At 44.6% G+C, this 72,089-nt stretch overlaps 2 protein-coding genes and 1 non-coding gene across 3 annotated transcripts; 1 reads left to right on the top strand and 2 right to left on the bottom strand.

Annotated features, from left to right (window-relative positions):
* Positions 1–13,104: 13,104 nt before the first annotated feature.
* On the bottom strand, positions 13,105–15,090 carry LOC109760177 (protein FAR1-RELATED SEQUENCE 7-like). Its single transcript, XM_020319007.3, has one exon. It carries the CDS (start codon positions 14,967–14,969, stop codon positions 13,608–13,610), a length of 1,362 nt encoding a protein of 453 aa, XP_020174596.1. The 5' UTR covers positions 14,970–15,090; the 3' UTR covers positions 13,105–13,607.
* Positions 15,091–43,933: 28,843 nt separating this feature from the next.
* LOC120975048 (U6 spliceosomal RNA) lies at positions 43,934–44,036 on the top strand. The gene has a single exon (XR_005770893.1). It is a non-coding gene; the product is annotated as a U6 spliceosomal RNA (small nuclear RNA).
* Positions 44,037–44,625: 589 nt separating this feature from the next.
* On the bottom strand, positions 44,626–49,835 carry LOC109760178 (4-alpha-glucanotransferase DPE1, chloroplastic/amyloplastic). The gene is made up of 16 exons (XM_020319008.4): positions 49,266–49,835; positions 48,634–48,696; positions 48,423–48,511; positions 48,281–48,341; positions 47,710–47,788; positions 47,237–47,373; positions 46,993–47,151; positions 46,820–46,896; positions 46,555–46,694; positions 46,399–46,430; positions 46,236–46,310; positions 45,758–45,830; positions 45,549–45,637; positions 45,382–45,426; positions 45,155–45,307; positions 44,626–45,052 (listed from the first exon to the last, which is right to left on the bottom strand). Exons 1-16 carry the CDS (start codon positions 49,623–49,625, stop codon positions 44,948–44,950), a joined length of 1,737 nt encoding a protein of 578 aa, XP_020174597.1. The 5' UTR covers positions 49,626–49,835; the 3' UTR covers positions 44,626–44,947.
* Between the last annotated feature and the right edge of the window lie 22,254 nt (positions 49,836–72,089).

The following is a 72,089-nucleotide window of genomic DNA, read 5'->3' on the forward strand; positions in this document are numbered from 1 at the left end:
TGATCAGCACCAAGACTCCATGGGTGTTAGAATCATTACTGTGTAATCTAGATTATTGACTCTAGTGCAAGTGGGAGACTGACGGAAATATGCCCTAGAGGCAATAATAAAATTGTTATTTATATTTCCTTATATCATGATAAATGTTTATTATTCATGCTAGAATTGTATTAACCAGAAACTTAGTACATGTGTGAATACATAGACAAACAGAGTGTCACTAGTATGCCTCTACTTGACTAGCTCGTTGAATCAAAGATGGTTATGTTTCTTAGCCATAGACATGAGTTGTCATTTGATTAACGGGATCACATCATTAGAGAATGATGTGATTGACTTGACCCATTCCGTTAGCTTAGCACTTGATCGTTTAGTATATTGCTATTGCTTTCTTCATGATTTATACATGTTCCTATGACTATGAGTTATGCAACTCCCGAATACCGGAGGAACACTTTGTGTGCTACCAAACGTCACAATGTAACTGGGTGATTATAAAGGTGCTCTACAGGTGTCTCTGATGGTACTTGTTGAGTTGGCATAGATCAAGATTAGGATTTGTCACTCCGATTGTCAGAGAGGTATCTCTGGGCCCTCTCGGTCATGCACATCACTATAAGCCTTGCAAGCAATGTAACTAATGAGTTAGTTGCGGGATGATGCATTACGGAACGAGTAAAGAGACTTGCCGGTAACGAGATTGAACTAGGTATTGAGATACCGACGATCGAATCTCGGGCAAGTAACATACCGATGACAAAGAGAACAACGTATGTTGTTATAAAGATCTTCGTAGAATATGTGGGAGCCAATATGAACATCCAGGTTCCGCTATTGGTTATTGACCGGAGACGTGTCTCGGTCATGTCTACATAGTTCTCGAACCCGTAGGGTCCGCACGCTTAACGTTCGGTGACGATCGGTATTATGAGTTTATGTGTTTTGATGTACCGAAGGCAGTTTGGAGTCCCGAATGTGATCACGGACATGACGAGGAGTCTCAAAATGGTCGAGACATAAAGATTGATATATTGGACGCCTATATTCGGACACCGGAAGTGTTCCGGGTGATTTCAGAGAAAACCGTAGTGCCGGAGGCTTCCCGGAACCCCCCCCCCCCTCCCCGGGAGAACTAACGGGCCAATGGGCCTTAGTGGAGAGAGAGGACCGGCTAGGGCAGGCCGCGCGCCCCCTCACCCTCTGTTCCGAATTGGACTAGGGAAGGGGGCGGCGCCCCCTTTCCTTCTCCCTCTCCTCCTTCCTTTCCCCCTCCTAGTAGGAGTAGGAAAGGGGAGTCCTACTCCTACTAGGAGGAGGAGGACTCCTCTCCTGGCGCGCCACAAGGGTCGGCCGGCCTCCCCCCTTGCTCCTTTATATACGGGGGCAGGGGGCACCCTAGAACACACAAGTTGATTGTTTCCAGCCGTGTGCGGTGCCCCCCTCCACCATAATCCACCTCAGTCATATCGTAATAGTGTTTAGGCGAAGCCCTGCGCCGGTAGCTTCATCATCACTGTCATCACGCCGTCGTGCTGACGAAGCTCTTCCCCGACACTCTGCTGGATCGTGAGTTCGTGGGACGTCACCGAGCCAAATGTGTGCAGATCGCGGAGGTGTCGTACCTTCGGTGCTAGGATCGGTCGATCGTGAAGACGTATGACTACATCAATCGTGTTGTCATAACGCTTCCGCTTATGGTCTACGAGGGTACGTAGACAACACTCTCCCCTCTTGTTGCTATGCATCCTCATGATCTTGCGTGTGCGTAGGAATTTTTTGGCAATTACTACGTTCCCCCAACATACTCCAGCCTGAGCACGCTTAACTTTCGAGTTCTATTCCCCCTAGTTCCCAAGTCTTCACTTGTTGTTTTGCTGACAATAGTAAGCTGTCAATCCTATTAACCATCAAGAGTTTCGCTTGAGCATGAAGTCACACGTTCACCGTTTGAGTTTGAAACTATTATTCTAAAAAAAAAAATTATTTAGTAACACTAATATTTCTTGAATAAGTAGTTGGACCATAGTTTGACCACAGTTTGACCAGATTTAACCAAAATTCAAAAAAACTAAAATTTGAGCATATCTCTTTTCCTTTTAGAATTTGAGGATTCTAAAAAAATTCAAAACGGCCTACGGCGGTCAAAATCGGATGCGGATTTTTGTGCTGAACATTTTGATATATTATACTTTTTTCGACATCATATGCAAAAGATATAGTCGTTTTACTTTTTCATCACAATGTTTTGCATAACATGTCTAAACTTATGTTTTTAAATTTACCTAACTACTGGATGTAGTAACATAACTACATCTCGAAGGATTTAAAAATTTTAAGTTTTTATCATTTTCTTTTGATCTTTTTTTAACTGAAAAGGCGATACACGCGGGGGGTTGAGTTTGAAAATTGCCCTCTAGTCCCGGTTTGTGTCTCCAACCGGGACTAAAGGTTAGACCTCTTTAGTCCCGGTTTGTGACACAAACCGGGACTATAGGTTAGCCCTTTAGTCCCGATTTGTGACACGAACTGGGACTAGAGGGGCTCGTGGGGCCCCGGTCTGACGCCAGCCTGCCATCACCCCTTTAGTACCGGTTCGTGGCACGAACCGGTACTAAAGGTTCAACACGAACTGGGACTAATGCATAGTCATTCGAACCGAGACTAACGGTACCATTAGTACCGGGCCAAAATCGAACCGGGACTAATGTGTCTCACGTAAGGTCGTTTTTCTACTAGTGGTCCTGGACTAGGGGGTACCAACCTAGTCGGCCCAAAATTCCTCGGATGGGCCTGTAGGTGAAGGAAATATGCCCTAGAGGCAATAATAAATTTATTATTTATTTCCTTATATCATGATAAATGTTTATTATTCATGCTAGAATTGTATTAACCGGAAACATGATACATGTGTGAATACATAGACAAACAGCGTGTCACTAGTATGCCTCTACTTGACTAGCTCGTTGATCAAAGATGGTTATGTTTCCTAGCCATAGACATGAGTTGTCATTTGATTAACGGGACCATATCATTAGGAGAATGATGTGATTGACTTGACCCATTCCGTTAGCTTAGCACAATCGTTTAGTATTCTGCTATTGCTTTCTTCATGACTTATACATGTTCCTATGACTATGAGATTATGCAACTCCCGTTTACCGGAGGAACACTTTGTGTGCTACCAAACGTCACAACGTAAATGGGTGATTATAAAGGTGCTCTACAGGTGCTTCCAAAGGTACTTGTTGGGTTGGCGTATTTCGAGATTAGGATTTGTCACTCCGATTGTCGGAGAGGTATCTCTGGACCCTCTCGGTAATGCACATCACTTAAGCCTTGCAAGCATTGCAACTAATGAGTTTGTTGCGAGATGATGTATTACGGAACGAGTAAAGAGACTTGCCGGTAACGAGATTGAACTAGGTATTAAGATACCGACGATCGAATCTCGGGCAAGTAACATACCGATGACAAAGGGAACAACGTATGTTGTTATGCGGTTTGACCGATAAAGATCTTCGTAGAATATGTGGGAGCCAATATGGGCATCCAGGTCCTGCTATTGGTTATTGACCGAAGACGTGTCTCGGTCATGTCTACATAGTTCTCGAACCCGTAGGGTCCGCACGCTTAACGTTATGATGACAGTTTTATTATGAGTTTATGAGTTTTGATGTACCGAAGGAGTTCAGAGTCCCGGATGAGATCGGGGACATGACGAGGAGTCTCGAAATGGTCGAGACGTAAAGATCGATATATTGGATGACTATATTCGGACATCGGAAAGGTTCCGAGTGATTCGGGTATTTTTCGGAGTACCGAAGAGTTACGGGAATTCGTATTGGGCCTTAATGGGCCATACGGGAAAGGAGAGAAAGGCCCCAAAGGGTGGCCGCACCCCTCCCCATGGACTAGTCCGAATTGGACTAGGGAGGGGGGCGCCCCCTTCCTTCCTTCTCCTTCTCCCTTCCCTTTTCCTACTCCAACAAGGAAAGGAGGAGTCCTACTCCCGGTGGGAGTAGGACTCCCCCCTTGGCGCGCCCTCCTCCTAGGCCGGCCGCCTCCCCCCCCCCTTGCTCCTTTATATACGAGGGCAGGGGGGCACCCCAAAGACATAACAATTGATCTATTGATCTCTTAGCCGTGTGCGGTGCCCCCCTCCACCATATTACACCTCGATAATATCGTAGCGGTGCTTAGGCGAAGCCCTGCGTCGGTTGAACATCATCATCGTCACCACGCCGTCGTGCTGACGGAACTCTCCCTCAAAGCTCGGCTGGATCGGAGTTCGAGGGACATCATCGAGCTGAACGTGTGCTGAACTCGGAGGTGCCGTACGTTCGGTACTTGGATCGGTCGGATCGTGAAGACGTACGACTACATCAACCGCGTTGTGTTAACGCTTCGAAGTTCTAACTAATCAAGTAGGAGTTTACCCACGAGAGTTAGAGGCTGCATCATCAAAGGGGTATAGAAATAATTCAGAAGCACTATGGCCTGAAGCGAAGGGCAGGAACGAACGGAATCAATGTGTTCCAATTTATCCGGAGTAAGGACAGCAGCTGCCGTGGACAACACTCTCCCCTCTCGTTGCTATGCATCACCATGATCTTGCGTGTGCGTAGGAAATTTTTGAAATTACTATGTTCCCCAACAGTAGGCTCTCATTCTCCTTCGGGTGGACTCTAGAAGCTACATGCCTGGATGTGAAACACTGCATCTATTGAAGACTTGGCGTATACTCCAAGACATATCCTGTCGCCTCCATGCGTACCCCTAGATACCGACCATATAACCCTAGATGCCCTACCTGGCGTGTATATAAGCCAGAGGGTTTAGCTTGTAGAGGGGATCCATTGACAATTACATTCACCTAGCCCTAGAGTTAGGTTTCTCCTTAGGATCTCAAAGTAGATCAAGCTTGTACTCTATGCATCATCATCAATACAATCAAAACAGGACGTAGGGTATCACATCTTCGAGAGGGTCCGAACCTAGGTAAATATTGTGTCGTTCGTCTCTGTTACCACTGATCTGAGATCCACATCACGAGACCCCTACCCCGAGGTCTGCCGGTTTTACCACCGACACCGGGAAATTGAAGACTCAAACACTTACCATCAGATTTAGCATGATCTCATTGAGCACCATTTGCAAAGCTATGGGCAGTAATAAAATCTGCCATTTTTACATTCATTTAATTTAATTTTTACATTAAATATTTAATTCATGTTTGATTTGTATCATCGTTGTATTCGGAACAATTCTTGTATTGAATTATAAGTTTAGCTCTTAGATATGAATATTTATTGTAATTTGGATGATTGTTGTATTGTGATATTCAGATTTTAGTTTATATTGATTTGAATAATCTTATATCTTATATTTACTAATTAAAAGCATCATACAAGGCTCCACGTTAATCCTAAGAATTAAGTAATTACGTCCGTCTAATTAATATATACTGTATCCATAGCCGTTGATTAGGCGTAACAAGCCCGCCAGCTATCCCATGTGTGTGAGTCGTCCTGACCATGGTCTTTATCTCCCCATGATTCCCCAAGTAAACATGTTGAGTTTGTTGCCCCGTCGAGATAGATGCCATGGCCAAAAGCGTTGGGGCAAGCCCAATCCAGTGATCGCCCCGATGAAATTCACCGAGGACTTTCTGGCGAGCGTCGTTGTGCTGCCCAAAGCTGACACCATAATTGGTGCTACCAGTGCACCGATCCCTCGTTACACATTCAAAAATGTTCAAAAACATCCTTAAAAATTTTAGAGCATTGACACAACATTAATATATGTTGTCACAAAAATTCAAATCAAAATTCAAAACATTGCACGAGATACAAAAATGATAAATTTGACATTGAATAGTAGATAACACAAGTTGGGCTTTATTTTTGGCCCATTAGCACACTGATGTCAAATTTGTCATTTTTATATCTTGAGCAATGTTACGAATTTTGATTCAAATTTTTGTGACAACTTACATTGATATTGTGTCAATGCACTAAATTTTTTTCAAATTTTTTTCAAACATTTTTGAGTGTGCAACGGAGTCCGGTGCACCGGTAGCACCAATTGCTCCGGTGCACCAGATACGTTCCCTATGTGCTGAAGATGTGTTTGGTCTTGAAAACGACATAGATGAAGCTAGCCAGCTGCTGGATGTCTAGGTGATGCACATACGTACAATGATTGATTCTAGAGACCATGCATGCCACCGACGTACGACGTCCAGGCTTTTGAGCAGATGAATTGTTGGAGAGGAACATGCTACGTGTCTCATGTATCCTTCTTTTTCAGATTTGCAACGTGAATCTTTCCTTCCTTTCCAGATTTTTTCGTTGTGTACGGCTTGCCGGCGCATCAGAGCATTTCTAACAGACCCCATAAAAAGCTTCCACCCGTAAAATAACTGCCAAAATGCGGGTCGGCGCGAAAAATCCCGCCCGAACAGACCCCGCAAGCGCGGCCGGCCCACAAAAAATTTGAGGGCCACGGCAAAATTTTGACCCCAACCCGCGAATACGCGGGTCCCCCTCCCCCGGCCCGTCGGTGCCCTGCATATAGCGGGAGCGGTTGGTGGGGAGGACATTTCAGCCCGCGCTTTTCCCCACCTACCGCCTCCCCGCTCCCCCTCGCCCGTCGTCAGGCCGCCGCCCACGATTCTGGCGAAAGTAGCCGGCGGGATCACGCCGAAAGGCCGTCACACGCATCAAGTTGCCCTCCGCCCTCCCCTCTTGCATCGGCGGGCCGGAAAGTTATAGAGCCGCGGCCCTTCATCGCAGGCGGCGGGTTTGGCTTTTCCGGTCGCCGATTGCTGCGCCAAGCGATGGAATGGTCGGGGAGCACCTCGCGCAACCCCGACAAAGTCCCATTGCCGCATGCAGGTACGGGTTTGTCCTGTCGCCGCCGCCGACGGTTTGCCGGCATGGATTCGACCGGCTGTCCGTCGGGCTCGGCGCTCGCGCGGAGGCTCTGTGGCTCGCTGATGCCACTCATACAGTGCGACGACTGCACGCAGACAGTGTTGCGGCTAACTTCGGGCACGCCGAAGCACCCCGGATGGGTGTTCTTCAAATGCGAAAACGACGGGGTACATGTTGTTTTCATTCGGCTTTGGCACCGCATTCTTTGGTTCAATTGTGATAGCTCATTTCGAACATCATCATATGTATAGGAAGATGGATGCTCATTTTGATTTTGGGAAGGTGAATACATTGATTTATTGAAGTTATGGAAATTAGAAATCTTCTAAAATGCATAATTGTGGTTCTTGTTTTCTTTGGTCTTGCTATTCTAGCAAATATTTGGTCATGTTCTATGTATCCAATGTTGTTGAAAAAGAAAAGAAATGCATTATCTTGTGTCAAATTGAGGTCAAATTTAGAATTTGCGGGCCGGCGACAGCGGCGTCAGACCAGGCCCCGCAAAGCCGACTCGTAAAAGAGCATATTCCGCAAATATCCTTTTATACAGGTCAGTTTTGCGGGGTCTACCTCTGCGGTCGCCCGCGCCGGCCCGCAAAATCATTTTTTCGTGAACTGCATACATATTTTGTGGATCGGCTTTTTGCAGGTGCTCTCACGTTTCCGGCCAGAGAATGCTTGCTCCAGGAGTAGCCGATATCAACACATGACATAATGTCCGTCTAGAAATCTGCTTTGCTTGCTGGTAAGAAATTTTGGCATCGTCAATCAAAATAACCAGATATCGATCTTGGCTAGCACGGCAAGATTTTCTACAGCCAACGATGCAAAAAAAAGTATTCTAAAAAGCAATTTAAAAAATAAAATTTACAAATTGATCTAGGGGCGGTTTGTTTCTTCATATATTGTTATTTTTTATTTGTTGACGAGGTGCTTACTAAATCTCCCGTGCTTATGATTTATTGGGCATTTGAATATATGCACAAAATTTAGTTGGCAAGCTTCCCATGCATACGCCTGAACTCCAGCTTGAATCAAAAGAGTGGCATGGGTCGACCTGCACTAATTGGACATAATGATAAATTAACTTGGGGAAATAAAAAAATTTAAATACAAAATATTTACATGCACGTAAAACATATATAGAAATGTATATACATATGTGGAAACATGATCATTTTCAAGCTGAGAAAAATAAAAGAAGTTAAGTTACCTGCACTACGCGACACTAGCTATACTTAATATGCCGAAAAATGTTGTTAAACTACAGTAAGTATATATACCGTAAATTATCATATTATTTTCTTAGAGTGAAAAATATCACATTTTTTAATCAAAATTTACATATGTATATCCTATGACACTTCTACATATGTCGATTTTAACATTTTTTTTAATACTTAAAACTAACTAATGTAGTGATCGAGTTAAAATGGTTAGATTTACTGTTGAGAAGAAATAAGTTAACATGTGAGAATAATCATATAGTACTCTGAACTGAACTAAATAACTTATGTTTTAGTAGAAGAGAAAACAATAAGTTATGTGTCACTTGAAGTTTTGGTTTCGGCATCCATAAAGGAACTTCTTTGCACACAAATTCACGTTTATGCAAACTCAAGGGTAATGTGGTCACGGTCAACGTGGAAGATTCATCTATACACTGAGTTTATGCAAATTCCATGTAACGCGTCGGATGACAACTTTTAACAACATGAAATAAGCATGCTCTACATTGAATTAATGCTGGAGTAATCAGACTCATTACTAAAAAATGCCAGAAATCCAATGGACTGGAGGAATGCTACCGGTTAGTTTAGCAGCCTTGACACAATTATTTTCAAACCTATATACATGTCACTTTTGTTTAGACCAATTACCTGTGTGTTTTATATTTGTGGCATTAAGTCTGACGCCCTTCCATGGTTTTTTTTTTTTGCAACAATTCCGTGGTATATTAGTGAAGATAGGAAACCCTTTTCCTATAGATTTAACTGTACGAATGCACTGATTAAACAATTATGTATGTTTATTTGACAAAATCACACACAAATATACGAGGATTCAAGTCTTCTGCCATGAGGAAATAAGCATACATTGCTACGAGAAACTTTAACCAATCATCAACATGAAAATGTAACAATAAGTAAAAGGTGGTGGAAACACTACTCCATGGGTGGTGCCAGCATGTAGAAGCTAGAGGGAGAGAACCGCAAAAAATTAAGGTCCATCGAGGAAAAGTACAATTTCCATTGGTTCTTTAGTATTTGGATGATTGTTTTTTCGATTTAAGGGCTGACACGGGCAGCGGCGGAACAAACCTCGCGAATATTCTGTTTTACTGTTCAGCCTTGCGGGGTCTGTTTCATTGCAGGATATTCTGTTCATAATTATGTCACATCTAGATGTGATCTAGACAAACCCTTAAAAAACAAACAAGAACAATGTAGTCAACATAACCCAAACATCATAACCTAAACAAGAACATAACCCAGTCGTCCTTACAAGTTCATCGGCTACCAGGACCTGAAGATTCTGCCCTAAAAAAAGACCAGAAGATTCTGCTTTGATCCTGCTGTCGAACAAACACTAAACAGGTGCACGCCCGAATTGGTTAACGTAAACGAGCGGTTCGAGAGGCGTGACACGTATCTTGGTTGGGTGGGTTTCTTCTTGCTTGACTCGTATCGACACATCATTGAGTTCGCTGCCGCACGGCTTGCCGGCCTCCGCATGGTAGTACGTGACCATCCTGCCGTGCATCCACAGATAGCCGCCGCCTCCAAGCGTCGGGCCGTGGACCAACGAATCCACCGACGGCGCGAACTGCGTGATGGTCGTCATGCCAGGCCTACAGGTCTTCCACTCAGCTGGGCCATCGTAGTCGATCATCGGCTTCCGCTCACACATCTCCTGAAACGCCCGAGCGCGATCCTCCATGCTTGGCTCCGGCGGCGGCGGCGGTGGCGCGCCGGATGACCCCGCGGGAGCCGACACCTGATTAAATCACAAACCAACTTAGCCCAGATTTGATCAACAGATTTACCTAGCCAAGCACGTAAAGTTTGAGATTTCGAGGATCGAGACCTCGATTATTTTGTAGGGGATGAAATGGCATCCGGCGGCCAAGTCTAGGGACGGGACCGCCGTGCACGGCCCGATCGCCTCCTTGGCGGGCTCCTGCAGCGCGCGCGCGGCGCCGGCTTCGGTCTCGAAGACGACCACCGCCCTCATCAGGAGGATGCAGATCGCGACTGCCTCGACGCCGACGAACGCGGCGCGCACGTCCTCTGGGCCTTTCAACGAGCGGAGTTGGACCAGGACGAGGCGGCGGTGGAGGTCGGAGGTGTCCCCGGACCCGGAGAGCTGGTTCGCGACCGGGGCGAGGAGGCTGCGTACCACGGATGCCGTGGCGGCGTCGTCGCCGTAGACGCGGCGAAGCATTATCACGTCCCTTCGTACCGGGATCTCCATGCTAATCAGGCTAATTTGCTGTTTAAGTGTCGTTGATCTGAATCTCAGAACTAAGATCTGGGTGCTTCTCTTGATCTGAAATATATGTAGGGGAGTTGTGGTCGGGTCCAACTTTTATGCCGGTTTCGGGTCCGATTAAGACTAAACAAACGAGAGATTATAGCTAGGCAAACAGACAAAGGCGACTACTATGAGTCATCCGACGAAATCAATCCGGTCGCCAGCCGCCGTCCGATCGATCCATTCGTTCCAGCCCTTAGATACGTCAATGCACGCTGACCCTTCTCTCTCGCCCCGGATTCAATTATCAGCCCCTCTGCTCTGATCTAGCAACACCGCAAGTTGCCGGCGAGCGTCCATCGCAACACCGGAGAGCCGCCATGACGAGAGCTCCATAGCAATATGATAGGTGCAAACACGTTGAACGAGTTCATGCCCGAGGGTGCCTCGATTTTCACGTCCTAGGGTCGAATCGGGAGGGATAACTAGCTGTAATCATCCAGGACAACTAGATTTATACCTGCCAAGGTTGGATGCAGCCCGTATGTTGGGATGGTTGACTTGAGCTATAAGAACTCCAACCCGTTGTCCGAACAATTACAGAACCACAAATCGGGACTAACCCACATAAAACGGTTGAAACCGTAGAGTGCGAATTATGAGGAACCAGAGGTTCCTTCTCGCAAATCCGGATGAGAACTCACAAGAGCAAATGTAGTAAGGATCTCTCGGATCTCTAGCAGTCTTCCTGCGTATTGTAGCCGAATGGTTTGGCAAAAGGTTTCTAAAAGGATGGGGAAGATGGGGTTTTATAGTAGGGACAACCCCCCTTAGCTAGGTGTGAAAAAGTTTCAAAAGTAATCAGCTTTGCATGGCTTCCTTGGGGGAATAAGCAGTTAACTTCGGAAGTTGTGGGGGAGTTCCTTCGTGAAGCCTTGGCAGTCTGAACACCTTCCACAAGAATGACTAGACTGTTTGATTGACAAGTTCAAATCATGTGAGTTTTTTTTTTTGCATTGAAAAGTAAATTTGATGTAGCTTTTGATGATGTACCCCTATGGACCCGTCTCTCCTTCAAATGGGTGTGACACAACGGAACATCAGAGGTAAAAACTGACAGCATCAGCTTCACTTGAAACTTGTTTTTGACAAAACTTGTTTCTTCGACTTTCTTTTTCATGAGCTAAGATGTTGTTTGCGTCTTTGATATTACACCTGAAATAAGCAACAAGGAGATGAAAGTGCAGCCATGTGTTCAAGATTGTAGTATGAACTTAAGTTAGCCTTCACCTGGCCATGTATTTGTTTGACGCAAATTATTATGATTTCTCTTTTGATGTCCAGGGCTGTATCGATTTTTGTCATGTCCTCATCACAACACCCAAAAACGGTACGTGTAGCCGCCAAGGAGCACTAACACCAAAGAGCCCCCCCCCCCCCATCGGTGATGCCGCATCGAGCCGTCGGCGAAGCTCCATTGCAACCACGACGAAGCTCCTGCGACCCGGCGGCGCTCCATTGCAGCACCGACGATGACAGCGGATGCTGCGATGCAGCACACGGTGGCCATGGCGGAAGCTGCAACGCATCGCATAGCAACGATGACGCAACCTGATTTGTCGGAGCTGCAGTGGAGCAGCGGGCGCGAGGCGACTACGGTTTGCAACTGATGTGTAGAGCATGGCGTGTAGGAGCAAGCATTGCAGAAACGCGAGTGGTAGCGGCACCGGTCTAGGGCGACGGGCAATTGTGCTGCCACGGCTGCGATGTGCCGCGGGAAGAAGAAAAAGGAGGAGAAGAACAAGCGACTCAACACTTTCTGCAGGAAAGAGAGATACGGGAGGAAAGGACAAGGGAGAGAGTGAGATAAGCGGCTCGTTGGGCTTATCGGACATGTGGTGCTCGTCAAAGGCGACTTACAAAGCACGTTGAGCGGCTGGTTTTTTTTTGAAATAAACATGTACTTTATTAATTAGAAATAATAGTTACATCGTCAATAAGTAAATGAACAATATCCCTCATAGGCTCCTTAAATCAGTCCGTAGTGACTGAAAATTTTGCTAGCCTAGCAATTTCATGAGCCACCTTATTTGCTTCCCTATTATAATGTTCAAATCTAACAAGCAGAAAATCACAAGCTATGAAATAGCAATCATCGAACACTGCTGCCGCCGCTCCTGCCGAATGTCCTTCATTTTTCATTACTTCAATCACCTCCATATTGTCAGAATTAACAAGAAGACGATTGCATCCCGCCTTTTGTGCAAGGGATAGGCCGAATCTTAGAGCCAAAGCTTCTGTTGTTAATACGTCAGCACACCAATCAATCCTTCAGTTTCCACCAACAATGAATTTTCCATTATCATCTCTGAGAACAGCCCCAGCTGTGCCCGTAAGTAAATCATGATCATAAGAGGCATCGACATTAAGCTTAACAAGACCCATTGAAGGTCTTCTCCATCCTCCTGATTTACTAATTGCCTTAGGAGAGTGTGCATTAACATAGTTAACCGTTATAGCCCGGGCACTCATGAAAATTTGGTTTCCTAGAAAATACAAAAGCAAGGGTGACTGCTTGATTGATTTCCTAGAAAATCAGACGGTTGATTTGAAACGTTTCCACATACAAAAGTAAGGGCGGCCGCTAGGAATCAATCGACTGATTTCGTAGAAAAATCAGCCCCGCGACGCTTGATAACCCCTGCGAGGTCAGCAACGACGCCCTGCCGCTGCATCGGCATCGACAAACTCGCAGCGGCGGCGATGTTGCGACACCCCGACAAGTGCAGAGCCGGTGAGGAGCGACGGCGGCCGCTGTTCATTCATTCCACAAACTGAAAAAGTGACCAAACAAAGGGGCATATTTCCCGAACAAAAAATCAGCCCGTTTCTGCTGATTCCCTGCCCGGATAAAGCATCAACACTTCAACTAATTCTCAAAAAATAAAAATAAAAATCAACACTTCAACTAAAAGCTCCCTCAAAATAAAAGCTCCACATAATTAAAATGACAGCAATTCACATTCATAATTAACCTACTTCATGGGCATCTCATACTGCCCGATACACCTTAATTAGAACACTGATTTAGTACGTGCTTACCAATGGATACTGGTAGAAGATAGATAGTAATGTAAGTCGCAAGACCAATGGATACGAGTAGAAGATAGTTGATGTCAGTCAGTCACGTATAAGAGATCAAGAAGATAGCTCCCTCTCCTGCAGCCAGTCCTGCAAGAACTCCTTGATCTCCTCGAACTCCTCGGCGTCCTGCGACGCCAGGTCGAACACCTTCCGCCCCAGCGCCTCCATCTCGCCGAGCCGCTCGCGCCTTGTGTCACCCCGCCGCAGCAGCCGTCCCAGCTTGCAGCACTTCGGTATGGAGGACGCCTTTTCGTGCTGCAGCACGTGGAGGATGTGCCGGCATGGCAAGCCGTCGCGCTCCATCTTCCGGCAGCTGCACTTGAAGACGGCGCTCGAGTGCGTCTCCTTGTCGTCGTTGGCGCGGTCGTGGAACTGCAACACGCTGAAGAGGTCGCCGTGGAGATCCAGCGTGTAGACCTTGTGGCCGGAGCCGTCGCAGCTGCTGCTCAGGGTGTCCACGATCTCGAAGTCGTCCAGCGCCTTGATCTCCTCCAGCACGATGGCGAAGTTGGCCGGCGTGAAGGACCGCGCCGCGTCTTCCTCGAGGCGCTCGTGCTCGGTGGTCAGCTCAACGCGGGACTTGTCGGCCTCCTCGTCCAGCTCGGCCTCCTGCGCGCGCATGTACTTGCCCCTGGAGTCCGCGCGCTGGAGCAGGGCGAGCAGCGTCATGTCCTCTGAGAAGCGCGTGCGCAGGCCGGAAGATTGGCAGAGACACTCCGCGTCCTCGTCTTCGTCTCTCGCCATGCCGAGGAAGAACTTGTCGCGGACGAAGGCGGCGGCCCAGAGCTCCCTCTTCACGTACATCCTGCAGAGCCACTCCTGGTTGCTCGCCGTCCTGTGGCTGGCCACCAAACTGCGCCACCGCTCCTCGAACTCCACCGGCGAGCAGCCGTCCTCGAACATCAGCGACCTGAAGCCGTCCTGGTCCGACCAGCCGCCGAGGTGCTCCCTGACGCCTTCCTCCAGGTGGCACGAGCAGATCCGGTGGTTGGACAGCGGGAGCACGGTCTCGACGGCGTGGACCAGCGCGTCGCCGCCGTCGGTGATCACGGACTTGGGCCTCTCCTGGCCCATGGACATCGCGAAGGCCCGCAACAGCCAGACATAGGAGTCGGGGGACTGGTCCGCGAGGACGGCGCAGCCGAGGAGCACGGGGCGGCGGTGGTGGTTCATGCCGAGGAAGGGGACGAAGGCCGCGCCGTACCTGTTCGTCCCGAGCGCGGTGTCGATCACGACGACGTCGTCGCAGCGGCCGCAGCCGCTGGCGCGCGCGTCGGCGTCGGCCCAGAAGAGCCTCTTGAGGCGGCCCGCGGCATCGACCTCGTACTGGTAGAAATGGTCAGGGTCGTCCTCGTTCTTCCTGCGGCGCAGTTCGCCGAGAACCGCCGCCGTGTCGTCGCTGCCGATCAGCGCCATGGTCGGTCTTGTGCGGCCTAACAGGTGGCCAGAAAATCAATTCGAAAAATCAAACGAGAAGGCGATCGATCGACACGTTGAAATGCAAGCTCGAACGAGTAAAGCAAACCAAAGTAGGGCGATTGGCGAGTAGTAACAGGGACCGGGGCGAGCGGGTACCTCCGGGCTGCGGCGGCCGAAGGGGGAGGGGCGGCGGCGGCTGCGGAGATGGCTTTTGGGGCAGCAGGAGGAATTGTGGCGAGAGAGAGTACGCAAGCGTGGAGCTAGGGCCTAAACATTAGGGCCTGGGCCGTGGCAACGGATCAGATCGGGTACACCGGACGGTGTGTTATCCAAAAAAAAAAAGGTGATGTAATTTCTTTTTCTAAAAAAAGGTGATGAAATTTTAAAAAAAAAGAGTAGGTGATGGTGTGTTTTCCTATATTTTCCACTTTATCCATCATGTCTCGGAACCAAAAGTGGTTTCTAATAATAGGAATTGGATTCCCTCAAAGAAAAAACGAAGAGGGAGCTGTCTTTGTAGAAAAAAATCCTTGAAACGAATACGTATTGGCTGAGTTCGCGAATTGGCTTGGATCACCATAATTGCTTTTGAATGACCACATTCATATCAACACCCTGCTGTGTCCACTCACCTAACTCTGCAGATGGTGTAGGAGCCACAGTAGCGATACGGCAGGAGAGTTGGGGAGCCCCAAATCTGTGCCCTCGGTCCCTACATAGTAGGGATAGAGTTTCAGGTGTCGGTGTTTCGATGGTGGCGGCGGCGACACGACGAATAAGTCTTCCCCGACTTGAGCCTCATCTCGGCGTCTTCCTCGGAGGCGGCGACGTGGTGGGTGGAAGGTGGTGCAGCGGCGTGTTGGCGTTCGGCGTCGGCGGGCTTCTCTGCATCTTGCGGATTCTGAATTTGTTTGCTCTCGTTGGTGATGGTGCCTCGACATGTTCGTGGTTCGTGAAGCCGACGCAAGTGATGATGCGGTGCCGATGTGGTTTCTCTCTGGCGTGTTGGTCCTGCTGGGCCGAGGATGGAGACTTCCCGCCGTCAATAATCCATGCGCATAACCATGGTTTTCGCTGGTTCCGGGAGGGAGCGGCGGCGCGCCCTCATCCCGCGCTGGTGTGGATGTTGGATCGATTTCCCGGGGTTCTGTTTGTAATTCTCTTCTTGTTTGGGAATGCATTGTATCACTGCATAATGTCAATATAATTCAGGGTCTTATTTGCGCAAAAAAAATGCACAAAACACATGGGAACTATTTCCGAGCATTGCTTCGAACTTTCTGTTTGACCATATGTTTCAGGATGCCTACAACTGCGCATGTCCAAATGTGTATCCGTTAATGTAAACAAGTGATGCCAAAATTTGCTTGTGGAAATAGGATCCCTATCACAGATGGCAAGGGCATGCCACGCAATCCGTACATTTCTTCCACAAACTTTTGTGCCACTTGTTGAATAGTGAAGGAATGTCTGAGTGAAAAAATGAGCATTCTTACTGAACCTGTGCACCATCACCTGAATAGAGGCATAAGCTCCTTACTTTGGCAAGCCCGCAGTGAAACCCATGCTGAATTGCATGCTTGCTTAGGAACTTTCAGTGGTTGTACAAACCAGGTAATTTTGTATATGTGTTCAATTTTTGCTTGTTGACAGATAGTGCACTGCTTTACATACTTTTACATTGTTTGTTTCATAAAAGTCCAAGAAAACAAGGACATTACCTCTGCTAAGTGGCAGTGGTCCCAGAATTCCCACATATTCCACTGGCATGCAATGCTTGCAAGATATGATTATGTGTTGTGGGATTTTCCCCAATATATGTTCTGTCTTTGTACCTCAATAGTCCTTCCTCCAACATATATTTGGGTCAGAGCTGCTATACGTACGACATTTTCATGTCGGAAACACATACGATATGCGGTTGCATGTCCTTTCGTCCAATCAACCAGCTCCATCGGGAAAAGAAAATCAATGCAGCATGTTGTCTAGTGAAGACACGTCAGATCGTATGTACAAAGATCGTGTGCAAAGCAATTTCGTATTTGGGTGATGTAGTTGAATGTACTGCCAATGTAGCAATTAGTTCCTCGTCATAAATGTCATGGGCATGCCATTCTATAACTGCAGTTGTTCAAGTAGGTATGATAGTGCAAATTACACATACTTCATGTTCATCGAGTTTCCTACTGAGAGCATGAGCTGCTTGGTTGCAACTTGCAACTCCCTTTTTATATTGAATTTTGTATTGTAACCCCAGGAGTTTAACAAATGCTTTTTGCAAGATGGATGTTGTGAGTCTTTGTTCAGACAAATGATCCTAACTCTTGTGATCAGTCTGAATGATGAATTCTTTGTGTTGGAAGTAAGATCTCCACATGTCTATTTCTAGCAAAAAAAGCAAACACACTTTTTCCTCGGTGGACAATGCTCGAGATTTCGGACACGGTGCTCTACTTAGATATGCAACAAGATGTCCTTGTTAAATAAGAACAGCTCCAACACCAACATGACATGCATCAGTCTCAAGAAAAAATTGTTTTGAAAAATCAGGCTAACACCAAGGCTTGCTTCAATGCTTCAAAAGCTTGGTGCACTGTTGAGGACCATACAAATGTTGCACCCTTTTTGAGAAGTTCGGTGAGGGTCTGCTAATAATGCCATAATGATTGGTAAACCTCTTATATTACCCAGCTAGCCCAAGGAAGGCACTGACCTATTTGACTGTGGTGGATGTGAATTTTATGCACAGGGACATCGTACAAGAGCTGCAATGTTCAGTGACTTTTATAGCACAGGGGCAGTGTACAAGAGCTGCACAGGGAGGCAGGCGGATGCCTCCACGAAGTCCGTGATTGTATCGTTTTTGCATTAACACGATTATTAAAGCACACTAGTGGTTAGCTTACTTTCAGCTTCACGGACGACGCGTTCGCTTGCATCCCCCCGTAGTGCTAGTGTAGTAGTGTTATGTACACACAATTCAAAGTGACACAAGATGAACGAACAAAAATGGAGATCACATGCTCATTCATACCACAAACTGAAAAAGAACAAGTTGTAGTGATAGGCAAAGCGACATGTACCCTGAACAAAATATCGGCCCGTTTCTGCCAGTTCCCTTCCTTCATGAAGCATCTTCGACACTTAAAATAAAGGGCGGCGCTACGCTTCGGCCGGTGGACACGTTATAATGATCCACCGGTTGGACAGCCGTTGGATCAGAGCGCTAATAGTCGTTCGATGTAACCACCTCGCGCCGGCTGACCCCTCTTTAATTCCCGCAACAACGGCTCTGTTTCAGAAACAGACTCCCCTGTCCACTGTCCCCGACAGAGCTGCACCCAGCACGATGCCTCCCCAACCACCACAAAAAATCAGCCTCCGCCGGTGCGCGGGGGCAAGTAATCCTTGTTCCCTTTGTCATATTCCTGCAACAAGATCATTGTTGCAAAAATTGCAAGAACATCTCTGGCTTCTTTCCTAGATTCCTGCAACAAGATCCGTGTTGCAAAAATTGCAACAACATCTCCGGCCTCATCTATGCATTCGTGCAACAAGACCATTGTTGCAAAAAAAAAGACTTCTATGTATTCCTGCAACAAGACCCTTGTTCCAAAAATTACAACATCTACGACCTCTTCTCTGTATTCCTGCAACAAGACCTTTGTTGCGAAAAGTCCGCCTGAAGCACTTGTAGTATCATGTAGTGAATTTCATCCAAATCTCGATGGTGAGTAACACATGCATGTAGCATCCGGGGCCTAGTCTACAACGCCGGAGCCTTGAAGTAGGCATGCAATGGATCTGGCCAACTAAGGCATGTCTCATGCATGAGGCTTGTCCCCGATGCAGCAGCATAGTATGGAGGAGAGGGGAGATAAGAGAGATGGATGAGCAGCACCGGCTCAAGGAGAGAGAGTGGGGGAGATGGAAGCAGACGGGGTGGACGAAAGGAGAAGAAAACGATTCCACCAAGAAGCTTCAGGAATGGAGGCGTGGACGTTGGTGTGAGGATAAGAACGAGCTGGTCCCACGAGGACACGCGTCGCAAGCGTGAGGAGGCGGATGGGCGATGAAAGATCAGTCGGTTGAAGCTAATCATTTTCCTAAAATAAAAGCTTCAGATAATTAAAATGACAGCAATTCGCATCCATAAGGGTGTGGTTAGATTTCTGGGACTTAACAAAGTCTCCGTCAAGTGAGAGAACATAAAAAAAAGAATATTAGAAAAATACATAGATCTCCACGTAGGATCTAACGAAATATAGCATCGACTATGACTTCATTAAGTCTCAGTTGATTGAGATTTAGCAACCCCGCATCCATAATAAACCTACTGCATCAGCATCCCATAATTAACCTAACTAGAACAGTAACAAAATAGTACGTGCTTAACAGTGCTTAACAATAGATACCAGTAGACGATTGGTAGTACTACTTCAAGTCACAAGACCAATTAATGGATACCTGTAGAAGATAGATGATGTACGGCAGTCACGTACTCCTATATAAGAGGAGGCCCTAGAGTGTATATATGGACTACTCATAAAGACGCAAGGCCCAAGCGGGGCAGTGGCCTCGCCTCTCCTGCAGCCAATCTTGCAGGAACCCCTTGATCTCCTCAAACTCATTGGCGTCCCGCGACGCCAGGTCGACATGGACAGGTTGACCATGCAAGAGAAGTACCACGACCATGATCAAATCAACACCGCAGCAAACGGTCAAGGTATGATGATAACCCACGTTGGTCAATCTACTATTAAAACCCCTCATAGCGATATTCGTCTCAATGATGTCCTACTTGTTCCACATGCATCAAAAAGTCTTGCTTCTGTTCATAAAATCACTCTTGATAATGGGGTCTTCATAGAGTTTCATCCGTTTTTCTTTTTGATCAAGGATCAGGCAACGCGGAAGGTCCTTTATCGCGGTAGATGCGTGGATGGTCTCTACCCATTGATTCCTACACTTTGCAAGTTCAATAAACAAGCCTTTGGAGCCATTAGAGTTTCTTCAGAAAGGTGGCATAATCGCTTAGGCCACCCGTCTTTTTCCATTGTTTATCAAATTCTTAGCAAGAATAAACTCCCATTTGTTGGTGAGCGAAATTGTGAAACTATTTGTGATTCACGCCAGCATGCAAAAAGTCATCAATTACCATATTCTATTTCTACTAGTGTGTCTGTTAAACCCTTGCAATTGATCTTTTCTGATGTGTGGGGTCTAGCACCCTCTTCCGTTGGTAGACACACTTATTATGTGAGCTTTATTGATGACTACAGTAAATACACGTGGATTTATCTCCTCAAGAAACGTTCCGATGTCTTTCAAGTTTTCCATAACTTTCAAGCTCTCGTCGAGAGAAAATTTGATTGTAAAATTATTGCCATGCAATCAGACTGGGGTGGTGAGTACGAGAAACTCAACTCGTTTTTCCAAAAGATAGGCATCTCTCACCACGTCTCTTGTCCACATGCTCACCAACAAAACGGTAGTGCTGAACGCAAGCATCGCCATATTGTTGAAGTAGGTCTTGCACTACTTGCTGCTGCGTCCATGCCACTAAAGTTTTGGGATGAAGCCTTCTTGACTGCTGTTCACCTCATTAATATCTTGCCCAGTCGTGTCATTAACAATGAAACACCCACAGAACGTCTTCTTCATCTCAAACCAGACTATGCTCCTCTTCGTGTCTTTGGTTGTGCGTGTTGGCCAAATCTCCGTCCATACAACAATCGAAAACTTATGTTTCGCTCTAAGCAATGTGTTTTTATTGGCTATAGCGCTCAACATAAAGGAGCTAAGTGTCTCGATGTAGCTACTGGCGGAGTATACATCTCTAGAGATGTTGTTTTCGATGAGACTCTATTCCCTTTTGAGAAACTTCACCCCAATGCCGGTGCCCTTCTTCGTCAAGAAATCCTTCTCTTGCCACCATCTCTTTCTGGCCTTGATCATGAGGGTGATAATAGTAGTTCTGACCTATTTGTGACTAATCATCATACCATGGCTAAGTCTACTGCTGCAGGAACAATTATTCCCGGTGAAAACAGAGTACAAAATGCTGAAATAGGTGGTCATTTTATGTGCCCCCTCTAGGAGACAACGCAACCCGAGGAGGATCCACCTCGGGATCAACTCCGCTGCAGACGGCAGCGCATCCAGTCTCAGGATCCGCCTCTGGCGCTGATTCCGCCGGGCCCGCCTCTGGTGCCCCTGGCGCTGATTTCACTGGGCGCACACCTCCACTTGACGACACCAGCGGTGACAGCGACGTCGTCTCACCGCGCCAATCCCCGGGTGACACGGGGCGCGCCTGCCACGGGCGGACGCGGTTGCCTGCCTCGCCCGGGCCCGCCTCTGCCACGGTCTCTCCTGCGCGTTCCCCTGGTTGGGTCGCCCAGCCCGCCTCTGCCTCGGGATTGGGGCGGCTGATGCTGGTGCCGAAGCTGCTGGGGGATCGGCATCAGCCGATGTGGCTGATCCTGCTGGATCTTCTGCGTCGGATCCCTCCATGGTTATTCCCGCAGAACCGTGCATACATCTACAAAAGGGAGTTTCTGCCCGAATTAATTACAAAAACTTCTCCAAATATGGATTATCTTGCATGGCAGGTGAAATTAAAAATCTAATGGATGCACTTGGTGATGATAGGTGGAAAACAACCATGAATGATGAATTTGTGGCTTTACAGAGGAATAAAACTTGGCACTTGGTTCCTCCTCAACAAGGCAGAAATCATATTGACTGCAAATGGGTATATCGCATTAAAAAAAGTCAGATGGACCATAGATCGTTACAAGGCCAGACTCGTGGCAAAAGGTTTCAAGCAAAGGTATGGGCTAGATTATGAGGACACCTTTAGTCCCATCGTTAAAGCTGCAACCATCCGTCTTGTGTTGTCAATTGCTATTTCTAGGGGGTGGAGCCTTAGACAGCTAGATGTGCAGAATGCGTTTCTGCATGGCGTTCTGGAAGAAGATGTGTATATGAAACAGCCTCCTAGGTTTGAGGACAAAAACCGGCTCACGAAACTCTGGTCTAATGCCCGCCTTTAGAAAGGACCTGTTTGCCGTTCCATATATGCAAACTTGATAAAGCGTTGTATGGTCTGAAGCAAGCCCCGAGAGCATGGTACTCAAGACTCAGTATGAAGCTTCAGGCACTTGGGTTTGCTCCTTCAAAATCTGACACCTCACTATTTATCTTTACTAAGCCACACGTATCCATGTTTGTTCTCATATACGTTGATGACATAATTGTTACTAGCTCCTCCAATGATGCAGTGACAAAGTTGCTTATGAGTTTGGGTTCTGAGTTTGCTCTCAAGGATTTGGGAGATTTGCATTCCTTTTTGGGTATTAAGGTTCAGGAGAATGGTGATAGTCTTCATCTATCTCAAGCTAAATATGCAACTGAGTTGTTGAGCAGAATTGGCATGCAAAACTGTAAACCATCACCAACACCATTATCCAGTTCGGAACCTTTATCTTTGACAACAGGAGCACTTCTGGACAGGGAGGATATCACTAGTTACAGAAGCATTGTTGGTGGTCTTCAGTACTTGACTCTCACACGAGCTGATATTTCCTTTGCAGTTAACAAAGTTTGTCAATTTCTTCATGCACCAACCACCGCACATTGGACAGCGGCTAAGAGAATTTTGAGGTATGTGAAGAATACAATGACTGTTGGTCTCACATTTAGAAAATCATCATCTACTCTTATAAGTGCATTTTCCGATGCGGATTGGGCTGGTTGCTTGGATGATAGGAGATCCACTGGTGGGTTTGCTATTCTATGGGCCTAATTTAATTTCTTGGTGTGCAAAGAAACAAGCAACTATGTCTAGGTCAAGTACTGAAGCAGAGTATAAAGCATTAGCCAATGCCACAACAGAAGTCATTTGGGTTCAGTCTATGTTGAAGGAACTTGGCATTTCAGAAGTTCATCCTCCATGTCTGTGGTGTGATAACCTTGGTGCAACATATTTATCTGCTAATCCAGTTTTCCATGCCAGAACTAAGCATATTGAGATAGATTTTCACTTTGTCAGAGAACGAGTTGCAAATAAACAGTCAGAGGTCAGATTTATTCCCTCCAAGGATCAGCTTGCAGATGGTTTTACAAAGGCGTTACCCACAAAATGGACATGACGAGGAGTCTCAAAATGGTCAAGACATGAAGATTGATATATTGGAAGGTTATGTTTGGACACCGGAATGGTTTCGGATGAGTTCGGGCATTTACCGGAGTACCAGGGGGGTTACCGGAACCCCCTAGGGGCTTAATGGGCCTACATGGGCTTTAGTGGAAGAGAGAGGAGGCGGCCAAGAGGTGGGGCACCCCCCCCCCCCAAGCCCAATCCGAATTGGGAGGGGGGCCGGCCCCCTTTTCCTTCTTCTCTTCTTCTCCTTCCTCCCTCCTCCTATTAGGACTAGGAAAAGGGGGAAACCTACTCCTAGTAGGAGTAGGATTCCCCCCTTGGGGGCGCACCATGAGGCCGGCCGGCCCCTCCTCCCCTCCTTTATATACGGGGGAGGAGGCGCCCCATAGGCACACAAGTTGATTCTTAGCCCTGTGCGGTGCCCCCTCCACATATTTCCACCTCGGTCATATTGTCGTAGTGCTTAGGCGAAGCCCTGCGTCGGTAACTTCATCATCACCGTTAGCACGTCATCGTGCTGACGAAACTCTCCCTCGACCTCAATTGGATCTAGAAGTTCGAGGGACATCACCGAGCTGAACGTGTGCAGATCATGGAGGTGCCGTGCGTTTGGTACTTGATCGGTTGGATCACGAAGATGTTCGACTACATCAACCACATTACTTAACGCTTTTGCTTTTGGTCTACGAGGGTACGTGGACACACTCTCCCCGCTCGTTGCTATGCTTCTCCTAGATAGATCTTGCGTGATCGTAGGAATTTTTTTTGAAATACTACGTTCCCCAATAGTGGCATCAGAGCCAGGTCTTTGCGTAGATGTTATATGCACGAGTAGAACACAAAGAGTTGTGGGCGATAATAGTCATACTGCTTACCAGCATGTCATACTTTGATTCGGTGGTATTGTTGGATGAAGCGGCCCAGACCGACATTACATGACCACGTTCATGAGAGTAGTTCTACCGCCGTGCTTCGCACACAGGTGGCTAGTGGGTGTCTATTTCTCCAACTTTAGTTGAATCGAGTGTGACTATGCCCGGTCCTTGTTGAAGGTTCAAATAGCAAACTTGACGAAAAATCGTTGTGGTTTTGATGCCTAGGTAAGAGCGGTTCTTGCTAAGCCCGTAACAGCCACGTAAAACTTGCAACAACAAAGTAGAGGACATCTAACTTGTTTTTGCAGGGCATGTTGTGATGTGATATGGTCAAGACGTGATTATATAAATTGTTGTATGAGATGATCATGTTTTGTAACACAGTTATTGGCAACTGGCAGGAGACATATGGCTGTCGCTTTATTGTATGAAATGCAATCGACATGTAATTGCTTTACTTTAACACTAAGCAGTAGCGATAGTCGTGGAAGCAATAGTTGGCGAGACGACAACGATGCTATGATGGAGATCAAGGTGTCAAGCCGGTGACGATGGTGATCATGACGGTGCTTTGGAGATGGAGATCAAAGGCACAAGATGATGATGGCCATATCATATCACTTATATTGATTGCATGTGTTGTTTATCCTTTATGCATCTTATTTTGCTTAGTACGGCGGTAGCATTATAAGATGATCTCTCACTAAATTTCAAGGTATAAGTGTTCTCCCTGAGTATGCACCGTTGCTACAGTTCGTCGTGCCAAGACACCACGTGATGATCGGGTGTGATAAGCTCTACGTTCACATACAACGGGTGCAAGCCAGTTTTGCACATGCAGAATACTCGGGTTAAACTTGACAAGCCTAGCATATGCAGATATGGCCTCGGAACACTGAGACCGAAAGGTCGAGCGTGAATCATATAGTAGATATGATCAACATAGTGATGTTCACCATTGAAAACTACTCCATCTCACATGATGATTGGACATGGTTTAGTTGATATGGATCACGTGATCACTTAGATTATTAGAGAGATGTCTATCTAAGTGGGAGTTCTTAAGTAATATGATTAATTGAACTTTAATTTATCATGAACTTAGTACCTGATAGTATTTTGCATGTTGATACGTCTCCGTCGTATCTACTTTTCCAAACACTTTTGCCCTTGTTTTGGACTTTAACTTGCATGATTTGATAGGAACTAACCCGGACTGACGCTGTTTTCCGCAGACTTTCCATGGTGTTATTTATGTGCAGAAACAAAAGTTCTCGGAATGACCTGAAACTCCACGGAACATCTATTTGGAAAATAAGAAAAATACCGGAAGAAAAATCCACGTCAGGGGGCCCACACCCTGTCCACGAGGGTGGAGGGCGCGCCCCCCTACCTCGTGGGCCCCCTAACGCTCCACCGACCTCAACTCCAACTCCATATATTCACTTTCGGGGAGAAAAAATCAGGGAGAAGGATTCATCGCGTTTTACGATACAGAGCCGCCGCCAAGCCCTAAAACCTCTCGGGAGGGCTGATCTGGAGTCCGTTCGGGGCTCCGGAGAGGGGGATTCGTCGCCATCGTCATCATCAACCATCCTCCATCACCAATTTCATGATGCTCACTGCCGTGCGTGAGTAATTCCATCGTAGGCTTGCTGGACGGTGATGGGTTGGATGAGATCTATCATGTAATCGAGTTAGTTTTGTTAGGGTTTGATCCCTAGTATCCACTATGTTCTGAGATTGATGTTGCTATGACTTTGCTATGCTTAATGCTTGTCACTAGGGCCCGAGTGCCATGATTTCAGATCTGAACCTATTATGTCTTCATGAATATATGTGAGTTCTTGATCCTATCTTGCAAGTCTATAGTCACCTACTATGTGTTATGATCCGGCAACCCCGAAGTGACAACAATCGGGACCACTCCCGGTGATGACCATAGTTTGAGGAGTTCATGTATTCACTATGTGCTAATGCTTTGTTCCGGTACTCTATTAAAAGGAGGCCTTAATATCCCTTAGTTTCCATTAGGACCCCGCTGCCACGGGAGGGTAGGACAAAAGATGTCATGCAAGTTCTTTTCCATAAGCACGTATGACTATATTCGGAATACATGCCTACATTACATTGATGAATTGGAGCTAGTTCTGTGTCACCCTATGTTATGACTATTACATGATGAACCACATCCCGCATAATTCTCCGTCACCGATCCAATGCCTACGAGCTTTTCATATATTGTTTTCCGCTTATTTACTTTTCCGTTGCTTCTGTTACAATCACTACAAAACACCAAAAATATTACTTTTGTTACCGTTACCACTACTATCATACTACTTGGCTACTAAATACTTTGCTGCAGATACTAAGTTATCCATGTGTGGTTGAATTGACAACTCAGCTGCTAATACTTGAGAATATTCTTTGGCTCCCCTTGTGTCGAATCAATAAATTTGGGTTGAATACTCTACCCTCGAAAACTGTTGCGATCCCCTATACTTGTGGGTTATCAAGACTATTTTCTGGCACCGTTGCCGGGGAGCATAGCTCTATTCTTTGAGTCACTTGGGATTTATATCTGCTGGTCACTATGAAGAACTTAAAAGACGCTAAGGCAACAATTTATCCCTCAATTACGAGGGGAGGTAAGGAACTGCCATCTAGCTCTGCACTTGATTCACCTTCTGTTTTGAGTAAGCTTGCGACACCTAAACCTGCTTCCGCTATTCGTTCTGATATGTCGCATGTTATTGATGATGCCACTTCTGCTATGCATGATACTTATGATGAAACTACTTCTATGCTTGATACTACTATGCCACTTAGTAAATTTCTTGATGAACAAATTGCTAGGGTTAGAGAGAAAGAAATTATTGAAACTGATTATATTGATGAAAGTGATGATGAAGACTTGCCTATTATTCCTGAGGGTTATGTTTTTGATAAAGAAGCTACTTTAGCTATTTTAGCTTGCAAAGATAGATATGAACTCAAGAGGTTATTAGCTAAATGGAAGCCGCAATCTCTTAATGCTGGAATGAAACCTGACCCTGCTTTTGCTACTTCACCTATCTGTGTTACTGATAAGGATTATGAATTCTCTGTTGATCCTGATATAATTACTTTGGTAGAATCTGATCCTTTTCATGGCTATGAATCTGAAACTGTTGTGGCACATCTTACTAAATTAAATGATATAGCCACCCTGTTCACTAATGATGAGAGATCTCGCTACTTCTATATCCTTAAAATATTTCCGTTCTCATTAAAGGGTGATGCTAAGATATGGTTTAATTCTCTTGATCCTGGTTGTGATGCTAAGAAATAAGCTGCTTTAAGGGATATATACAATTTTGTGCAAATTGAAGAAGAGAGTCTCCCACAAGCTTGGGGGAGGCTTCTCAAGTTACTTAATGCTTTGCCTGATCATCCTCTTAAGAAAAATGAAATACTTGATATCTTTTATAATGGACTAACCGATGCTTCCAGAGATTACATGGATAGTTGTGCTGGTTCTGTTTTCAGGGAAAGAACACCGGATGAAGCTGAAATTCTATTGAATAATATGTTGACAAATGAAAATAATTGGACACTTCCTGAGCCAATTCCTGAGCCTATTCCTAAACCAACTCCGAAGAAGAGAGGTGTTCTATTTCTCAGTCCTGAAGATATGCAAGAGGCAAAGAAATCTATGAAAGAAAAGGGTATTAAAGCTGAAGATGTTAAGAATTTGCCTCCTATTGAAGAAACACACGGTCTTAATTTACCGCCTGTTGAAGAAGCATATGATCTTAATCCTTTACCTATTGAAGAAACTCATGGTCTTGATAACCCGACACAGGTAGTAAAGGTAAATTCTCTCTATAGATATGATAAAGCTGAAATCCCTCCTACTAAAATTGCTAGCCAATGCTTGGATGAGTTTGATAACTTTATGGTTAAGCAAGAAGATTTCAATGCTTATTTTGGTAGACAATTAAAACAAAATGCTTATATGATTGAACACTTGGGTGATTATATGGCTAATGTTAAAGGTGAACTTAAACTCATTAGTAAACATGCTTCTATGGTTACCACTCAAGTAGAACAAGTACTTAAGGCTCAAAATGATTTGCTCAATGAAATGAATAGTAAAAAATGATTATGCTGTTAGAGTGGCTACTAGAACTGGTAGAATGACTCAGGAACCTTTGTATCCTGAAGGCCACCCTAAGAGAATTGAGCAAGATTCTCAGAGAAATAATATTGATGCACCTAGTCCTTCTAAAAAGAACAAAAAGAAAAATGATAGGACTTTGCATGCTTCTAGTGAACCTGTTGCTGAAACACCTGAGAATCCAAATGATATTTCTATCTCTGATGCTGAAACACAATCTGGTAATGAACATGAACCTAGTGATAATATTAATGATGATGTTCATGATGATGCTCAACCTAGTAATGATAATGATGTAGAAATTGAACCTGCTGTTGATCTTGATAACCCACAATCAAAGAATCAACGTTATGATAAGAGAGACTTTGTTGCTAGGAAACATGGTAAAGAAAGAGAACCTTGGGTTCAGAAACCCATGCCTTTTCCTCCCAAACCATCCAAGAAAAAGGATGATGAGGATTTTGAGCGCTTTGCTGAAATGATTAGACCTATCTTTTTGCATATGCGATTAACTGATATGCTCAAAATGAATCCTTATGCTAAGTACATGAAAGATATTGTTATAAATAAAAGAAAGATACCGGAAGCTGAAATTTCCACCATGCTTGCTAATTATACTTTTAAGGGTGGAATACCAAAGAAACTTGGAGATCCAGGAGTACCTACTATACCATGCTTCATTAAAAGAAACTATGTTAAAACTGCTTTATGTGATCTTGGAGCCGGTGTTAGTGTTATGCCTCTCTCTTTATATTGTAGACTTGATTTGAATAAGTTGACACCTACTGAAATATCTTTGCAAATGGCTGATAAATCAACTGCTATACCTGTCGGTATTTGTGAGGATGTGCCTGTTGTGGTTGCAAACGTTACTATCTTAACGGACTTTGTTATTCTTGATATTCCCGAGGACGATAGTATGTCTATTATTCTTGGAAGACCTTTTTTGAATACTGCAGGGGTTGTTATTGATTGCAACAAAGGCAATGTCACTTTTCATGTTAATGGTAATGAGCATACGGTACACTTTCCGAGGAAACAACCTCAAGTCCACAGTATCAATTCTATTGGAAAAGTTCCATCGATTATTTTTGGAGGTTTTGAATTTCCTCTTCCTACTGTCATGAAGAAATATGATATTCTTATTATTGGGGATGTGCATATCCCCGTTGAGGTAACATAGTGTTATTCGAAATTTCTCCGGTTCCATGTTATTCGGAATGAGTTTATTAACAAGACCTGATCAACCTTGTTAGTGGATTCCTTTTGATGAGCATGGTGGATGAAACTAGAAGGCACAACCTTCTGTACCCTTCTTTCTACTTTCTGTTATTTAGTTGAAATAAAGTAAAAAATAGTGTTTTGTCTGTCTGTTTTCTGACTTATCCGTGCAATATAAAAATACCCCGAAAATAAAAGTTCTCCAAATGCCCTGAAAATGGAATATGATTTTTTCTAGAATTTTTTAGAATATCTGGCACTGAGAACACAGCAGGAGGGGAAAGCACCTGGCCACGAGGGTGGAGGGCGCGCCCCCTGCCTCGTGGGCCCATGGTGCCCCCCTCCACTTATTCCTACACCCACACACTTCTTCTTCCTCCCAAAAAAATCACTATCCAGCTCAAGCACGAGTTCTAGCTCATTTTGCTGCGATTTTCGATCTCCCTGCTCAAAGCACCTCTACTGCTTGGGGAGATTGTTCCTTGGTATGTGACTCCTCCATTGGTCCAATTAGTTTTTGTTCTAGTGCTTTATTCATTGCAAATTTGTGCTGCCTAGGTGACCATGTTATTGAGCTTGCATGTCAAATTTATATGGTTCCACGTAGTTCTAATGCTTGATATAGGCTCTAGGCACTTGTAGGAGTAGTTGCTATCAATTTTATTGAGCTTGGTTCACTTTTGTTTGAAGTTTCTAAAAATTTCAGAAATTTTTCAGAGGAAGAAATATGCTTAGGGAAATGTTCCAAGGTGGTCCTTCAAGGAAGCAAGTACCCAGGCTTGCAATGCGTGATGCTGACGATGAGCCACCAAGGGACACTCCAGTGCGGCCTTGTGAATGGCCTTCAGAAAACTTTATGGATCGAGCGGGAATCAAGGAAGAATTTAACGCATATTTGCGTAACGCTGATCTTGTGAGCTTCGAGGCAGAGAAGTGCCGCCAATACCACCATCTCACTAGTTCATTTGTGAGGAGGTTTGAATTTTCATCTTCACGTAATTCTCCAACTGTCCTGTTTGATCTCTATGAAAAATCTTATACTATGGACTTAGAGGATTTTACCGCTGCTTACAAACTTCCACAATGGGGTAGTGCTAGTGAACCTCGCAAATCTGAATTTAGAAATTTTCTTGCTAGTATAACTGTGGGGGAATCTAGAGATATAGCACAAGCTACCATAGGGAGCATTCATTTTCCCGCTATACATTATTTTGCTCTCTTCATAGGTAGGTGCATAAAAGGTAAAGATGAAGCATGTCACATGTGTGTCCGTGATCTCAATATTCTTAGGAGTGCTGTGTTAGGAGACAAAACTTATAACTTGGGAGCCATTGTTGCACGTAGGTTGCATCATAATAGATTTAATGGAGATTTCTTTGGAGGAATTTATGCAACCCGCTCAGCTGATTTTCTTGGTGTGGACATTCGTGAGGATGATATTGAGTTGCCTCCTACTTATTTAGACTATAATGCTATGGTCCACCACCAGTTTATCGAGAGGAATGAATCACCTCTCCGGTATCGCTTAATCTTTGACAAACGTCGTGCTGTCCGTATTACTCTCCCTGCTCCTGCCTTCTTTGATTATCAGGCAAAAGGAAGATATGTTATTACCAGAGAGGAGGCAGATGAGTACGAGAGGAGGGCGGAGGCAGCTCGCCGCCACGCTGCAGCTCAGGAGGCAATAACTGCCGCAGCTCAGTACGACCCCCGCTACAACTATGGATATCCGCCAGGCCATCCGTGGCAATAAACCAACTTAGGCCAAAAGCCTAAGCTTGGGGGAGTATGTATCTCTCACCGACATTACATTTATGTTCACACACTCATTGCTAGATGTCGGTGCTCATACTTTTTCACTGTAATATCCATGCTAGTTTATTTTCTTTTTCCCGCTTTCTTCTTGTGTGTTTGATAAACCTTAAGAAAAACCAAAAAAATTAGTTTAGCTTTTAGTTAGTTTACTTTTCTTGCTGTAGTAGTAATATTTAAAAAGAAAACCCAAAAAGATTTCCCGTTCTTCTTTTACTTGTTGGGAGCTTTCCCATGTAAATAGTTTTATTTCTTTTCTTTTCTTTGGGGGTCGATAGGAGAAGACCATAATTAAATTGTTGAAGTGCCTCTTATATGCATTATTGTTGATTTAACCAAGAGCCCATATTGCCTTGTCTTCTCCTGTTTATTGAATGCTCGCAGATTCCAGCTTAGTCCAATGCACGTGCACTCCTATTATTTTCACTTCGTTCAGTTGTGCAAGTGAAAGGCAATTATGACGATATATGATGGACTGACTGAGATGGGAGAAGCTGGTATGAACTCGAGCTCTCTTGTTTTTGTAAATATGATGAGTTCATTGTTCCTGATTCAGCCTATTATGAATAAACATGTTTGCAATGACAATTAGAGATCATAGGTTCTTATGCCATGCTTGATTAGCTATGAGTTATAATGGTTTACCTTGCGTGCCAACATGCTATTAAAATGGTTGTGATGTGGTATAGTGAGGTGGTATCCTCCTTTGAATGATTTAAGTGACTCGACTTGGCACATGTTCACACATGTAGTTGAAACAAATCAACATAGCCTTCACGATATTTATGTTCATGGTGGATTATATCCTACTCATGCTTGCACTCAATGTTTATTAATTTTAATGCATGTTCATGACTGTTGTCGCTCTCTAGTTGGTCGCTTCCCAGTCTTTTGCTAGCCTTCACTTGTACTAAGCGGGAATACTGCTTGTGCATCCAATCCCTTGACCCCAAAGTTATTCCATATGAGTCCACTATACCTTCCTATATACGGTATCTACCTGCCGTTCCAAGTAAATTTGTATGTGCCAAACTCTAAACCTTCAAATAAACATTCTGTTTTGTATGCTTGAATAGCTCATGTGTCAACTAGGGATGCCCTTATCTTCCATGCTAGGCGGGTTATTCTCAAGAGGAGTGGACTCCGCTCCTCATTCACGAGAAAATGGCTGGTCACCGGGATGCCCAATCCCATGCTTTATGCAAACTAAATCAAAATAATTGCAAACAAAACTCCCCCTGGGACTGTTTCTAGTTGGAGACACTCATTGTTTTGAGCAAGTCATGGATTGATGCTTGTTGGTGGAGGGGGAGTATAAACTTTACCATTCTGTTTGGGAACCGCCTATAATGTGTGTAGCATGGAAGATATCGCCATCTCTTGGTTGTTATGTTGACAATGAAAGTATGCCGCTCAAAATATTATTTAACTCTATTTTAAAACCGAGCTTTGGCACCTCTACAAATCCCTGCTTCCCTCTGCGAAGGGCCTATCTATTTACTTTTATGTTGAGTCATCACCCTCTTATTAAAAAGCACTAGCTGGAGAGCGCTGCTATCATTTGCATCCATTACTATTAATTTTATATTGGGTATGACTATGACTGGATCTCTTTTACCAAGAATTACAATGTCTAGTCAGTTCTTGATCTTTAAAGGTGCTCTGCATTTATGTTTTGCGGTCTCAGAAAGGGCTAGCGAGATACCATCCAGTTATATCATATTATGATTGTTTTGAGAAAGTGTTGTCATCCGAGATTTATTATTATCGCTCGCTAGTTGATTATGCCATTGATATGAGTAGACATGAGACCTAAGAGTTATTGTGAATGTGGTTAGTCATAATCTTTGCTGAAAACTTGAATGCTGGCTTTACATATTTACAACAACAAAAGCAAACCGAGTTTGTAAAAGTTTTTCTTTATCACTTTCAGTTTATCAACTGAATTGCTTGAGGACAAGCAAAGGTTTAAGCTTGGGGGAGTTGATACGTCTCCGTCGTATCTACTTTTCCAAACACTTTTGCCCTTGTTTTGGACTCTAACTTGCATGATTTGAATGGAACTAACCCGGACTGATGTTGTTTTCAGCAGACTTTCCATGGTGTTATTTATGTGCAGAAACAAAAGTTCTCGGAATGACCTCAAACTCTACGGAACATCTATTTGGAAAATAAGAAAAATACCAGAGAAAAATCCACGTCAGGGGGCCCACACCCTGTCCACGAGGGTGGAGGGCGCGCCTGCCCCCCTAGGGCGCGCCCCCTACCTCGTGGGCCCCCTGACGCTCCACCGACCTCAACTCCAACTCCATATATTCACTTTCGGGGAGAAAAAAATCAGGGAGAAGGATTCATCGCGTTTTACGATACGGAGCCGCCGCCAAGCCCTAAAACCTCTCGGGAGGGCTGATCTAGAGTCCGTTCGGGGCTCCGGAGAGGGGGATTCGTCGCCATCGTCATCATCAACCATCCTCCATCACCAATTTCATGATGCTCACCGCCGTGCGTGAGTAATTCCATCGTAGGCTTGCTGGACGGTGATGGGTTGGATGAGATCTATCATGTAATCGAGTTAGTTTTGTTAGGATTTGATCCCTAGTATCCACTATGTTCTGAGATTGATGTTGCTATGACTTTGCTATGCTTAATGCTTGTCACTAGGGCCCGAGTGCCATGATTTCAGATCTGAACCTATTATGTTTTCATGAATATATGTGAGTTCTTGATCCTATCTTGCAAGTCTATAGTCACCTACTATGTGTTATGATCCGGCAACCCCGAAGTGACAATAATCGGGACCACTCCCGGTGATGACCATAGTTTGAGGAGTTCATGCATTCACTATGTGCTAATGCCACGGGAGGGTAGGACAAAAGATGTCATGCAAGTTCTTTTCCATAAGCATGTATGACTATATTCGGAATACATGCCTACATTACATTGATGAATTGGAGCTAGTTCTGTGTCACCCTATGTTATGACTGTTACATGATGAACCTCATCCGGCATAATTCTCCGTCACCGATCCAATGCCTACGAGCTTTTCATATATTGTTTTCCGCTTATTTACTTTTCCGTTGCTACTGTTACAATCACTACAAAACACCAAAAATATTACTTTTGTTACCGTTACCACTACTATCATACTACTTGGCTACTAAATACTTTGCTGCAGATACTAAGTTATCCAGGTGTGGTTGAATTGACAACTCAGCTGCTAATACTTGAGAATATTCTTTGGCTCCCCTTGTGTCGAATCAATAAATTTGGGTTGAATACTCTACCCTCGAAAACTGTTGCGATCCCCTATACTTGTGGGTTATCACATGTCTATGTTGTTGTAGATAAATGGCCCGTGTTGTTGTTCTGTTGAATTTTAATGCGTTCCTAGAGAAGCTAAGTTGAAAGATGATGGTAGCAATTACACAGACTGGGTCCATAACTTGAGGATTATCCTCATTGCTGCACAGAAGAATTACATCCTGGAAGCACCGCTAGGTGCCAAACCCGCTGCAGGAGCAACGCCAGATGTTATGAACGTCTGGCAGAGCAAAGCTGATGACTACTCGATAGTTTAGTGTGCCATGCTTTACGGCTTAGAACCGGGACTTCAACAATGTTTTGAACGTCATGGAGCATATGAGATGTTCCAGGAGTTGAAGTTAATATTTCAAGAAAATGCCCGGATTGAGAGATATGAAGTCTCCAATAAGTTCTACAGCTGCAAAATGGAGGAGAATAGTTCTGTCAGCGAGCATATACTCAGAATGTGTGGGTAGGACAATCACTTGACTCAGCTGGGAGTTAATCTTCCAGTTGATAGTGTCATTGACAGAGTTCTTCAATCATTGCCACCAAGCTACAAAAGCTTTGTGATGAACTATAATATGGAAGGGATGGATAAGACAATTCCCGAGCTCTTCGCGACGCTAAAGGCTGCGGAGGTAGAAATCAAGAAGGAGCATCAAGTGTTGATGGTCAACAAGACCACCAATTTCAAGCAAAAGGGCAAAGGAAAGAAGGGGAACTTCAAGAAGAACGACAAGCAAGTTGCTGCTCAAGTGAAGAAGCCCAAATCTGGACCTAAGTCTGAGACTGAGTGCTTCTACTGCAAAGGGACTGGTCACTGGAAGCGGAACTGCCCCAAGTATTTGGCGGAGAAGAAGGATGGCAGAGTGAAAGGTATATTTGATATACATGTTATTGATGTGTACCTTACTAATGCTCGTAGTAGCGCCTGGGTATTTGATACTGGTTCTGTTGCTAATATTTGCAACTCGAAACAAGGGCTACGGATTAAGCGGAGATTGGCTAAGGACGAGGTGACGATGCGCGTGGGAAATGGTTCCAAAGTCGATGTGATCGCCGTCGGCACGCTACCTCTACATCTACCTTCGGGATTAGTTTTAGACCTGAATAATTGTTATTTGGTGCCAGCGTTAAGCATGAACATTATATCTGGATCTTGTTTGATGCGAGACGGTTATTCATTTAAATCAGAGAATAATGGTTGTTCTATTTATATGAGTAATATCTTTTATGGTCATGCACCCTTGATGAGTGGTCTATTTTTACTAAATCTTGATAGTAGTGATACACATATTCATAGTATTGAAGCCAAAAGATATAAGTTTAATAATGATAGTGCAACTTATTTGTGGCACTGCCGTTTAGGTCATATTGGTGTAAAGCGCATGAAGAAACTCCATGCTGATGAGCTTTTGGAATCACTTGATTATGAATCACTTGATGCTTGCGAACCATGACTAAGACTCCGTTCTCCGGAACAATGGAGCGAGCAACAGACTTGTTGGAAATAATACATACTGATGTATGCGGTCCAATGAGTGTTGATGCTCGCGGCGGGTATCGTTATTTTCCGACCTTCATAGATGATTTAAGCAGATATGGGTATATCTACTTGATAAAACATAAGTCTAGAACATTTGAAAAGTTCAAAGAATTTCAGAGTGAAGTGGAAAATCATCATAACAAGAAAATAAAGTTTCTACGATCTAATCATGGAGGAGAATATTTGAGTTACGAGTTTGGTCTTCATTTGAAACAATGCGGAATAGTTTTGCAACTCACGCCACCCGGAACACCAAAGCATATGGTTTTATACAGACTTTTGGAGAAGCCTGTATTTACAAGAAAGTGAGTGGGAGCCCTGTAGCATTTCTGATATTATATGTGGATGACATATTGTTGATCGGAAATGATACTGAATTTCTGAATAGCATAAAACGATACTTGAATAAGAATTTTTCAATGGAAGACTTCGGTGAAGCTGCTTATATATTAGGCATCAAGATCTATAGAGATAGATCAAGATGCTTAATTGGACTTTCACAAAGCACATACCTTGATAAAGTTTTGAAGAAGTTCAAAATGGATAAGCAAAGAAAGGGTTCTTGCCTGTGTTACAAGGTGTGAAGTTGAGTCAGATTCAATGCCCGACCACTGCAGAAGATAGAGAGAAAATGAAGGTCATTCCCTATGCTTCAGCCATAGATTCTATCATGTATGCAATGTTGTATACCAAACCTAATGTGTGCCTTGCTATTAGTTTAGCAGGGAGGTACCAAAGTAATCCTGGAATGGATCACTGGACAGCGGTCAAGAACATCTTGAAATACCTGAAAAGGACTAAGGATATGTTTCTCGTTTATGGAGGTGACAAAGAGCTCGTCATAAACGGTTACGTCGATGCAATTTTTGACACTGATCCGGATGACTCTAAGTCACAAACCGGATACGTATTTTTATTGAATGGTGGAGCTGTCAGTTGGTGCAGTTCCAAGCAGAGCGTCATGGCAGGATCTATGTGTGAAGCGGAGTACATAGCTGCTTCGGAAGCAGCAAATGAAGGAGTTCATATCCGATCTAGGTGTCATACCTAGTGCATCGGGTCCAATGAAAATCTTTTGTGATAATACTGGTGCAATTGCCTTGGCAAAGGAATCCAGATTTCACAAGAGAACCAAGCACATCAAGAGACTCTTCAATTCCATCCGCGATCAAGTCAAGGAGGGAGACATAGAGATTTGCAAGATACATACGGATTTGAATGTTGCAGACCCATTGACTAAGCCTATCTCACAAGCAAAACATGATTAACGCCAAGACTCCACGGGTGTTAGAATCATTACTATGTAATCTAGATTATTGACTCTAGTGCAAGTGGGAGACTGAAGGAAATATGCCCTAGAGGCAATAATAAAGTTGTTATTTATATTTCCTTATATCATGATAAATGTTTATTATTCATGCCAGAATTGTATTGACCGAAAACTTAGTACATGTGTGAATACATAGACAAACAAAGTGTCACTGGTATGCCTCTACTTGACTAGCTCGTTGATCAGAGATGGTTAAGTTTCCTAGCCATAGACATGAGTTGTCATTTGATGAACAGGATCACATCATTAGAGAATGATGTGATTGACTTGACCCATCCGTTAGCTTAGCACTATGATCATTTAGTTTATTGCTATTGCTTTCTTCATAACTTATACATGTTCCTATAACTATGAGATTATGCAACTCCGAATACCGGAGGAACACTTAGTGTGATATCAAACGTCACAACGTAATTGGGTGATTATAAAGATGCTCTACAGGTGTCTCCGATGGTGTTTGTTGAGTTGGCATAGATCAAGATTAGGATTTGTCACTCCGATTGTCGGAGAGGTATCTCTGGGCCCTCTCGGTAATGCACATCACTATAAGCCTTGCAAGCAATGTGACTAATGTGTTAGTTATGGGATGATGCATTACGGAACGAGTAAATAGACTTGCCGGTAACGAGATTGAACTAGGTATGATGATACCGACGATCGAATCTCGGGCAAGTAACATACCGATGACAAAGGGAACAACGTATGTTGTTATGCGGTTTGACCGATAAAGATCTTCGTAGAATATGTAGGAACCAATATGAGCATCCAGGTTCCGCTATTGGTTACTGATTGGAAGTGAGTCTCGGTCATGTCTACATAGTCCTCGAACCCGTAGGGTCCGCACGCTTAACGTTCGATGACGATCGATATTATGAGTTTATGTGTTTTGTTGTACCGAAGGTAGTTCGGAGTCCCGGATGTGATCACGGACATGACAAGGAGTCTCAAAATGGTCGAGACATGGAGAATGATATATTGTAATGTTATGTTTGGACACCGGAATGCTTTCAGATGAGTTCGAGCATTTATCGGAGTACCGGGGGGTTACCGGAACCCCCCGGGGGCTTAATGGGCCTACATGGGCTTTAGTGGAAGAGAGAGGAGGCGTCCAAGAGGTGCCCCCCAAGCCCAATCCGAATTGGGAGGGGGGCCGTCCCCCCTTTCCTTCTTCTCTTCTTCCCCTTCCTTCCTCCTCCTATTAGGACTAGGAAAAGGGGGAAACGTACTCCTAGTAGGAGTAGGATTCCCCCCTTGGGGGCGCACCATGAGGCCGGCTAGCCCCCTCCTCCCCTCCTTTATATACGGGGGAGGGGGGCACCCCATAGACACACAAGTTGATTCTTAGCCGTGTGCGGTGCCCCCTCCACATATTTCCACCTCGGTCATATTGTCGTAGTGCTTAGGCGAAGCCCTGCATCGGTAACTTCATCATCACCGTCAACACGCCGTCGTGCTGACGAAACTCTCCCTCGACCTCAGATGGATCTAGAAGTTCGAGGGACGTCACCGAGCTGAACGTGTGCAGATCGCGGAGGTGCCGTGCGTTCGGTACTTGATCGGTTGGATCGCGAAGACGTTCGACTACATCAACCGCGTTACTTAACGCTTCCGCTTTCGGTCTACGAGGGTACGTGGACACTCTCCCCGCTTGTTGCTATGCTTCTCCTAGATAGATCTTGCATGATCGTAGGAATTTTTATGAAATACTACGTTCCCCAACACCAAAGTCAACATAGGACGATACAAGTAGCAACTTCTTCTCCGTGAGGAGGTCTTGAGGGGGTCTTCCCGTGAGGGTCTTGAATCCACTTGGGGGATCTTCTTTGAAGAGGTCGTGGACTCCAATGGAGAAGTAACCAAGTGGATGAGCAAAGCTCAATCTCTCAAATGAGCTAATCCTTTGCTAACCCTAACTAGGAGGAGGAGGGGGTCTATATATAGTGCTAGCTAGCCCACGAAGGGGTAAGTGAGGGGGAGGATACATGGGGCTCGGGCCCTGCCCATGCGCAGGCAGGCGCCGGATGTTCGGGCTGGGGGGCGGGTGTCCGGCTGTTCGCAAGACGCGGGATGTCCGGGGCACTGGCTGGATGTCCGGCCTTGCGGTGGCTGAATCTGTTCTTCTTTGGATAGGCGCTGCCAGATTTCCGGGATGACGCCGGATGTCCCGGCTGTGGTCTGGCGCCAGATGTCCAGGCTGGCCGCCGGATGTCTGGCCGCTGATGCTTTTGGCCGTCTATTGGGGCAGCTCCTGGGCGGCTGCCCAGGCGCCGGATGTCCGGCCTCTGGCCCGGATGTCCGGCTGCTGTAGCTTCAGCAGCTCTGTCTTCTTTCGTCGTCGCTTCCAGGCTTCCCTCGCAGATTGTGTAGTTGTACACTTGCGTTCGCACTCCTCCTCGTCGTCTATAGCGTTCCGACAATACATATGCATGCACACGAGTGGAGTGTCAAGTAGTATACCATCCTCGAAAGGGTCAAGTGAGCACGTGTAAAGGAGACGATTCACCTTTATGTATGTGAAGTAGACGTTGCACATGTCACTTGCCAAACGGGCTCTTGACAATGGTGATGTCCATAGGATGCTCCGCATCAACTTGCCAACCAGGCATGACTCGGCGTAGCACCTGTCGGCAGGCATGACTTGAAAGCTCCACCAAAGCTCTGTGCAAGACGAAGACACTCCATCTCTGTCTTCCAGCGTTGCTCCATAAACAATGCTCCCAAGGGAGAAACAGCACCGCGGTACCGCCATCGTCCGATCTGGATGACTAGATCCTAGGGTTTCCCCCGAAGCAGCACGAGTGGGTCGACAAACAGTTATACGATGATGCCTTCATCAAGGTAACGGCATAAAACGCCGCCATCGGCTTGGGTTCACCGGCAACTCTATCTCCCCAACTCGCAGCCGGGACTAGATGACGGATCTTGAGATCCGACCGCCCAGCCTTAGGCCGACCACCTCCAGCGAAGGAGGTGGCCACCACCGCCACGCTCAGGGCCGAAGCCCCCGACGTCCACGTGTAGCAGGTCGAGCCCAGTGGCAACACGCCATTGACGAAATAGGGATGGTACACTACAGCAGCATGTGCGGCCCGCCGAAGCCCATCTGGGATCAGATCGGGCGCTCAAGCCACCGCCGCTGGACCCGTCGCGCCGCCGCCTGCATGCCAAAACCGGCTGCCACCGCCCCACGCCACTGCCGTAGGTCCGGCCGGCGTGGACCGCGGCCCCCCTGACCGGACTAGGCCGAGGAGAAGCACCGCCGCTGCGGCACACAAGCTTTGCCTGCGAGTCCCCCGATGGCGGCGGTGGTAGGGGAGATGTCATTGGAGTGGACCGGAGGAAGGAGACGGGGGCGCTCCGGTGTGGCGCGGCGGCGCCGCATGGGAGCGGGAGCGGCCATTTGGTTCCTGAGATCAAGTCTCTCATGGAAGAGAGTGAGTTTACTCCATAGAAGTTTAAACGGGAACATTATAGTTAGCAGATAATTATAGTCGTACTGAGTCTAGTGACTCTGTATGGCTCCATGGAGGGGAGCGCCTATACAGCGCGGTACGCGCCCGCAGCCACGGGAGCGCGTACCCTCCCTGCTCCCCCGCGCGCCCTCATGGGCCGGCCCATGTGCGGGGTGGGGAGCCCCTTGTTTTTTAGCCTTTTTTTCCTCTGTTTTCAGCTTTATTTTGTTTTTAAATATAATTAGTATTTCAGAAAAAGTTACAAATTGTCCAATTATTCATGAATTCAAAAATTGTTCACAATTTGAAATTTTTTCAGGAAATGATAAATTCTCAAGGATTCAAGAAATGTTCGCAATTTCAAAAATAATGTTTGTCTATTCAAAAAATGTTTATAATTTCAAAAAATGTCCAATTTCAAAAAAATGTTCACGATTTCAGAAAAATGTTCATGATTTCAAAAAATATATTCACGGTTTCAAAAAAAGAAGCATAACATTAAAGAAAAAAGAAAAAGAAAAATGTTCACAATTTCAAGAAATGTTCATGATTTTAAAAAAATGTTCATGATTTAAATAAATTGTTCGTAATTTCAAAAAAGAGAAAAATAAAATTGTTCATGATTTCAAAAAAAATCTCCATGATTTCAGAAAAAGAGAAACGGAACATTAAAGAAAAGAGAAAAAGGAAAAAAATCAGAAAAGGTAAAAAGAAAAAGGAAATGCAAATTCTAGAACCTTGCCAAAACCGGTGGGGAGGAATCCCTCTATGGGCCGGCCCAAAAAGCTGCGAACGCTCAGGGGGTACGCGCCCACTCGCTAGCGGGCGACCTATGCGCCGTATAGGAACCCCGCCATAGGGACCGTGCCTGTATTGAGAAACTTTTGCCTATTAAAAAAAACGTAGATTGGCCCAATTCGACTATCCTTGCCCGTATCCAATAAGCTCGTGGAAGGTAGGCTGACTTTTTTTTACAGGAAAACCAAGCTTTCCATTAAGGCTGGACTAAATCGTCGGTCATCAAGCGTTTTACAGCATCTGGACAGTTCGTCAACCACAACAACATGTGATCGCCGTGAACTTGCCCAGCACCCAACGCAGCCAGCTCATGAGCAGGCCTATTACATTCAGGTGGACAAGACTCAACACTAGCATCAATAAAATCAAGACTAAGGTGGAATTTAGCTTCTCTCTCTCTAAACAGAGCACCAAGCGGCAAGCGGGGCAGTACCAAAATCATCGCTGTGTGGTGGCTTGCTTCAGAGTAATGCAGTCAGTCTCAAACAGAACATCCCCCATGCCCAGTTGCTCGGCAATGGACAAGCCTTGGATGAGGGCGTGTCTCTGCATGCAAAGCTTCACTGGTATGCGGCTGCAGCAAAAAGGATATCACTGTGGCGTCTAGTGGAAAGCTCCATCTAAATTGATTTTAATCAACTCTCCCTCGCCGATGCTAGGCGTAAGCCGGCTGATGCCAGGAAATTTTAAGCCGCCTAGTTGACCGTTAGATCAGCCCGGCCGAACCGTCTGATCCTTCCTCTCAGCCAGTGGACTGGTCAACGCACGCACATCTCCCCGACAACCAGGAACCAGCCCCCACTCCCCTCTCTGCTTCAATGTCGCAACACTGGTGGCCGTCGCAAGCGCTGTGATGCGGCACCTTGAGCCGCCGCCGAGTGCTACATCGGAGCACAGGTAGCCATCAGCGATGCTCCATAGCAGCAAGGGAGCTGCTTCATCGCAGCGCCGGTGGTCCGGCGATGCTCCATAGCAGCAAGGGAGCTGCTTCATCGCAGCATCGGTGGTCCGGCGATGCTCCATAGCCGCAAGGGAGCTGCTCCGTCGCAGCACTGGTGGTCCGACAGTGCTCCATCACAGCACCGGCAGCCGCCTGTCCATGCTCCATCGCAGCAGTACACGCGCTGCATCGCAGCTCTGCCGCGCCGCCGATGACTTGAGGTCCATGCACGCAGCGTTGCAGCTCCGCCATCGGTGTTGCATTGCAGCTCCACCGTAGCAGCACCGGTGACCCCCACATAGCACGACGGCGCTGGAGGGGATGCTCACTGAGGATTGCGGCGAGGCGGGCGACGGCGTCGTGCGGGGGGACGAAGCCAGGGGCGGAGCCGGCGAAGACCTCGCGGCTGGTGTCGAAGAGGCGCTGCATCGGCGTGGGCGGCACCGGCGCCGGAACAGCGACCACGGGGGCAGCCGCGGCCGCGGCGTTGGCGTTGGAGGACTTCTTCTGGCGGCGGCGGTTCCTGCGGGACGAGGCGCTGTCCGCGGCCACGGGTTGCCCTCCCGCCTGCGCCACCGGCATGGTCGTCGGGGAAGGGCGGATCTCGGGTCGCCGCTACGGCAGAGGAGGGGCGCGTCGTCGGCGGCGAGGGCGGGGGGTGAGGTGGGGTCGAGTGTGGAGGCCGGGTCGGGGGACGGGATCCTCTAGCTTCAATGGCTGGATCATGTAGAGAGAAGGGGAAAAGAATGTTTCTGGGGAAGAGATGGGAAAGGATAAGGATGCCAGGGATGAGTGGTTATGCGGAGGTAGGGGGAGAGCGCGTGAGGGGACACGTGTCACGAAAACGAGGCGGCTTACGACGTGCTGAAATCAGTCGGTTGATTTTCATCGTTTTCCATCCTTCTTGGCATAGGTGGCCACCCAGTCTTGACCAGGTTGACTTCAGATGGCTTTGTTAAAACCAAAAGGTGCATGCACTTGATCACTTGCTAAAATTACGGAACGGTGCATGCACAGATTCTTCTTTTTTCAGGGTTTCATTTTGTTTTAGGGGATTTTAGAGGGTTACATTTATTCTTTTGAGCGACCGAGGGTTACATACACAGATAGTTTTTTTTTTGTTTTTGAGGTGCACATACACAGATACTCAGGCTTTCTGTATGTTTTAAGCCCGCTTCGTATAGTGGGCCGACAAGAGGAAGACCCAGCCTAAACGCAGATGCGGCCCATTTACCCTTTACAGCGATTTTGCGGGACGCACGCACGCACGAAGAGGACGCCTGTCTGTTTAGTACCACATCGGCTAGCGAGAGAGGTTTCGACCGGTTTATAAGCTCAACGCTTGCACCTTCACTGTCCCTTCGGGGACATCCGATAAAATTGGAACGATACAGAGAAGATTAGCATGGCCCCTGCGCAAGGATGACACGCACAAATCGAGAAATGGTCCAATTTTTTTGAGATTTTCCACGTAGGTACCTGGTATTTTGCAGGTAGGCCCTCGGCTTTCCTTTTGTGTCCTGTAATTGCTCCTTTTTCTTACGGCTAGATCCCTCCACTGCCCCCTATCCTTCTAACGAGGTCCTCCACACCTGCAGGACGGTGCTCTTTCGAGATTTTGCGCCCTGGTCCCTAGTATATTGCATACATGCCCGGTATTTCCTCATGACTCATTTCATTACTCCTTTTTCCTAACAAAAAGGTCCCTTTCCTCCTAGCGAAGCATTTGCCCTTGAGGACGGTGCTCTGCTTTGTGCTTGCATCTCTTGTGTTATGTCTTTTTCTTCTTTTCCATTCGAATGCTGGAGTTACTACCACAGTACCACTCAACGTTCCTGTGCTTTCTTCACAACAGGGAGCAAGCATACTGTATAACCAAGGTTGCCAAATTTATCAACATTTGGCTGCATTCAACCAGCGAGTTTCGCCTAAAAGCGGATTAATCCGGCAAGGTAAAATAGACCTTTCGTAACTCCTTCCAGCTGAGGGCAGCACAATTCGATAAATACAAAAGTAAACCTCAACACAGAGATTTCTCTCTGAAATGTAAAAAGAACTTGATACACATATCCCACTTATTAAGAGTTTCCAAGACTCATGAGTTACAATAGCATAGACGAAATGGGAACATAAAGGACTATCTATATACACCATAATAGCAAATTGTAAAGATGCAAGACGCTTCAAGTTCAAGCATGTTAATTTGCAACCAATCAACACAACCCTATTATTCGGGGACAGGTGCCAACATCCCACGGAACAATAGCAGCCAGATCCTTCATGTTTGGCTGCTAGTTTATGGCAGTACCGTCTGGCAGTTCCAAGCCTGAAGAGACAGAGAACACAGGAGTGCTGGAGAACCGACAACTTCACAGCCGGTCGTACAGCGTAAGCAACTCCTTCAGCTTTGCTTCTTCGAGGCTAAGGCTGTCGAAGCTGACACAGCTTGGTATCCTCCATTTCCAATTTCCTTTCTGCGGATAAGGAGAAGAGAGAATAAGCTTCACGAGGCTACTGATTATTTATTCTAGCTGCAAATTAGCTCTTTTACAAGCAGGCGGTGTGCAGCCGATAACCTGTGTAGCTGGAGTGTTCATCCTAGCAGAGCTGCCAAGGCTGAGTATGTCCTGCATGGTTACCATGGAAGTCCTTGCAACGGAAGAGAGAGCAGTAGCAATTAGCGCCCAAGAGACATCCAAGTTGCTGACCTGCGGTAGATACTTGAACACCTGAAAGAAGTACAGGGAGTAAGATTAGGAAGACATGGTACCAGACATCGTGTCATGGTACACTAAACACTGACAGTTTGCTTCTCTTCCTCTGGTAAACTTTGCCACCAGCCAACAGCCTGAGGAAGACATGATTCAAAGTGTCAGGACTAAATTTAACTTCCAAAACTGTAAATAATATAATAAGTAATCTTCCAAAAGATGTGAATAAAGGAGTTTTGGAAAGGGTTAGGGTACTAACTGTATCATTATCATGTGTCCCAGTGTATACAACTTGGTTCAATTCATGGTTATGAGGTAAGTGGGGGTTGCCAGGACCACCGCCAAAAGCTGTCCAGTATACAAATTGATATTAGACCATTCAAATCTTAGTTAATATTTCACGTATACTCCCAGAGCCATAGTTCCTTATAGAAAGGAAGCATGGTCATAGTGCACTTGGACTATTACCGAACTGAAGAACTGCCATCCCTGGAGCCCCAATAGACTTCCTTAACTCAACAACATCTTCGGTTATCACCCCCTACAATTAGTTTTGGAATGAAAAGAGAACCATAAGCATGAAAAAAGGTTGCCACATTAAGACTATGGGGCCAGCTGACCAGACAACTTTTTTGCAAAACCACATTATAGTTGTCAAATTTCATGAGATTAACACTAAAAACAGTGTAAATTTAGATAATTGTGTATTTGACCCATGGGGTTGCGGCTCTGGCACCGCCAGTGAGCACGAAATAAGCGAATCAGCTGGCTGCAACTAAACTACAACCGCTCTCAGATCCAATTTTAATACTCCACAACAAATATTATGATTAAATCATGGCTAGTACTTTTTTTAGTATCTAAGTTTGCACAAATCCACCAAAAACTATGCATTTGATTCCAGATTACACTTTCAGCAGTTAAAAGAAAAAGCTCCAGTATTTACCAGGTCTTCAGCGATTATATTTATTCTACCAACAGCTTTGAACAGCGCATCAAAAAAGGCATTCCTTGGTCCAGCCTACTGCCAAAGAAAACAGGAGATAGCATCAGCATCAAAGATTTTGTGAAGAAAAGGAAACAGTACCATTCAAGAAGTCGATGCTCACCCTCCAGCTTCCAAACATCGCTACTTCTGATCCTACATTGTGCAAGCGTAATCGATTAGCATAATGAATTCCAATTTTTTCAAAAATAAAATAAATTTACTTACAGTATAATATTTATTATGCAGACAGGTAAGCGCAGTGATGTGTTTAGCTTACCCGAAGGAACTGCCCAAAAACCAGCAAGCCCCCGGAAATGGTCAATACGGAACTCATCATACAAATCAAGGGCACGTTTAATCCTCTTTACCCACCATGCAAAGCCATCTGCTTCCATAGATTTCCAGTCATACAATGGGCTGCAAGTTTAGCAAAGGAAGTAGTGTGTTCAACCTTTTTTCATGTCACAGGGAATGTAGGGTTACTGGAAACCCAACAGGCAAGAACTAGGAAAAATCAAATTGACAGGAACTGAAGCATCTACCTGTTCCATAGCTGACCAGTTTTACTGAATGCATCAGGGGGAACGCCACTAACAAATGTAGGGAAACCATTCTTGTCCTTTACAACCAGAGAACAATAAAAAATAACAGCTTAGAAAATTTCAATTCTTCACCGGTAGAAGTATGTTCGTTAGGGGAAACCAGTGAGGTATACCAGCAAAAATGATTTCCTGTTTGCCCAAACATCTGCGCTGTGGTAGCCAACATATATAGGCATGTCACCCATTATGCTGATGCCCAGCTTCTGAGCATGTGAACGAACCCGTTTCCATTGCTTTTCAAATAAGAACTGTTGTGCCATAAAATTTTCTATCTGCATAACACGTGCAATATATAAATATGCCAGTATTTTTGTAAAACATAATTACATTGCAAAATGAATAGTTTAAGCTACGCACAAAGTCCTTCTGGTTTTCATATATATCTTTCAAGGCTCCAGGATGGCGATCTTTCAGCGGTTCAGGCCACTCAGACCAGGACACTGCATTGATGCTATTGTCGATAGCAGCGAAAAGTGCAGCATCTTCAAGCCAACCTGGCAGGAAGAGGAGATAAACACTATAGACTATACTATGTATTAATGTTATCACTTCAGACATCAACGCCATTGCTATATTCCCTTTTGAACAGAAAAGACACGTATTTGTAAACGAAACCCAGCTGAATTAAGACTGTCATCTGAGCCTTGGTGCTTGCCCAACATTTTGATTGACTAGTTTATGGTTTATAATTTTATTTTATTTCGAAACGGAACGGTTTATAATTAGAAAATGTAAACCTTATGTTAACAGTAGAGGCAGATGTGTTTTTCCCAATAAGAATATGAGAGACGCAGAAAGCATTGTTTTGACAGCAAATCGAGATCTCTTGCCTGAAACATCTGGATTTTTCTTGAATTCGTCATACTGCCTTCTGAGCTCTCCAGGGCTCTGTAGGAGCCTCTCTGCTGCCTAGAATAAAAGATGTATATATAAACTGTTAACTCTAACCAATCTTCATGATAGAGACGCATTTTTCTTTTGTCAATGAGCACTAATTTTGTTCTTACACTAACCAAGAATATTTAAACTTGACCACCAAAGAATGTCCATGTACACAGAATGAAAAATAATGATTTGTATGGCCCATCCAAAAATGAAATGGAGCAACCATTTTTACATGCTGCCATACAGTAGTACTCGGGCTGTTGAATTGTTGATAGGCCAAGGTAATATCATTTAGATAACTTTATTCTGGCGTTTTCAAAATATGAAAGCAGCCAACAATTCAACGAATGCAATAAGTCATCCAAACATATACATATTGTACCAGGCTGGTAGGATAGCAAATTCAAGGGAAAAAAACAGAAGTATGTATAAGCTTGCACATTAAACAAAGTGGACAGGACGTGTCTTTTTTTGGCGGAAAGGACATGACCGATATAACAACCATTAATAACTAACCTTGGCAATAAGAGGTTCTTTCAGATTAGCAACAGTGTCAAATTCAACATATTCCATATCTCTGTAATTAATTTAAACACACAAAAGGTCAACGACAAACTTATAGGTGCTTTTACAAGTGACTGAAGAAATTCAAACTCACAAAGGATCAGGAAGTTCGTTTTCCATCAACAGCCCATCTTTAACAAGCTCTTCAAGAGAAATCAATAGTGTATTACCGCAGTTTGCATCCTGCAAATGTCAATGAATGTTCCCTATTACCATTGAATTACTGCTATAAATAGGCTAAAGTACCTAGTGCAAAGTTAACTCTGAAATAGGCAAACAAAATTCTAATTAACATAAAGCATCACCTGTCCTGAATAAGGAGAACCATCCTCCCCGGATTTTCTTCCCGGGGGAACAAGTGGAAGAACCTGTTGACATGGATCAAACCGATAATCAGCATTTTGGAAACTCGGTTTAATGCACAAGGCAATTAAAAGAACACAAGCACGACACCAAAATAGCATATGAAAACCCCGAGATTTAGCAAAAGCAACAAAATCACTGAACTAACTGTAATGGTCAGAGAGAACCGAGAGAGATTGCTTTTGTGTTGTTTCATGTCCATCGGCTTATTTCATCCCACTGCCCGATCACGTTTTCACACACCATCACGGTTTATCGCAGTGCAGAGAATATTAAGAAAACCAATCAGCATTGCAATGTGCAGCAAGAATGTTAAACTGTGCTACATTGTATTTTTGTAACCACTGTACAAATGGCTCGAATCCCTCCATCTTATTATGATTCCAATTTATCCCAACTTTGAAAACAATCTTGTTTTTCTATCGTCCCTTGTGATAACTCTACACTCACCACACAAAATTCCTAAATTATTACTACTCCGTATCAATCAGCAAGAGTTTACTGTTGCACGCCAATGGCAACCTAACCGGGCAGCAGCTCGGTAACGCCAAGGGCAATGCGTGTCAGTAATCACCTGCCAGAGCGTGCAGCCGGCGCCGTGGAGCCAGTCGAGGAACGCGATTGCCTGGTCGCCGAGGTCGCCGATGCCGTGCGGGCCGCGGAGCGACGTCGGGTGCAGCAGGACCCCCGCGCGCCGCCGCTGGGAGGCCTCCACGGTCGGCATCATCTGCTCGTAGCCCTCGGGCAGGTCCTCCCCGACGCCCACCGCCGCCACCGCGGCCGGCGTCGTCGTCGCGGCGCGGCAGGCGATCCCTCGCGCGGGGGGGCCGCGCGCCTGCGACATTGCGGGGAGGAGGAGGCGGCAGCGGCGGTGCCGGGGGAGGGACGAGGCCGAAGCGAGCTGCGGGAGCGGGACGGTTCGCGCGAGCGCCATGCGGCAGGGGGGCGGGACGGGGTGGCGTAGCGGGGAGGGAATGGGGGAGGAGGAAGAAGGAAGAGAAGGAGGGAGATATGGGCGCGGGGGTGGAACGTGGGCCCCACTTGTCGGGGCGCGCGGGGTGGGTGGCGTGGCGTGAGATGAGGCGCCGGATCACGGGGTCAAAGCCTATTCCGGTGGGATGGCGCGCCGCCGTTGACACGCGGCGGGCGTCGTCGGGATCTGCGTGCTTCTGAAATACGTCTTCCTCGAAGGCACACGCTTTTTCTTACCGTACGTTATCCACAGTCCACACTCAACTCCCTTCCTTTTTGTCGACTCGACACCATTTCTTCTCGTCAAAACATATCAGAAGTGTACAAGGCAAAGTTTACAAAGCACTATCTCCTATCATAAAAACGCATCTGGATGTCCTTCATCACGGCGTCGCGTGCGCCCCACCGGCCCGCCCGACTTCCTTCTCATTTTGTATCATCTCTCTCCCTCTCCCTCCCTCTCTCTCACTCTCTCTTTCTCTCTCTCTACCCCCGACACGCTCATAAGTTGCCTTCACTTCTTTTCTTATGACACCATCGTTAGATTTAGCATTGTCGTTGTCCATCATCGTCGTTGCAACCACCATCTCCGCCTCCTACAACGTTAAGTCGAGAAAACACCACACATCAAACACTCCACTACGATTGCCGGGTCCACCACCACACATCAAGCATTCCTCCGGCGTACCCCGGGCGCACATTACAAAATTAAGTGTCCCATGTGAGCTCACTGCAACTGGTTGAAGTCTCCAACAAATAAGGTCGGATCTTAGATCTAGGTTATCTCTCCCTGGTTCATAAGTACTATGGTCGATAAAATTTTCATTGGCGATAGATTCCCCAAGCTACTTGTGCACAAATTTAGAGTAGGAAGAAGGCACTCAGGCTAGCTCTTCGGATCTTTAAGGGGTTGCCAAAAGGCCAAACACCATCTCCTCCTTGTTGAGTTGGTGGTGGGGCGTGAACATGTCACTAAGCTAGGCTTGGACGAACTACCAGTGATCCGCGCAGATGGGCCATTTGTTACTAGTACCCTAAATATGAATGTCGAGTGGATGCCCGTTATTGGTTACCTATTACTAGTGAGCACTTAGCAATGATGTGCAACCTACTGCTGCTAATGGGTATTTTGGGTCGTCATTAGTAAGTCATTTTGCAATGGTGGAGTGGCTGTTGGGGGGGGGGGGGGGGGTTGCCACTGTGCGTGCTCATTCGACCGCCAACACATTTAGCGTGCACGAGAGAGGGAGAGATAGCACTAGGTTTTTTTGTTCAGATGAGGCAAGAGAACGAGAAAAATGGTTTGACGAGCAAGAGTGCCCGACTCCAATAACTACTAGCTAAATACTCGTGTGTTGCAATAGGGGCAACTTTATTCTAGTGTTTCAACATAGAAAATTGTTGATTGGGTTTGAGATTGAAATATTTTGTGGGGGAGAGAACCCATAGACAAAGTCACAAAGGTAAGGAAAGATATAATATGATTGAGACTGTGTACGTACAACTACGTGAGCTATTTTTGCTGTTTGCTTGCAAGGGAATTCTGGCTATTGAAGATTTTTTTTTTTTGATGATTGCTTTGCAGGGGTTTCTTTCCTTATAAATGAGGAGGTGGGGTCTGTTTAGGAAAAAATGATAGAAGAGAACATGTATTTATGGGAGGGGAAGAAGAGATGAAAGGGAAGCCAACTTCCTTTAATAGCAGAGATTCTGGTGTAATATTTTAAGCATGTGGTTATCTCACAACTCAATATGTTGGCTAACCATCTAAAAGATGGCTATCCATATCCCACCGTGAAACCAAGTGTACCCTTATTAATACTAACGAAGTATGACATAGTTAATGACATTAAGTGTATGGTTTGTTCAAAAAAAGTATGCAACATCGGATTATTTTCTTCGAAAAAAGGGAAAGGCACTCAGCTTCTGTATTGAGTGATGCACAATCATTAATTAGTTAATATTGCAACGTCAACATGATACAATACGAAAGTTGTTTAAGAATAAGGACCCCAATGGGCAGCCCAAATGGCTAAAACGACAAGATGTATTAATATGTGAGGCATCATGCATCACAAATCCTACTAGCAGGTCGCCAATCAAATCGGTTGAATAAATCCCGAGCAATCATTTCCCATTGCTTGCATACAAAGACCATGGGTGCCAATTCCTTCTCCCGGCAAAGTAAGGACCACGTATGGATCCAGCTGGGTAGCTGGCAGACATGGAGATAACATACAATAAGTTTGGAATTTTCGTTACGATTAAAAGCAGGGGCGGAGCTGTGTAGTCCTACCCTGGGGCGCATGCATCACGCGGCGACTATATCTCTCTTAGTGCAAGTCCTCCTTCTGTCTTGTTGAAGGTTTTTGTAATAGGCCAAGCCTACTTCTCCTCGCTCGCTCGTTTTAAGTTATCAATCGATCGCTCGTTGTACTAGTTTGTGGCTGGTTTTTTGTTTTTTTTTGTTTTTCGCTTCTTTTGTTTTTCTAGTCAGCTTTCTTTGTTCTTCACGGTTTTCTATTTTTCTATTTTTCCTTTTTTTCCTCACCAGTTTCTCTGATTTTTCTGTCCATTTCTATCCCAAACTTACTCCTTCTATCTTCTATATGGTTAGTGGGCACGTACAACCATAAACTAGTGAATTGGGTAAATAGGAACCAAAGGAGTCCATGGCACGCAGATGAGGATGGCAATGGGTATCCATTGCCCACGTACCCTGCGGGTAAAAACCCTATTAGGGTAAGGGTATGGGACAAAAAATTTTCCATTGGTATATAATAAATAGGAAAAATCTAAAACCCATCGGGTAGAACTGGTACGGGGATAGGATCGTATAACCCATACCCACATACCCATGTTTCCATATAAAATCTATGTGAACTCGAAATTATCTCTATAGTCTACATTTTGTCATGAATTTGCGGACTCAACATGTATGACTATGTTTTTTTACCATTGAAAGTCAGTAGGAGAGACCCCCACTGCCATATATTACCCAGGCATAAAAATGTATGACTATGTGATGATATTTTGATGTGTTGTTGTTTACGAGAAAATGATGTTGTTTAATAAATGTGTTGTTGTTTATAAGTATGTGTTGTTGTTATAATTTATTGTTGTAAGTTATTATTATATGTTGTTGTTTAGAACTATGAGTTGTTCAAATTGATGTTTTAGAAACACGGTTAATTATACCTACGGGTAACGGGTATGGGAAAAATGTGGCCGTTGGTGTGCATGGGTAAGGGTGATGGGTAAACTCGGGGGCGGAATAAGGGTATGGGGTGGCTCCACCCGTACCCATGCCATGCGGGTGCCATTCCTATGCATGACTTGTTGCTCAACTGGATGTCCAACATCAGCATCTAGGGCAGAGGGCATAGAACGTTGGACCCAGTGAGTCGCCTCCCTCAATCCTACCTTAGATATTGAGGAACCGGCAAGGGCACTGCATTTTTATTAAGAAGAGGAAATATGTATAGTGTAACATGTTTTAAAAGGGACATGCCAGGAACCCCAAGATCCGAAGGATCACACTGAGTATCGCATGCTAACTACTCATGAAATTGGATCACTCTTGGCCGAAAGACCAGATCGCGCTACATGATCTCCTCGAAGGTGAGGTGGGCCACCTCGATGTAAGTCAATCTTGTGCCTTCGAATATTTGTCGGTTCTTCTCCTTCCCAGCATTCCACATTATACAAATGAGGCAGTCGTTGCGCCGCCTTCTTAGGTTGTTGTCGGTATTCTTGAGGCCATCATCCTGCCGGGCGTTGATTAAGGGGGAAACAATAGTCTGAGCAAAAGCCAACGACTCTCCTACCCAAGTCAGAACAAGGTTGCGGACTGCTAAAGTGAACAGATAGGTCTTGCATAGGTGTTCAATGTTCTCAAGGGCGCGAGGGGAAAGCTAGGAGACGGGGTCATGTGGCCAGCCATGCGTGGTGAGTCGATCAGCTGTTAGGATCCTGTTGTGGAGGACCAGCCAGGAGAAAAGCTTGCACTTTGTCTCCGCATGCTCCTCCCAAACTTTGTCGCTTGAGAACCTCTGGTAAGAGCCGATGAATTGTGCCCGATAGGCCGAGCCAGCCGAATATTCCGTGTTGGGGTTCCAGTTCCAAGAGATGGCATCCGAAGTGAGAGGGTCGAGGAAGGTCGAGGTAACGGTAGAAGCCAGCTCAGTGAATTCTCGTAGTTGGTCTAGTGTATTCATCTTGGCCACAACACGGATCCAGGCCTCATTTTAGAGCTCATCGTGCATAGATCTGTTCTTTCTAGTTGCAATTGGCAAACAACCCAGGGCACTGCTGGCGTAGTGCCCGGAAAGAGGCCTTATGCCTGTCCCCAATAGTGATTGTTGTGGAGGCCCTAAACAGGGCGAAAATGGAAGCATCACAAGGTGGTTGGGGTCCGACCCATGGCCGCTCAGGGTCGTTTATTTGTAGCCATATCCAACGAAGTCTAAGGGCCCTCCCAAAGCATTCCAGGTCTGCGATACCGAGCCCACCAAGCACTTGGCGAGTCGATCAATCGTTAGGATCCTGTTGTGGAGGACCAGCCAGGAGAAAAGCTTGCACTTCGGCTCCGCATGCGCCTTCCAGACTTTATTGCTTGAGAACCTCTAGTAAGAGCCGAGGAATTGCGCCCGATAGGCCGAGTCAGCGGAATATTCTCCCTTGGGGTTCCAGTTCCAAGAGATGGTGTCCGGAGTGAGAGGGTCGAGGGAGGTTGAGGTAATGGTAGAAGCCAACTCAATGAATTCTCGGAGCTGGTCCAGTATATTCATATTGGCCACAACACGGATCCAGGCCACATTTCGGATCTCGTCGTGCACAGATCTGCCTATGCAAGACCTATCCGTTCACTTGAGCAGTCTGCAACCTGGTTCTGACTTGGGTGGATTGTCGTTTCCCCCTCAATCGACGCCTGGTGGGTGATACGTCTCCAACGTATCTATAATTTTTGATTGTTCCATGCTATATTATATTCTGTTTTGGATGTTTAATGGGCTTTATTATACACTTTTATATTATTTTTGGGACTAACCTATCAACCGGAGGCCCAGCCCAAATTGTTGTTTGTTTGCCTATTTCAGTGTTTCGCAGAAAAAGAATATCAAACGGAGTCCAAACAGAATGAAACCTTCGGGAATGTGATTTTCGGAACAGACGTGATCCAGAGGACTTGGAGTGGACGTAAAGCAACAGACGAGGAAGCCACGAGGTAGGGGGCGCGCCTACCCCGTGGGCGCGCCCTCCACCCTCGTGGCTCCACCGACCTACTTCTTCCTCCTATATATACCTACGTACCCCCAAACCATCGAGGAGCACCACGAAAACCTAATTCCACCGCCGCAACCTTCTGTACCCGTGAGATCCCATCTTGGGGCCTTTTCCAGCGTCCTGCTGGAGGGGGCATTGATCATGGAGGGCTTCTACATCAACACCATAGCCTCTCCAATGATGTGTGAGTAGTTTACTTCGGACCTTCGGGTCCATAGTTATTAGCTAGATGGCTTCTTCTCTCTCTTTGGATCTCAATACAAAGTTCTCCTTGATTCTCTTGGATATCTATTTGATGTAACTCTTCTTTTGCGGTGTGTTTGTCGAGATCGGATGAATTGTGAGTTTATGATCCAGATTATCCATGAACAATATTTGAATCTCCTCTGAATTCTTTTATGCATGATTGGTTATCTTTGCAAGTCTCTTCGAATTATCAGTTTGGTTTGGCCTACTAGATTGATCTTTCTTGCAATGGGAGAAGTGCTTAGCTTTGGTTTCAATCTTGCGGTGTCCTTTCCTAGTGACAGCAGGGGCAGCAAGGCATGTATTGTATTGTTGCCATCGAGGATAAAAAGATGGGGTTTATATCATATTGCATGAGTTTATCCCTCTACATCATGTCATCTTGCTTAAAGCGTTACTCTGTTCTTATGAACTTAATGCTCTAGATGCATGCTGGATAGCGGTCGATGTGTGGAGTAATAGTAGTAGATGCAGGCAGGAGTCGGTCTACTTGTCACGGACGTGATGCCTATATACATGATCATACCTAGATATGCTCATAACTATGCTCAATTCTATCAATTGCTCGACAGTAATTTGTTTACTTACCGTAATACTTATGCTATCTTGAGAGAAGCCACTAGTGAAACCTATGGCCCCCGGGTCTATTTTCCATCATATTAATCTCCCGATAACAAGCTATTCCTATTACCGTTTATTTTGCTTTCTTTACTTTCAGTCTTTATCATAAAAATACCAAAAATATTATCTTATCATCCCTATCAGATCTCACTCTCGTAAGTGACCGTGAACGGATTGACAACCCCTTTATCGCGTTGGTTGCGAGGTTCTTATTTGTTTGTGTAGGTATGTGGGACTCGAGTGTGGTCTCCTACTGGATTGATACCTTGGTTCTCAAAAACCGGGGGAAATACTTACGCTACTTTACTGCATTACCCTTTCCTCTTCAAGGGAAAACCAACGCAGTGCTCAAGAGGTAGCAAGAAGGATTTCTGGCACCGTTGCCGGGGAGTCTACGCACAAGTCAAGACATACCAAGTACCCATCACAAACTCGTATCCCTTGCATTACATTATTTGCCATTTTCCTCTCGTTTTCCTCTCCCCCACTTCACCCTTGTTGTTTTATTCGCCCTCTTTTCCGTTTGCCTTAATGTCTTACTTGGCTCGTTTGCTCGTTTGGTTGGAATAATTGTGTATTTATTGCTAAGCAGAGAACCTAAGATCTATGGATCCTCATCCGCTTGCTAATATTTTTACGAGATCCAATTATGATGAACCAATTTCTAGTGATTTGAGAGCACTAGATTATCTTTATGAGGTTTTGCTTGAAATTCGTGAATCTGAAAATTGTGATGAAGAAATTTATGAAGAGATTCACGATAGCTCCTTGAATAAAAAGCATGATTGCAATGATGTTATTATAAATTCTATTAATGTCAATCATGCTAATAATATGCAAAACCCTAAGCTTGGGGATGCTAGTTTTGCTATGTCTACTACTTGTTGCAATGATCATGATTGGGGTGATTCTTCTTTTGATCTTGAAAATCTATTTAAGCCCCATGATGAATATGAGATTGATAATAGTGTTTGCAATATTATTGAAAGTGGATTTGGAAGAGTGTCAACTTTAGATCCCACATATTTGGATTTTGATCAATCTTATGAAGTTTTTGATAAAAGTGGGTTTGGAGAGGTCATGACTTTAGTTAATGATAATCCCACTATTTTGGAAGAGTGTCAACTTTGCATGCATGTGGATCGTGTTGAAAATATTTTATGGGATAGCTATGTTGTTGAATTTGCTTATGATCCTACATGTAATTATTATGAGAGAGGAAAATATGGTTGTAGAGATTTTCATGTTGCTAAATTACCTCTCGTTATGTTGAGATTGCTATTGTTTCTTTCCGCTTCCTTGCATATGCTAGTTTTTGCTTGCCTTGATAATTTGTTTGCCTACAAGATGCCTATGCATAGGAAGTATGTTAGACTTAGATGTGATTTCCACATGTTTTATGATGCTCTCTTTGTGTTTCAATTACTATCTTTTATGTGAGCATCATCGAAATCTCAATGCCTAGCTAAAAAGGCTTTAAAGAATAGCGCTTGTTGGAAGGCAACCCAATTTTATTTTAGTTTTTTTGCTTTTTGCTCCTATTTAGGAATAAATCTTTGATCTAGCCTCTGGTTAGATTTGTTTGTGCTTTAATTAGTGTTTGTGCCAAGTTATACCTATAGGATCTTCTTGGATGATAGTTATTTGATCTTGCTGAAAATTCCAGAAACTTTCTGTTCACGGAAACAATTGTTTAAAATCACCAGAACGTGATAAAATACTGATTCCAATTGAAGTAGATAAATAAATTATCTAGGTCGTCCTATTTTGGTAGATTTTTTTGAGTTCCAGAAGTTTGTGTTAGTTACAGATTACTACAGACTATTATGTTTTTGATAGATTCTGTTTTTCGCGTGTTGTTTGCTTATTTTTATGAATCTATGGCTAGTAAAATAGTTTATAAACCATAGAGAAGTTGTAATACAGTAGGTTTAACACCAATATAAATAAAGAATGAGTTCATTACAGTACCTTGAAGTGGTGTTTCGTTTTCTTTCGCTAACGGAGCTCACGAGATTTTCTGTTAAGTTTTGTGTTGTGAAGTTTTCATGTTTTGGGTAAAAGATTTGATGGATTATGGAACAAGGAGTGGCAAGAGCCTAAGCTTGGGGATGCCCAAGGCACCCCAAGGTAAATCTAAGGACACCAAAAAGCCAAAGCTTGGGGATGCCCCGGAAGGCATCCCCTCTTTCGTCTTCGTCCATCGGTAACTTTACTTGGAGCTATATTTTTATTCACCACATGATATGTGTTTTGCTTGGAGCGTCTTGTATGATTTGAGTCTTTGCTTTTTAGTTTACCACAATCATCTTTGCTGTACACACCTTTTGAGAGAGACACACATGATTCGGAATTTATTAGAATACTCTATGTGCTTCACTTATATCTTTTGAGCTATATAGTTTTTGCTCAAGTGCTTCACTTATATCTTTTAGAGAACGGCGGTGGTTTTATTTTATAGAAACTATTGTTCTCTCATGCTTCACTTATATCATTTTGAGAGTCCTACAAAACAGCATGGTAATTTGCTTAAATTGAGAAATCAGTCCTAATATGATAGGCATCCAACATTAGTAAAAACTTTCTTATAAGTGCGTTGAATACTAAGAAAAGTATGATGCTTGATGATTGTTTTGAGATATGGAGGTAGTGATATTAAAGTTGTGCTAGTTGAGTAGTTGTGAATTTGAGAAATACTTGTGTTGAAGTTTGCAAGTCCCGTAGCATAAACGTTGTGTAACAAATTTGAAACATGAGGTGTTCTTTGATTGTCCTCCTTATGAGTGGCGGTCGGGGACGAGCGATGGTCTTTTCCTACCAATCTATCCCCCTAGGAGCATGCGCGTAGTTCTTGGTTTTTGATGACTTGTAGATTTTTGCAATAAGTATGTGAGTTCTTTATGACTAATGTTGAGTCCATGGATTATACGCACTCTCACCCTTCCATCATTGCTAGCCTCTTCGGTACCGTGCATTGCCCTTTCTCACCTTGAGAGTTGGTGCAAACTTTGCCGGTGCATCCAAACCCCGTGATACGATACGCTCTATCACACATAAACCTCCTTATATCTTCCTTCAAACAGCCACCATACCTACCTATTATGGCACTTCCATAGCCATTCCGAGATATATTGCCATGCAACTTTCCACCGTTCCGTTTATCATGACATGTTTCGTCATTGTCATATTGCCTTGCATGATCATGTAGTTGACATCATATTTGTGGCAAAGCCACCATGCATATTTTTCATACATGTCACTCTTGATTCATTGCCCATCCCGGTACACAGCCGGACGCATTCATATAGAGTCATACTTTGTTCTAGTATCGAGTTGTAATCATTGAGTTGTAAATAAATAGAAGTGTGATGATCATCATTCATAGAGCATTGTCCCAAAAAAAATAAAGAGAAAGGCCAAATAAAAAAAAGAAAGGCCACACAAAAAAGGAAAAAAAAAGAATAAGAAGGGGCAATGTTACTATCCTTTTTTCCATACTTGTGCTTCAAAGTAGCACCATGATCTTTATGATAGAGAGTCTCTTGTTTTGTCATTTTCATATACTAGTGGGAAGTTTTCATTATAGAACTTGGCTTGTATAGTCCAACAATGGGCTTCCTCAAATGCCCTAGGTCTTCGTGAGCAAGCAAGTTGGATGCACACCCACTTAGTTTCTTTTTGAGTTTTCATGCATTTATAGCTCTAGTGCATCCGTTGCATGGCAATCCCTACTCCTTGCATTGACATCAATCGATGGGCATCTCCCTAGCTCGTTGATTAGCCGCCAATGTGAGACGTTCTCCTTTTTTGTCTTCTCCACATAACCCTCATCATCATATTCTATTCCACCCATAGTGCTATTTCCATGGCTCACGCTCATATATTGCGTGAAAGTTTAAAAAAGTTTGAGATTACTAAAGTATGAAACAATTGCTTGGCTTGTCATCAGGGTTGTGCATGATGAGAGCATTCTTATGTGACGAAAATGGAGCATGAACAAACTGTATGATTTTGTAGGGATGAACTTTCTTTGGCCATGTTATTTTGAGAAGACATAATTGCTTAGTTAGTATGCTTGAAGTATTATTACTTTTATGTCAATATTAAACTTTTATCTTGAATCTTTCGGATCTGAATATTCATACCACAAATAAGAGAATTGCATTGAAAATTATGCTAAGTACCATTTCACATCAAAAATTCTGTTTTTATCATTTACCTACTCGAGGACGAGCAGGAATTAAGCTTGGGGATGCTTGATACGTCCCCAACGTATCTATAATTTTTGATTGTTCCATGCTATATTATATTCTGTTTTGGATGTTTAATGGGCTTTATTATACACTTTTATATTATTTTTGGGACTAACCTATTAACCGGAGGCCCAGCCCAAATTGCTATTTTTTGCCTATTTTAGTGTTTCGCAGAAAAAGAATATCAAACAGAGTCCAAACGGCATGAAACCTTCGGGAACGTGATTTTCGGAACAGACGTGATCCAGAGGACTTGGAGTAGACGTCAAGCAACAGACGAGGAAGCCACGAGATAGGGGGCGCGCCTACCCCCCTGGGCGCGCCCTCCACCCTCGTGGGCCCCTCGTGGCTCCACTGACCTACTTCTTCCTCCTATATATACCTACGTACCCCCAAACCATCGAGGAGCACCACGAAAACCTAATTCCACCACCACAACCTTCTGTACCCATGAGATCCCATCTTGGGGCCTTTTCCGGCGTCCTGCCGGAGGGGGCATTGATCACGAAGGGCTTCTACATCAACACCATAGCCTCTCCGATGATGTGTGAGTAGTTTACTTTGGACCTTCGGGTCCATAGTTATTAGCTAGATGGCTTCTTCTCTCTCTTTGGATCTCAATACAAAGTTCTCCTTTATTCTCTTGGAGATCTATTTGATGTAACTCTTCTTTTGTGGTGTGTTTGTCGAGATCCGATGAATTGTGGGTTTATGATCCAGATTATCTATGAACAATATTTGAATCTCCTCTGAATTCTTTTATGTATGATTGGTTATCTTTGCAAGTCTCTTCGAATTATCAGTTTGGTTTGGCCTACTAGATTGATCTTTCTTGCAATGGGAGAAGTGCTTAGCTTTGGGTTCAATCTTGCGGTGTCCTTTCCCAGTGACAGCAGGGGCAGCAAGGCATGTATTGTATTGTTGCCATCGAGGATAAAAAGATGGGGTTTATATCATATTGCATGAGTTTATCCCTCTACATCATGTCATCTTGCTTAAAGCGTTACTCTGTTCTTATGAACTTAATACTCTAGATGCATGCTGGATAGCGGTCGATGTGTGGAGTAATAGTAGTAGATGCAGGCAGGAGTCGGTCTACTTGTCACGGACGTGATGCCTATATACATGATCATACCTAGATATTCTCATAACTATGCTCAATTCTATCAGTTGCTCGACAGTAATTCGTTTACCCACCGCAATACTTATGCTATCTTGAGAGAAGCCACTAGTGAAACCTATGGCCCCCGGGTCTATTTTCCATCATATTAATCTCCCGACAACAAGCTATTCCTATTACCGTTTATTTTGCTTTCTTTACTTTCAGTCTTTATCATAAAAATACCAAAAATATTATCTTATCATCTCTATCAGATCTCACTCTCGTAAGTAAACGTGAAGGGATTGACAACCCCTTTATCACGTTGGTTGCGAGGTTCTTATTTGTTTGTGTAGGTGCGTGGGACTCGAGCATGGTGTCCTACTAGATTGATACCTTGGTTCTCAAAAACTGAGGGAAATACTTACGCTACTTTACTGCATCACCCTTTCCTCTTCAAGGGAAAACCAATGCAGTGCTCAAGAGGTAGCAGTGGGATGCCATGAACTCATCTCAATTTCATAATTATCTTTTCTTTAGCGCCATGGAGGGTGGCTAGGCTGTGGTGGTTGCCCGTGAACAGGTAGGTGACACCAAGGGGAGGTGAAAGGATCGATATAGTTTACTAGAGGGGGGGTGAATAGGCAACTAACAATTTTTAGCTTTTCTTTACCAATTTAAACTTTGCATCAAAGTAGGTTTTCTAGATATACAACTAGGTGAGCAACCTATATGATGCAACAACAACAAGTACACAAGCAAGCAAGGGATGCAACACAATATAAGCTTGCACAAGTAAAGGTACGAGATAACCAAGAGTGGAGCAAGTGAAGACGAGGATGTGTTACCGAAGTTCCTTCCCTTTGGGAGGAAGTACGTCTCCGTTGGAGTGGTGTGGAGGCACAATGCTCCCCAAGAAGCCACTAGGGCCACCGTATTCTCCTCACGCCCTCACACAATGCGAGATGCCGTGATTCCACTATTGGTGCCCTTGGAGGCGGTGACCGGACCTTTAAAAACAAGGTTGGGGCAATCTCCACAACTTAATTGGAGGCTCCCAACGACACCACTAAGCTTCACCACAATGGAATATGGCTCCGCGGTGATCTCAACCGTCTAGGGTGCTCAAACACCCAAGAGTAACAAGATCCACAAGGGATTAGTGGGGGTAATCAAATTTCTCTTGATGGAAGTGTAGATTGGGGCCCTCTCAAGCAATCCCTAGAGAATCAGCAAGTTTGATTGGCTAGGGAGAGAGATCAGGCGAAAATGGAGCATAGAGCAACAATGGAGCTTGGGGATAGAAGAGGTAGTCAGCTCGGAGAAGAAGACTCCCCTTATATAGTGATAGGACAAATCCAACCGTTATCCACTTACTCAGCCTGTGACTTGCGGTACTACCGCACCAGATATGCGGTACTACCGCAAGGGCCTGCGGTACTACCGCCGGGCACCGCAGTACTACCGTATGCGCGGCAGGGGCTAGACCAGCCCTGATGCGCTGAAGCAAGGAGCGGTAGAACAACCGGAGCGGTACTACCGCTCCCGCTTGCGGTACTACCGCAAGGCAGGGTTTGTCTAGGCTGGGAAGGCACGGACATAAAAAATTACATCCGTGACTACTTCCGCTGAGTTTCGATCTGTGCAAAAATCCGACACGGTACTACCGCAAACCTGGAGCGGTACTACTGCATAGGGCGCGGATGTAAAAAATTACATCCACCCCTACTTTCGCTCGTGCTGCTGTGCCCGGCCTGAGGCCATGGTACTACCGCGCCCGAAGAGCGGTACTACGGCAAGGTCCTGCGGTACTACCGCGTCCCTGGCCGGTACTACCGCAAGGGCCTGCGGTACTACCTCTCCCATGAGCAGTACCACCGCATGCCCCAGCACAACAACACTAGGAGTCCTTCATTTTGCAGAGACACGGAAAACTGAAGGATGCTCCAAAGAGCCAAAGGAAAGGTGGTGCAAAAGGAACAGACGTGTACGTGATGATTCCACCCAAACCTTTCTAAAGCGGACCCCTCTTAATAGTACGGCTTTCTTGCGACTCAAATCCACCGAAAAGAAACGTAGGGAAAACTCCGTCTTCACTAGACTCTGAGGGGCAACGAATCGTCTTGTGCCTAAACATGAGATATCAGAAATGTTCAATGCACACGATTAGTCCGCAATTGCATTGTCATCAATCACCAAAACCAATTAGGGATAAATATGCCCTTACAATCTCCCCCTTTTGGTGGATTGATGAGAATACGGGATTTGCGCATAGGGAAATAAAATGGGACATAGGCAAACCCAACATCTATAAAAATATATACGGGCTCCCCCTAGATGTGTGCTCTCTTAGAGAAATGCTTTGGACTGCATGGCACACATACTAGGATCAACACTCCCCCTATATTTTATAGACGAGGCAAATCTTGCAGCAATATAACTAACACTAAGCAAGGAGGCAAGATAATAATTAAGAGCATAAAGTAAAGGGCACAAGATAGCATAGGCTCATGGGCTACTAAGCATGAAAGACAATAAAATACGCTAGAGTGCATATGTCTTACACCATATGATAGATAACTTGGTCTCACGAGCACAAACCAAACCAAAGCAAACAAGGTTCAACAGAACGAAAGCAAAGCGACAAAGCGAAACAACATGACACAAGACTCGCAAATCCTACACTCTCTCCCCCTTTGGCATCGAGACACCAAAAAGGCAGAGAGGACACCTATGACACAGGTGGTAGCCCAAGCTGAAGTGATCACTCATCACGCTCCTCGTCAGACTCGGCAGTGGGAATGGGCTCCTCCTCTGACTCAGTCCACCGATAGCCCTGCTTGGCTAACCATTCAGCCTCCGGAGTGATGTTCTTCTCTAACCTGCTCTCCACAATCTCGCCAAAAGTCCTCAAGATCGTCTTGTCGCGGCGGCGACTCTCCTTCTGAGCAACATGTGACCTGTACTGACCCTTGGCCTGCAGGCAGAACAGAGCCTTCATCTTGTGCTTCAGCTTCTTAGCCCAGGTGGGCTCAGAAGATGAAGGCGAGTATCCATCCGAGCTGTCCTCATCCGCTTGCTCCTCCTCAATCTCATCCTCATCCACGTCCATCTTAGCAGCCTCTGCCTCAGCACGGGTAGTGGTGTTAGCCCACTGGCTCTTGATGCGGAGCTTGATGGGCTCATGACGAATCCAGTCGGGGGCAACAAACTCATCATTGGGGTAGAGCTTCTCCCATGTCCTCGAGATCAAGTGAAACATGTAAGGTCCATAGATGGGTACCTTACGGTTGAACACCGCAAACCTCAGCTCACACCACATGATATGTGAGACATCAAGTGGTTGCGTCTGAGCATGACGCATCTCCTCACAAATGAGCATCATATCCACGAGATAAGCATGCACCTTGTCCTTGTCACCAATGCGCGGAAAGAGGGAGTTGCGGAAGATCCGGTGCATGATGTCAAGGAATGGGTTCAGCACCCACGCCTTCTTGCCACTGGGAAGCTTCTTCTCAACAAAGTAGGGCTGAAGCTTGTTTTTGTTGGCTGACTCGGGGTTGGCATGAGGGAAAACACCAACGGGCGTGTTGAGCCCCTCATCACAAACCTGTAGCAGCTCCATGAACTCCTTCCACTTAGCAGTCATCCTCTGTCCATTGGGCATCCATGTCATGGTCCGTTCCTCATCAGTATGGAAGTGCACCAAAGCAAAGAACTGAGCCACAATCTCAGGGTCAAAGTCCAGGTGGAAAGTGATCAAGTCCTCAATGCCAAATTGCTCCACCAAGTCCAAAGCCTCACCAAAGTAGGCCCTGTTGCTGTCCTTCCTCATATGAGCCATGTCGATCCAGTGCACATCCACATAGATGTTCTGCTTGCCCTTGATCACATCCAAGAAGATAAGATTCTATTGCTTGGTCCAAAAAGCTCATTCCCTCAGAAATTCTCACGGGGCCTCACATAGGGGTTGATTGATACGTCTCCAACGTATCTACTTTTCCAAACACTTTTGCCCTTGTTTTGGACTCTAACTTGCATGATTTGAATGGAACTAACCCGGACTGACGTTGTTATCAGCAGAATTACCATGGTGTTATTTTTGTGCAGAAACAAAAGTTCTCGGAATGAACTGAAACTTCAACGAGATTATTTTTGGAAATAATAAAAAATACTAGCGAAAGAATCAAAGCCAGGGGGCCCACACCCTGTCCACGAGGGTGGGAGGCGCACCTGCCCCCCTTGGCGCGCCCCCCTACCTCGTGGCCCCCCTGGTGCTCCACCGACCTCAACTCCATATATTCGTGTTCGGGGAGAAAAAAATTAGAGAGAACGATTCATCGCATTTTACTATACGGAGCCGCCGCCAAGCCCTAAACTCTCTCAGGAGGGCTGATCTGGAGTCCGTTCGTGGCTCCGGAGAGGGGAATCCGTCGCCATCGTCATCATCAACCTTCCTCCATCACCAATTTCATGATGCTCACCGCCGTGCGTGAGTAATTCCATCGTAGGCTTGCTGGACGGTGATGGGTTGGATGAGATTTATCATGTAATCGAGTTAGTTTTGTTAGGGTTTGATCCCTAGTATCCACTATGTTCTGAGATTGATGTTGCTATGACTTTGCTATGCTTAATGCTTGTCACTAGGGCCCGAGTGCCATGATTTCAGATCTGAACCTATTATGTTTTCATGAATATATGTGAGTTCTTGATCCTATCTTGCAAGTCTATAGTCACCTACTATGTGTTATGATCCGGCAACCCCGAAGTGACAATAATCGGGACCACTCCCGGTGATGACCGTAGTTTGAGGAGTTCATGTATTCACTATGTGTTAATGCTTTGGTCCGGTACTCTATTAAAAGGAGGCCTTAATATCCCTTAGTTTCCAATAGGACCCCGCTGCCACGGGAGGGTAGGACAAAAGATGTCATGCAAGTTCTTTTCCATAAGCACGTATGACTATATTCGGAATACATGCCTACATTACATTGATGAATTGGAGCTAGTTTTGTGTCACCCTATGTTATAACTGTTACATGAATGATTGCATCCGGCATAATTTTCCATCACCGATCCAATGCCTACGAGCTTTTGAAATATTGTTCTTTGCTTAGTTACTTTGCCGTTGCTACTGTTACAATTACTACAAAACTGCTACTGTTACCTTTGCCACTGTTACCGTTACTATCATACTACTTTGCTACTAAATACTTTGCTGCAGATATTAAGTTATCCAGATGTGGCTGAATTGACAACTCAGTTGCTAATACTTGAGAATATTCTTTAGCTCCCCTTGTGTCGAATCAATAAATTTGGGTTGAATACTCTACCCTCGAAAACTGGTTCAATCCCCTATACTTGTGGGTTATCAAGACTATTTTCTGGCGCCGTTGCCGGGGAGCATAGCTCTATTCTTTGAGTCACTTGGGATTTATATCTGCTGGTCACTATGAAGAATTTGAAAGACGAGAAAACTAAAATTTATCCCTCAACTACGAGGGGAGGTAAGGAACTGCCATCTAGCTCTGCACTTGATTCATCTTCTGTTTTGAGTAAGCTTGCGACACCTAAACCTACTTCTGCTATTAATTCTGATATGTCCATGTTATTGATGATGCCACTTCTGCTATGCATGATACTTATGATGAAACTACTTCTATGCTTGATACTACTGTGCCCCTTGGTGAATTTCTTGATGAACAACTTGCTAGGGCTAGAGAGAATGAAATTATTGAAACTGATAATATTGATGAAAGTGATGATGAAGATTCTCCCCCTAGATATGAATTGCCTGTTGTGCCTGAGGGCTATGTTATGGATGAAGAAACTGCTAGAGACTTTCTTGCTTGCAATGATAGAAGTGATCTTAAGAAATTATTAGCTAAGCTGAAACAAAAATCTCCGAATGCTAGAATGAAATATGATCCTGCTTACACTACTTCACCTATCTTTGTTACTGATAAGGATTATGAATTCTTTGTCGACCCTGATATAATTACTTTGGTTGAATCTGATCCTTTCTATGGCTATGAATCTGAAACTGTTGTGGCACATCTTACTAAATTAAATGATATAGCCACCCTGTTCACTAATGATGAGAAAACCCGCTACTATTATATCCTTAAAATATTTCCGTTCTCATTAAAGGGTGATGCTAAGATATGGTTTAATTCTCTTGATCCTGGTTGTGTGTGTAGTCCCCAGGATATGATTTACTATTTCTCTGCTAAATATTTCCCCGCTCATAAGAAACAAGCTGCTTTAAGGGAAATATGTAATTTTGTGCAAATTGAAGAAGAGAGTCTCCCACAAGCTTGGGGGAGGCTTCTCCAATTACTTAATGCTTTGCCTGATCATCCTCTTAAGAAAAATGAAATACTTGATATCTTTTATAATGGACTAACCGATGCTTCCAGATACCACCTGGATAGTTGTGCTGGTTGTGTTTTTAGGGAAAGAACAGTTGATCAAGCTGAAATTCTATTGAATAATATGTTGACAAATGAAAATAATTGGACACTTCCTGAACCAATTCCTAAGCCAACTCCGAAGAAAAGGGGTGTTCTATTTCTCAGTCCTGAAGATATGCAAGAGGCAAAGAAATCTATGAAAGAAAAAGGTATAAAAGCTGAAGATGTTAAGAATTTACCTCCTGTTGAAGAAATACATGGTCTTAGTTTACCGCCTGTTGAAGAAATACATGGTCTTGGTAACCCGACACAGGTAGTAAAGGTAAATTCTCTCTATAGATTTGATGAAGGTGATATTCCTCGTTATAAGTCTGCTAGCCAATGACTAGATGAGCTTGATAATTTTATTGTCAAACAAGAAAACTTCAATGCTTATGTTGGTAGACAATTGAAACACAATTCCGATATGCTTGAACACTTGAGTGACTATATGTCTAGAGTTAAAGGCGAACTTAAACTCATTAGTAAACATGCTTCTATGGTTACCACTCAAGTAGAACAAGTACTTAAGGCTCGGAATGATTTGCTCAATGAATTAAATAGTAAGAACAATGACTTTGCTGTTAGAGTTGCAACTAGGGGAGGTAAAGTGACTCAGGAACCTTTGTATCCTGAGGGCCACCCTAAGAGAATTGAGCAGGATTCTCAGAGAAATAATGTTGATACACCTAGTCCTTCTAAGAGGAAGAAAAAGAAAAATGATAGGAGTTTGCATTATGCTAGTGAACCTATTGTTGACACACCTAAGAATCCAAATGATATTTCTATTTCTGATGCTGAAACACAATCCGGTAATGAACATGAACCTAGTGATAACGTTAATAATGATGTTCATGATGATGCTCAACCTAGTAATGATATTGATGTAGAAATTGAACCTGCTGTTGATCTTGATAACCCACAATCAAAGAATCAACGTTATTCACCCTAAAAAAAGAATCAACGTTATGATAAGAGAGACTTTGTTGCTAGGAAGCAAGGTAAAGAAAGAGAGCCATGGGTTCAGAAACCCATGCCTTTTCCTCCTAAACCATCCAAGAAAAAGTATGATGAGAATTTTGAGCGCTTTGCTGAAATGATTAGACCTATCTTCTTGCGTATGCGATTAATTGATATGCTCAAAATGAATCCTTATGCTAAGTATATGAAAGAAATTATTACTAATAAAAGAAAGATACCGGAAGCTGAGATTTCACCATGCTTGTTAACTACTCTTTCAAGGGTGGAATACCTAAGAAGTTAGGAGATCCAGGAGTACCCACTATACCATGCTCCATTAAAAGAAATTATGTTAGAACTGCTTTATGTGATCTTGGAGCTGGTGTTAGTGTTATGCCTCTCTCTTTATATCGTAGACTGGATTTGAACAAGTTGACTCCTACTGAAATATCTTTACAAATGGCCGATAAATCAACTGCTATACCTGTCGGTATTTGTGAGGATGTGCCTGTTGTGGTTGCAAACGTTACTATTTTAACGGACTTTGTTATTCTTGATATTCCCGAGGACGATAGTATGTCTATTATTCTTGGAAGGCCCTTTTTGAATACTGCAGTGGCTGTTATTGATTGCAACAAAGGCAGTGGTAATGAGCATACGGTACACTTTCCGAGGAAACAACCTCAAGTTCAGAGTGTAAACTCTATTGGAAAAATTCCATCGATTATTTTTGGAGGTTTTGAATTTCCTCTTCCTACTATTAAAAAGAGATATGATATTCCTATTATTAGGGATGTGCATATCGCCATTGAGGTAATTTAGTGCTATTCGAAAATTCTCCGGTTTCATGCGATTCGGAATGAGTTTGTTAACAAGACTTGATCAACCTTGTTAGTGGATTCCTTTGGATGAGCATGAGATGGATGAAGTTAGAAAGCACAACCTTCTGTACCCTCCTTTTATTTTCTGTTATTTAGTTGAAATAAAGTAAAATCTGTATTTTCTGTCTGTTTTCTGATTTATCCGTGCAATATAAAAATACCCCGAAAATAAAAGTTCTCCAAATGCCCTGAAATTGAAATATGTTTTTTCTGGAATATTTGAGAATATCTGGCACTAAGAACACACCAGGGGGAGCAAGCACCTGGCCACGAGGGTCCAGGGCGCGCCCCTGCCTCGTGGGCCCATGGTGGCTCCCCTCCACTTATTCCAGCCACCACACACTCCTTCTTCCTCCCAAAAAATTCACCAACCAGCTCAAGCACGAGTTCTAGCTCATTTTGCTGCGATTTTCAATCTCCTTGCTCAAAGCACCTCTCACAAAATTGCTTTGGGGGATTGTTCCTTGGTATGTGACTCCTCCAATGGTCCAATTAGTTTTTATTCTAGTGCTTTATTTATTGCACATTTTTGCTGCCTAGGTGACCATGTTCTTGAGCCTGCATGTCAAATTTTTCTGGTCCCAAGTGGTTCTAATGCATGATATAGTCTCTAGGCACTTGTGGGAGTAGTTGCTATCAATTTTGTTGAGTTTGGTTCACTTTTATTTGAAGTTACTCAAAATTTCAGAAATTTTTCAGAGGAAGAAATATGTTTAGGAAAATGTACCAAGGTGGTCCTTCAAGGAAGGAAGGACCCAGGCTCGCAATGCGCGATGCTGACGATGAACCACCGAGTGATGCTCAAGTGCGGGCTTGTGAATGGCCTTCAGAGGACTTTATGGATCGAGCAGGAATCAAGGAAGAATTTAACGCATATGTGCGTAACGCTGATCTTGTGAGCTTCGAGGCAGATAAGTGTCGTCAGTACCACTATCTCAGTGATTCCTTTGTGAGAAGGTTTGAATTTTCATCTTCACATAATTCTCAAACTGTCATGTTTGATCTTTATGAAAATTCTTATACTATGGACTTAGAGGATTTTAACACTGCTTGCAAACTTCCGCAAAGGGGTAGCACTAGTGAGCCTCGCAAATCTGAGTTTAGAGACTTTCTTGCTAGTATAACTGTGGGGGAGTCTAGAGATATAACACAAGCTACCATAGGGAGCATTCATTTTCCTGCTATACATTATTTTGCTCTCTTCATAGGTAGGTGCATAAATGGTAAGGATGAAGCATGTCACATGTGTGTCCCTGACCTCAGTGTTCTCAGGAGTGCTGTATTAGGAGATAAACATTATAATTTGGGAGCCATTGTCGCACGTAGGTTGCATAATAATAGATTTAATGGAGACTTCTTTGGTGGAATTTATGCAACCCGTCTAGCTAATTTTCTTGATATACCTATTCGTGATTATGATATGGAATTGCCTCCTTCTTATCTGGATTTTAATGCCATGGTTCACCATCAGTTTGTTGAGAGGAATGAACCGCCTCCCCAGTACCGACTAATCTTTGACAGGCGTCACGCCGTCAATATTGTCCTCCCTGCTCCTACTCTTTTTGACTTTCAGGCAAAGGGGAGATATTTTATAACCAGGGAGGAGGAAAATGAGTACGATAGGAGGACGAGGGCAGCTCGTCTCCAAGCTGCAGTCCACGATGCAATAGCCGCTGCATCTCAGTACGACCCCAACTACAACTTTGGATATCCGCCAGGTCAGCCGTGGCAATAGACCAACTTAGGCCAAAAGCCTAAGCTTGGGGGAGTACGTATTTCTCATCGACATTACATTCATGTTCACACACTCATTGATAGTTGTCGGTGCTCATACTTTTTCATTGTACTATCCATGCTAGTTTATTTTCCTTTTTATGCTTTCTACTTGTGTGTTTGAAAAACCTTAAGAAAACAAAAAAATAGTTGTAGCTTTTAGCTAGTTTACTTTTCTTGCTGTAGTAATAATAATTAAAAGAAAACCCAAAAAGATTTCCTGTTCTTCTTTTGCTTGTTGGGAGCTTTCCCGTGTAAATAGTTTTATTTCTTTTATTTTCTTTGGGGGTCGATAGGAGAAGACCATGATGAAATGGTTAAAGTGGCCCTTATATGCATTATTGTTGATTTAACTAAGAGCCCATATTGCCTTGCCTTCTCCTGTTTATTGAATGCTTGCAGATTCCAGCTTAGTCCAATGCACATGCACTGTTATTATTATTCACACCGTTCGGTCGTGCAAGTGAAAGGCAATTATGACGATATATGATGGACTGACTGAGATAAGAGAAGCTGGTATGAACTCGAGCTCTCTTGTTTTTGTAAATATGATCAGTTCATCGTTCCTGATTCAGCCTATTATGAATAAACATGTTTGCAATGACAATTAGAGATTATAGTTACTTATGCCATGCTTAATTATCTAGGAGCTTATAATGGTTTACCTTGCGTGCCAACATGCTATTAAAATGGTTGTGATGTGGTATGATAGGGTGGTATCCTCCTTTGAATGATTCGAGTGGCTTGACTTGGCACATGTTCACACATGTAGTTGAAACAAATCTACATAGCCTTCATGATATTTATGTTCATGGTGGATTATATCCTACTCATGCTTGCACTCAATGTTCATTA

Source organism: Aegilops tauschii, chromosome 2 (genome assembly GCF_002575655.3).
Source record: "Aegilops tauschii subsp. strangulata cultivar AL8/78 chromosome 2, Aet v6.0, whole genome shotgun sequence".
NCBI lineage: Eukaryota > Viridiplantae > Streptophyta > Magnoliopsida > Poales > Poaceae > Aegilops > Aegilops tauschii.

What these genes read in the sequence shown, in the direction of transcription:
- LOC109760177 (XM_020319007.3), bottom strand. Translation starts at nt 14,969, where the DNA reads ATGGCGCTGATCGGCAGCGACGACACGGCGGCGGTTCTCGGCGAACTG.
- LOC109760178 (XM_020319008.4), bottom strand. Translation starts at nt 49,625, where the DNA reads ATGGCGCTCGCGCGAACCGTCCCGCTCCCGCAGCTCGCTTCGGCCTCG. An exon ending in CCGGCTGCACGCTCTGGCAG is followed by an intron (nt 48,697 to 49,265) that starts GTGATTACTGAC and finishes CCATGTCAACAG; the next exon opens with GTTCTTCCACTTGTTCCCCC. An exon ending in ATGAAAACCAGAAGGACTTT is followed by an intron (nt 47,152 to 47,236) that starts GTGCGTAGCTTA and finishes CGTGTTATGCAG; the next exon opens with ATAGAAAATTTTATGGCACA.